The sequence below is a fragment of the Spinacia oleracea genome, chromosome 6, assembly GCF_020520425.1.
Source record: "Spinacia oleracea cultivar Varoflay chromosome 6, BTI_SOV_V1, whole genome shotgun sequence".
NCBI lineage: Eukaryota > Viridiplantae > Streptophyta > Magnoliopsida > Caryophyllales > Amaranthaceae > Spinacia > Spinacia oleracea.
Genome location: NC_079492.1, coordinates 103,151,502 through 103,223,224, shown reverse-complemented (window position 1 = coordinate 103,223,224; position 71,723 = coordinate 103,151,502). Strand labels below are relative to the sequence as shown.

The following is a 71,723-nucleotide window of genomic DNA, read 5'->3' as shown; positions in this document are numbered from 1 at the left end:
ATGGTTACTATTATAAGCAGCGTTTTAAGCATAGCAGTTACTATAAATAGCAGTTTCTGAAAAATGGAAATGTGGTTTACGGGATTATCAGTCAGTCATGGATCGTTCATTGCATGCTTAGGAAAGCTTAGTCAAGCGGTGTTTAGTTTCATCATCTAACACATCGTGTCGGGCCTAGGGACAAATGTAGGCGTCTACACTTGCTGGCATTGTGCGCGCACAGCAGCGCCCAGCAATGGGCCGCGTGTTATTGCGCTGGCCATCTCATTCTCGTGGCTTGCGCGCGCCAAGCAAGCTTAGGCGCCAAGTCTACTTGCGCGGCAAGTAGCTTGGGACTTAAGCCTTTGTTTTCCTAATCCTACAATTGTTGGAATTCTAGTATGATTAGAGTTTAATTATTTCTAGAATTCTAAAGAGTTTGCGTTTAACTAAAAGCCTAAATGCTTTAGTTATTCGATTCCTAATAGGATTACAATTCCCTATTTCCACCCTATAAATATGTGTTTCATGATCACAATTTATAAAAACACATACAACATTGAATTAAGCACATAATTCATGATCTTTGCCTATCACATTTGTGAGTTTCCCGAGTGCACAAAATCTTAGAGAATATTCTAGTTGGTTGATTCTAAGGTGGATCCGGATGTACTGTGGACTTTCTACGGAGGGGCGACACTTGGATTCCTTTACTTGTTCTTGTTCGGTTCGGGAGCAGCTAGGGAAGGCAAGCATCACATAGTATGTATACTAAATTATGCTTATTGAATATGTGGCAATTAATTTGGATTTCTGACTTTATGGTTTTTCGGCATGAATATATTGTTCATAACCTTACAATCACTATTGGATTCAGAATCACACTACAACTCATGGAACATTGGGCCTTCTCCAGCGGACACCTTGAATTTTATTCCTTGGGAGTTAGTCCATTTAAAGGTTTTGCGCCAGCGGACAACTTGTTATGTTGGGGTCAGGGAGGGAACGATCAACTTGGTAGGATTAAATTCTTCGTCCTATAGAGCTAGAGTCATTATTGCAGCTTATTCCTTGGATAGATTTATTTCCAACCCGAACAGTTGCCCAAAGGCATGCCGATCTAGGTATTCATTTTTCAGCGTGTTACAGTTGCGAGGAATATCGGATCTAAGTCTGGTCACATTGTTCAGGGCGAGTAGCCCTGAAGGGTCATAGCAGATTTGGCTTTAGGACATTGCTAAGGATTGACATTCCGCATAGAGTTGTTTCTTGGTGGTAGCCATCGATTTGATTGGATTTGGAGATCTTTGGGGTGTCTTGGAGAAGAAGAATGACAAGTGGAGACAGGAGTTACAACTTCTGCAACCGAGGTAGCAATTAGGGTAGAAGACTCGACACGCGTTAACCTTTGGCTTTTAGTTTGGCACCAAGCAGTGGAATCGACTCTATGTATAAGATAGCTATTTCAGAATTACAAATTTAATTTTACAGAATTTGGTCTAGGCTTCGGATATCTTTGCAAAAACGGTTTTCAAAAATGAGCTTAGGTGAACGTCAAAGTTATTTTAACTTGAATGGTACTATGATAATCATTAGTGTTATTAGAGGACAAATAACTACTTTATGAATCGTTTTTTTTAATCACGTATATATAGAAGTCAATTACAAGAACTGAACCAAGGGGCGCAGGAAACTGCTAGCGCATGTCGTAGAAGCGCTATTAATTTCTGCGTGGACCTGTTGTGCGCTTGAAATTTCCAGCGCCTGCAGGTTCTTTGTGGCTTGTTCGTGCAGTCAGTTTGTTATTTTTTTGTCAGTCAAACCTTCGCATAGCTTAATTTTACTGTTCTAAGCCCTTTGTTTGAGCGTTCGTGCACTCAAACATTCAGCGTTCCGGCAAAAAAATGTAGTTTTGCGTGTACTAACTTTTGGGTTTGATTTGTAAATGATGGTTCGGGTTAGTTTTTATGACCATATTCGTTTGAGCTTAGTTCCGCTAAAATACTTTCGGCGTAATTTTGAATATGCGCTTTATAAGGTGGGTATTTTCAACCATACTTACGTAATGCTTAAGGCAGATGCGTATTTTTAGTCTTTTGAATTAGTCGTAAGAATATCAAACCTAACTTTTAGACTTCTAAGTTTACATACTTAATTGCGCGAAATAAGCAAAAGGCGCGCTGGAATATTGTAGCGCTGTCGTGTGCAGAGCTGCTTTTTTATAGTGCGGGACATTCAGGCGCTGCTAATTTCTGGCGCCTGACTAATTTTGCTTTTTTATTTCGAGGCAGTGTGCACTGCAAATTTCTAGCGCTCAGGAGAGATGCATTTGAATTTTGTAGCGCGGCCTTGGAGTACGCTGAGTATTTCTGGCGCGTGTTCCAGTGCTGCAGAATGTATAATTCTAATTGTACGATTCGTAGATTTTGTTCGTTTTTGACGTTTTAAACATTTTTTATGGATTTTAGTAACGTTGTTGACCCTAAACTATGCGTCTGGTCAGTTAGTTTCACATAGCATATATGATTTCTACATAAAACTAACAATAAGAAGGAATTCAGATACAGATGCACACTTAGTTTATGATGAGTCTCTAAGGTATAATAGGTTGGGTGTCAAAAAGATACCAAATCTATCGCCAATTCCCCGACATGCCTTGGTCGAAGTAGCCAGCTTCATGAACGAATTTTATCAAGGCCTATTCAATACACATTGGAGTGGCACATACCGAGATTAGACCTAGGAGATAAGCGATTTGGTTTGGGATAGGTGTGTTACATTGCGAACGTGCCAAGTTGACAACATCCGAAGCGCGTGCACCCCCCGAGATTAGTAGGTGTCCTTATTCCAACTTCTGAGATGTAACATGCGAAGGAAGCCAAGATTGGTATGCGGTTCTATCGCGATCATTCGTCACATTGAATACTACAGGTCGTCCCAACCAATAAGAAAATAATTGTGTCATAACGTTCGATCTATGCTATACAACTTTCTCACCGACGCACTACTTGCACAAATTATTTCAAAATTGTCCCAAGCGGAGTCTCCACTGTGAGGGGGTCGAAAAAGGGACGAGCGGACTTTTCCTAAGAACACGGCTCGAACGACTTTCCCTCGGGATGCGGAAATCATTTTAAGTAAGAGCAGAAATAACTGCCGGCGTTAGCCTCTTTTTACTAGTCTGTAGGAGTCGCCATTCAGTTTTATAACTACATTGAAGAAAACTGAGAAAACCCAGTTATCGCGATACGCTAGTAAAAGTCAAAGCCCAAAGCAAGCGTATACGACCACAAGGGCCATAGGTTCCCTTGTGATCCCTGTAATGGAGACCACTCAACATACATCCAGCGGAGTAGAGATTGAGAGTTCGGGGGACGTTTACTAATACGGGGAGTGCCCAGTATTAACCCACGCAAAGGTCCTTACTAGTTCAACGTGACGACGAAAGGGACAGTTAGACTGCATTACTTATGAGTTGATTTTAATACACAAGGAATTAACTAAAACAACGTCAAGATGGTGATTTAGATTGATTAAAAGAGCCTAGAAATACCGATTTGTCCAGAGATTATCTTATTATTCATGATCAATATAGCATATTATGTGAACAGGCTTATAAGGGTGATGAAAGCGAAAAATAATATAGATTTCAGGTTACATTATAGCTTAGGCTATACTGCAGTTCTCATGAACACTAACCACTTGTCCTCGCTAGTTTTTCTTTTCTGCTTCGAACTTCCCGGTAATTGACTGGCTGTGTTAGGTTCCTACTGCGATTCCTCCAAAGTTTCCCCTTAGATTCTTCAGCTTTAACCTAGTGATTTGGTCAGAACTTCGGCAATATTTGGAGTGGATTGAGTGCTTATGCGGGCAGGGTCTGCTTAAAAATGAGTTAATACGACAGACGATTGTGAATACGGGACAGAGTGAAGCTTCAATCAATACTCGAACTTAGGGATTTGAGGGGTCTTTGGTTGATACTTGGTAATTTGGTAATACTTGGTGTTGATTTCCGGAGTTTAGAGGGTTGCTTTTATAGTGAATCAGTCGAAATAGTATAGATGTTTGAAGACATTGAGATTCACTGAAAATGAAATGGCAGCGTTAGAATTTTCTAGCTCGAGCCTTGGGCGCGCTGGAATTAACTAGCACGTGTCAGGACGCGACAGAATTACTGCTTGTTGAGTCATTGACAACTCATTTAAGAATTCTATCCATGTGAACCAAATTGTAGCGTCAGAATATAATGGTGTCGGTGCTGGTGCCTGGAAATAAGCGGCGGGTGCATTCCACGTGCTAGAAATTTTTAGCGCTGGTGTTTTCTATCTTCCATATTTTTCTGGTTTATTCTGAATTTCTATCTCATTCACAGTTTTATCTCTTTAATGATATCAGTTGGAGTGCAACTCTTATCTTTTCTCAATGATTAATTGTAATGCAATATAATCACTTTGAACATCTATCTCATTCACAGTCTTCACACAAATTCTTGGGCATGCTATAAAATATTAACTGTAAAATCTCTTCTTGGAAGTTTGCGCATCTGTCTGCCCCGGGCAAGCTCATACTTATCAATAGTGTGTTGTTAGCAATGGCTTCTCATATTTTGGCGATTTATATGTGCCCTAGACACATTTTAAAGAAGATAACTTCGTCCCTCACAAAATTTTGGTGGGCCTCTTCCTCTGCTAAGGAGGTCCTATTTGCCAATAAATTGCAAGGGGGACTAGGGATGAAGGATGTGGAGATCCTAAATAAAGCCCTACTTGCTCGCCAGGGATGGAGAATGAATGCTAATCCCCATTTGCTGGTGAGCCGTGTGTTTAGAGGTAAGTACGGCAACGACCCTATACAGCTAAGTGCAGATGATAAAAACTCCCTATAACTGCTCGTGGGGTGCACGAAGCCTCATAAAGGCAGCTCATTCTATGCGTAAGGGTTTGAAGGTTCAAATTGGGAATGGGATGCGTACCAGTATCGAGCACCAGGTTTGGGTTAGAGATCATGTAGTCTGCAAGAGGCAACACGCTGCTGGTTGGCTTCAAACGGATGCAAAGGTCTCTAATTTAATGACATCAGATAGAAGGTGGAATGCGGGTATTATTTGGAGGTCTTTTTCGGCCTCAGATGCTGAAGCTATTCTTGCTATCCATATTCCTTCAGTGGATACAGAAGATAGATTTTGTTGTCGAAAACAAAGAACGGAGCGTATGCATTCAAGTCTGGCTACTGGTTCCTGATGAATGAAACACAATTAGGTACCTCCTGCCAAACAAAATTTTGGAGGGAATTGTGGCTTAGCAAGTTACTGCCGATATGGAAGCATTTCCTATGGAAAATTATGCAAAGGGTTCTGCCAACAATGGAAACCTTCAGAAGAGAGGAATTATCACCTCGCATCTATGTCCTCTCTGTAACCTTAATCAAGAAACTCAAGACCACTTATTGAGGTCATGTGACATTTCTCAGAGGATTTGGAGGATCAGCCCGCTAGGCATTGTTTCAAGTAACTCGACTAACATCACAATCCAGCAATGGATTATGAATTTTTTTTCATGTTATTTGTTCAACATAATGGAGATGACTAGAGTAGGATGATTATTTTTACATCAACATTGTGGTCTATATGGCTTCATAGAAACGAAATATTGTTCAGAGGCATGAGTGTTAATGTGGAGGGAGTTCTCCATGGAGCACAGTCACATGTCCAAAGATGGGAGAAAGCAATAGAGATGCAGCACAAGACTACGCTGCCTCAAGCTACTAATTCTGGCGCACAACATATCCAGCAGCCTATTATATTTAGGCAAGGGTGATGCACGACAGGGGACTTCATTTCCATTGTTGTGGATGCCTCTTGGAAGACTAGGAAAAGGGGCTCGCACAACCAATGGAGTGTTGCGGTTGGCTGGGAGGAGGAGACAGATTACTTACCACGAGTGAAGGGGGCAAAAAGGATCTTTGCCCATGACCCCCTATAGGCAGAGTGTTATGCTATTTTGGAAGGACTACAGAAAGCGAAGGGTATTGCAAATAATATCATCATCAAAAATGATTGTAGAGAGGCTGTAAAAGCCATCCAGAATCCAAGTAGAGCGACTGCTAATATTGCTAGAATTATCGAGGAGATCCTTCGTTTAATATGTAGCATAAATTAGTGTGTGTGTGTGTATTAAAGTCGAAAGGCAACAAGTGATTAAGGCCCATATTCTCGCAACCCAGAAGAGAAAGGGAGACTAATGTTGTTCTTAGTTTGTAATAGCTGTCAAAAAAAAATGATAATGATGAACTAATACGTAATGAATTTGTATAATTTGTAAATACAAATTTATCATACACTCATATCGGTTTAAACAACAACAAGATTACAAGACTAACATGTTCAACGACGAAACGAGACAAACAAGTTCAATTGTTAATGAATTAAGTCGATTCAGTTAAAACATGTATCTTGAAACAGTTCGGGTTATAAACGGTTACGGGTTGTAAATGGGTCGGGTAATAAGCAGGCCAGGTTGTAACAGTTTAGGTTGTAAACGGTCCGAGTTGAAACAGTTCGGGTTGTAAACGGATTTTTCCAGGTTAAAACGGTTCGGGTTAAAACAAATTGTGTCATTAACGATTTTCGGGTCCATTCGATTCAGGTAGAAACGGTTCGGGTTGTCGCAAGACGGTTAGTTTTCACCGTAAAATGGAGATAAAGCATAGATGAAAATGACCAAGTAGGATTAACTAATACGTAATGAATTTGTATAATTTGTAAATACAAATTTATCATATACTCATATCGGTTTAAACAACAAGATTACAAGACTAACATGTTCAACGACGAAACGAGACAAACAGTTCAATTGTTAATGAATTGAGTCGATTCAGTAAAACATGTATCTTGAAACATTTCGGGTTATAAACGGGTTACGGATTGTAAATGAGTCGGGTTAAAACAGTTCGGATAATAAGCAGTCCGGGTTTTAACAGTTCAGGTTGTAAACGGTCCGAGTTGAAACAGTTTGGGTTGTAAACGGATTTTTCCAGGTTAAAACGATTTGGATTAAAACAAATCGTGTCATTAACGATTTTCCGGTCCATTCGATTCGGGTAGAACAGTTCGAGTTGTCGCATGACGGTTAGTTTTCACCGTAAAGTGGAGGTGCATAGATGAAAATGACAAAGTAGGATTGGAAGTCGTTACGCGAACTCAACAGGAAGCCTAGGTGACATTTTAAACACTCGTAGTCGTGTGTTGAAATTTTGCAAGAAGTTAGCCTCTCAATACAATGGGGGTCTAAACATGTAAAAGCTTTCTCAGGCATTGAAGGCCTACATGGCAAGCAGTCACCAGAAAAATGGCCAAGAATCATATGAAATTTTAAACAGCCATTGATGAACCTTCATCGCCCAGGTGACGACCAGACACCAGCAAAGATGCAGATCATATGTATTGTACAGGAATACGACGACACATATGGTAGGCTGTTCAAGTACAATTACTAATTAAAGCAAACAACGCAACAAAAACTTTAACACTTGTAATTCTTGCAAATTCCTACAATATCACAAAATACAGAGCTTTAATTGGTGAATTCATGTCAGTTTTCCTACAACTAGAAGTTGAGGTTACAACCAACCCTGGCAAATACTTGATAGTTACTTCTCACTTTAAAAAACCAAAAACTAGTAGCCAAATTTATCGTCATTCATACTGCTCCTCTTCTTCCTCATCTTCATACTCGTCCTCCTCAGCTGTTGCATCTTGGTACTGCTGATATTCCGCAACCAAATCATTCATGTTGCTCTCTGCCTCAGTGAACTCCATCTCGTCCATTCCTTCACCAGTATACCAATGCAAGAAAGCCTTCCTCCTAAACATAGCAGTAAACTGCTCACTCACCCTCCTAAACATCTCCTGTATGGATGTCGAGTTACCAATGAAAGTGGATGCCATCTTTAATCCAGTAGGTGGGATGTCACAAACTGTGGACTTCACATTGCTGGGAATCCACTCAACAAAGTAGGAAGAATTCTTGTTTTGCACGTTAAGCATCTGCTCATCAACCTCCTTTGTGCTCATTTTTCCTCTGAACATGGCAGAAGCTGTCAAGTAACGACCATGACGAGGGTCTGCTGCACACATCATGTTTTTCGAATCCCACATCTGCTGGGTTAGCTCAGGGACTGTCAATGAACGGTATTGTTGTGACCCACGAGACGTCAGGGGAGCAAAACCCACCATGAAGAAATGAAGCCGGGGGAATGGAATCAGATTCACTGCCAGTTTCCTGAGGTCAGAGTTCAATTGACCTGGGAACCTCAGACAACATGTAACTCCGGACATGGTAGCCGATATCAAATGGTTTAAATCGCCAACTGTAGCAATACAATAAACCCAGATTAGTATTCATATTCAATCTAGTTCTATCAAAGTGACAAAAGCATAATCACTAATTACAAAACCTAGATCAATCTATTTACACAAATGACATACGCAAAAAAACCCCAATTAAACTTATACATTCAATTTCAAAATTAACAAACATATCAAACACATTAAATTACTCCAAATTAAATAACTCTAAACAGACTCTATGTTTATTCCACAAATCTAACATTCTACAGACAAAAAAAACAGGGGGGATACATGATATTATACAGTAAACCAAGTAATCAACTACACAAAATGATAAAAGGTTGCGAAATCTTACAGCTAGGGGTGGTAAGCTTCAAAGTTCTGAAGCAGATATCATACAAAGCTTCATTATCAAGAACCATACACTCATCTGCATTCTCAACAAGCTGGTGAACAGATAAAGTTGCATTGTAAGGCTCGACCACGGTATCCGACACTTTAGGCGAAGGGAAAACAGAGAAAGTCATCATCATTCGATCTGGGTATTCTTCCCTAATCTTCGAAATCAACAAAGTTCCCATCCCAGATCCAGTTCCTCCTCCCAATGAATGACAAACTTGAAACCCTGCAAATTTCATTTTATTTCATTTCCGTAAGTCAGATCTAGCGATAAAACATTGTACAAAAAAATGAAAGAACATTAAGGAAAATTTTCAGTTAGGCATTTCGTCGAATACCTTGCAAGCAGTCACAATTTTCAGCTTCTTTGCGCACAACATCAAGAACAGAATCAATCAACTCGGCACCTTCAGTGTAATGACCCTTCGCCCAGTTATTACCAGCACCGGACTGTCCAAAGACGAAGTTGTCAGGCCTGAAAATCTGTCCATACGGGCCGGATCTGATACTGTCCATGGTACCGGGCTCAAGATCCATAAGAACAGCCCTGGGAACGAACCTCCCACAACCGGCTTCGTTGTAGTAGACATTGATTCTCTCAAGTTGAAGGTCACTGTCACCGTGGTATTTTCCGGTGGTATCGACGCCGTGTTCAGCGCACACAACTTCCCAGAATTTAGAACCGATTTGGTTCCCGCACTGACCCCCTTGAATGTGAAGGATTTCACGCATTTTCGAATTTTGAAGAGGAGAGAGAAAATGAGAAAATTGAAATGGTGGGGAGAGGTTTTGAGGAGAGAGAAAACGAAGAGACTGGGTTCAAAAATGGGGGAGTTGAATTGGAAGAGGAGAAGTTATATAGTGAGAGAGGGAAAACGGCTACTTTTTTACTGGGAGTAAAATTAGGGTTTTGAATTTGAATTGAATGGGTGGATCCAAAGGACAATATTCGAGGTGTTGGTGTAACGGATTAAAAGCAACGGCTAAGATTGGTTTGGGTTTTTGAGTCAGGGAATATTTTAGATTTTTTTTTGGATTTTGAATTTGAATGCTTTAATTCAAGATAGCTGGCAATTTGCATGCAAGGTGTAATGCGACGGCGTCTGTAATCCATGTTCGGGCTATGAGTTGTACTCCGTAACATTGTTTGGTTAGAGACTTAGACGTGTAAAGAAAGAGAAAGGGAAAGGGAATTACTGAATTAACCTTAACATTTGAACAACTCTACATTCTTTTCCCCAATCACCACTAAGCTAGTAAGCTAGATATTTTAAATAAACAAGTGTATTTGTTTTTGTTTATACGGAGTATATTTTTTTAACTAGTGTGTAGTCCGGGTGATGTCCGGGGTTTCTACTTTTAGTAGGTTTTTTATTTTGTGCCACGGTGGGGTTATTGGTTGTTGTTGGTATGATGGTTTTTTCAAAAATTATAAGATATTCAATTACCTTGTATTTTACAAAGGATGTATATATTGGACGATGCGTAATAACTAAGAGTATAAAACATGTTTAAGTTAAATTTTCAAAAACAATTCTATTTGTTTGTGATTTTTGTTGGAAGCATAACTCAAAATGTAAGGTGTATCTTAAACATGATAAAGTAAACTACTATTGCATGTGTTAAAAATAATGAGGGCATTCCTCTTATTTGGTGCATGACTTAATTTGACAATGTCTCATATTTGCATGCTTGTTTCTTCGTTTGCCAATGCTTGGTTTAGTTTTGAGGGTTGGTAATTGTAGTGGTTTCTGTGTCTTTCTCCCTGCAATAAAGATATGATTAATAAATACAGGTGTTTAATTTTGTGTTTTGGTTTCGATTATTTTGTTTGGTTTGATTGTTGAGCATTGGACTTACATTGCATTTCTGTCTCTCTTCTTTGCAGTCCTTACCACTCCAGTATCATTTCCTATGGCGTTATCCAGCAGATGCATGTCCACTTCAGTGTTGCTTCCTGTGGGTTTATCCGAGAGATTTGCTTCTGCTTCAGTAGTTGTTGGTTTATCTGAGAGATTTGTTTCTGCTTCAGTAGTTGTATCTGAGGCTTTATCCATGAGTAGTCTTTTTGCTGGATTTTGTTCCTGCAATTAGGATTTGTATGTCAGTCCTTTTTTTTTGTCTAATTATTTGAGAGTGAAAGTGTAAGTTGTATTGTTGGTAATAAGGAACAATGTATACCCACCACTTCTGGACCTTGGTGTTTGTAAGACTTTTCCAATTGGTAGTCTATTTGGAATGTTTTTTGGCAAATGAGCTCAGTTGTTTCACTTCTTGTACTCAGCTTCACCTTAAATGTAAATTGTTTCCCAACACAATGTTGTAGTCGATCAAACACATTATCTTTGCCATTGTCCTACAATGTGCAATTGTTTGTGTTCGTTAGTCGTGCAATATGTGTAAGAGGTTAATTATTCTTTTATTCTTGCAAGTGTCATACCTTTTTCTGCAATTCAAGGAGTTTGTGTATTGGACTTCCAACGACTATTTCAGCCTCCTTATCGAACAATGCCATTGGGATACATGCAGTTCCGTCGTCTATATCAACCGTCAAGAGATACCTGCAAATTACTGGGTTATAAATCAAGTAGTTTACATTTTGTGGTGATATAGTGTGAGAATGTTATTTACCTTGTTTTTGGGCATTTGACCACAACCTCGCAATTTGTACAGTAGAATGTTTCATCTACCTTTTTCTTACATGTGTCACAGGAGTTGTAATGCCACTTTTTGTCAAGGTGAATGCTCATGATTGTGGCACTGCAGGTGAACATCTCCTGTAGAGTATGCATAAATGTTAGTATGTTAGAGTTGTTTTGTGTTAGATGGGTGGGTGAAGTTAGGATCTGACCTTTGTTTGTGGATCCATTTCCAGAATGTCTTGAATCTTTTTTATGTTCTTGAACATGGCTTGTTCCAGTGACTCGTGTGGTTTAGCCTCCAGTTGTTTTATAGGAGTTCTTGGTTCAGGGTTGTTTATAGAATAATTGTGACATCAAAGAGATATCAATACCATATTCATACATGTAAAAGAGAAAAATATTCCAACATGTGATCATATACCAACATGTGATCAGACTACGGAGTAAACTATACCAACCTGGTCTGACTCTTTGTCCGTAATTAACGTAATTCATATACCAACTTGTGATCATGTAATCCTTCCATATTTATGAGGAAGAATACAAAATATTTCAACTTACTTTGATGGGATTGTATAATGCATTATTCCAGCGAAAGTTTTAGTTATAAATTTGGGTTATGAATATGGCATCATAAGAATTTGTTACCCTTGTTTGAAGCCTTCTGTTTCTGGAATCGGGAAGTTGATGTGTATCTGTGTAGCATTGGTCGAGTTCAGCTGATAGTTTCTTGTAAGTTTTAATGTTTGGAATAATGTTAGCACCACATGGACTACAATGACAAACCTACGTTTTATAGGGCCTGGTTGTTTATTGTCATGAAGTTATGTATTTGGTGTTGGTCTTACCTTGATACATACTGACTTTTGTAGAGGTGATGAGGAGTACTTTGAAGTTGTCTTCATCCTTTGTTATGTCAGTGTGTATCAAGTCAGCTTTTGCGCCCCACAGAGTAACTACGGCCTTGAAGTTGCTGCATATATAGAGATAATTAGTAAATAATTTTTGTTTATTGTTAGCATCTTTATATGTTTTGCCTTTGGTGATCTTAAGTTTATATTTTACCATTGATCTTCAATTTGAATCCTCCGTATTGGGGTTTTTTGTAATCCAACATTGACCCATGTTTTCTCATGAACTCCAATTAGCAAGCCAACTACATCTGCCATTTTTGGCGTTGTTTGTAAACAGAACATGTGATGTTGCAATATAATTTATTAGGTTTACGAACGACTTCAGAAGTTATTATTTTTTACGTACCTATGGCGTAGTCACTTTTGTTGTTTCTCTCTTGCAAACGGTGTAATGGATGTATCTGAAAGTGGTTCATCGGGATCGCTGCTGCATTTTCTTGTTCTTGGATAACAGTGGTGAAAGGTGTGAATCTGATAAGCATGTCATTTTTTACCGGGCAATGAAGCTTGTTGTTTCTGGCAACTTCAAAGTTGTTTATTGTGTGTATATTTCCTTCAACGATTTGGTCCTTGTAAGTTTTCATCAAATCCTTCCTCATAGTGGCTTGAATGAGTCCTCCCTGCGGTTGTTAAATTTTGTTGGGTGTTAGTTTGTTAAATGTTAATCAGGCAGTTTATGAATAAGAGTTGTATAAGAGATGTTAGGTAATTGCTTACTTGTTCGTCTAACAGTAGGAAATCAAAAGCAGTTGGTTGTTCGCTTGTGTTGTATACGACATCCCATGTTCTTATAACTCGTGCCAGCAAGGGTCCTCCCCTTAAGTGGGCCTGAGATCAGCAATGTTTTGGTTCGTTGGCATTTCTGCAAGTCTGAGATCCTGAATCCTGCATGTCAGTTAGTTATACAGGGAATTTCTCAACCGAAGTACTCTTTGTTATGTAATAAATTAAGTTGTTAATGAGACAATGATTCAAATGATGCAATGTATACAATGATGCAGCTTTGAGACGATCAAGTAAGTTGGTTGTTTTATTGTGTTATGCAGAACAGACTGTTGTTTTAAACTAAGAAATAGGTTAAAAACAAACATTCCAAACAGAGCCTTGTTTTGTTAGAAATTTCAATGTTTTTTAGAGATTAAAGATCATTGAAAATTTCTTTGTAAACCACATTTCTTGTCTTTCCAGGTTGTTGATCACCAGTGCCTTTTCCGGGGATGCAGATTTTGAGTCCACTACGTGTAGTGACTCTGGAGACAGCAACATATAGTTGGCCATGGCTGAAGACTGGTTCTGGTAAGTATATTCCCACATGGTCGAATGTTTGTCCTGGACTCTTATTGATTGTCATTGCGAAGCAAACTTTGATTGGGAACTGTCGGCGCTTTAAGATGAATGGCCATTTTGAATCTGATTGTGACATTTCTACTCGTGGAATGCTGACCATGTCTCCCGCATTTATTCCAGTGACAACTTGTGCTTTAATGACTCTATGGTTCAATCTGGTGACAATAAGGCGTGTCCCATTACATAGTCCCTCTCTTTGGTTGATGTTTCTCAACAATATTATAGGACACCCTACTTTGAGGTGTATTTCATGATTGGGCACACCTGGAAATTGGAGGCTGTTGAGGAATTCAGTAGGGTACAGTGAGTGGACATTTCTCCCACCTGTAGTTGTTGGGGAAGATTCTATTTGCGCTCTTGTAGGTTATTTCCTCTCCTGGGATCATTTGCAGTATGTATCCATTGATGTTGTCAACTGTTTCATTTTTTGGAGCAAGTATGGCCCGTTGTTGGAGGTACTTTGGGTCCATGTAACTGTGCAAAATTTCAGGGTACACCTCTTCCACCAATGCAGCAATAGGATCAGCTCCATTTATAAGCAAGTCCTTTGGTATTTCTATCCATGTCGGTTCCTCCTCGCCTTCTTTTGTTGTTGCTGGAATATGCCCATTTCCCATATCTAGTACCCATTTGCTGAACTCTGTTCGCTCTATATCGACTTGGTCTAGGTTTGACCGCTTTATCTGCATGTTTGTCCTTAGTGTGTGGAAAATGCACTCTGGCCATATGGTTTTGGATTTTCTCACAGATGCATCTACAATTTCTACTCGTCCTCCTTTTGGAACAACAAGTAGTATTTGCCGAAAATCCCCTCCTAAGACTACCACCTTGCCTCCAAAAACTTTGTCCTTTAACGAATGGTCATGAAGCTGCATAACATCTCGAAAAGTCTGGTCAAGTGCTTCAAAGCCATGCCTATGTACCATGGGAGCCTCATCCCATATTATGAGCTTTGTTCGTCGGATTAGTTCTGCGAGGTCAAAGCCTTGCTCAATGTTGCAACACGAATTTTCGCTTAAGATCAGTGGGATTTTGAACCTGGAATGGGTAGTTCTGCCAGAAGGAAGTAGTAAAGCTGCTATTCCCGATGATGCCACTGCAAGTACAATTTGTTCTTCAGAGTGTAGCCTGGATATTAAAGCTCTCCAAATATATGTCTTCCCTGTGCCACCACTACCATAGACAAAGAATAGTTGACCTCTACTCTGGTACACCGCTTGGAGGATGTTGTCATAAACATGTCGTTGCTCAGCATTAAGGCCCTGTTCTAAATCGCGTGCATCGATTGCCAATGATTCTGTGTCGTAGTTATGCTCTTCCAGTAACATCCTATTTCCTACTTCTTGAAGTAGTGCTGCATCTGGTAACGGTATTCCGTGGTAGTCTTTGAGGCTTCTATGTTCTCTATTTAGTAGTTGTTCAATCTCGTACAGGGTGTAGTTCTGAATCTGCTCTTCTGTTAGACTTAGGTTTGGAATTCCCAGTCTTTGACGTTGTCGGTAAACAATGTCATCCGATAAGTCTGTCCAATGCTTTTCCCACAACTCTTTTGGGTCTGACACTTCACAGAATAACAGCATTGTAACAAAGAGTTCTTACATCTGTGGCCCGGTAGACCATGTGGCTGCTTCAACTAAACCCTCGTGCCATTCATGGTCCCCATCAAGAAGTCCAAGGGCATGACATGCTTCCTTGTATGTAGGATGTATGATTCCATTTACTGTTCGGATGTCTGCGAAGCATGTGGCACCTTTGACAATATTCAGAAGCAATCTTAAGTAGTACTTCTCCCCGGAGGCAGGGTGTGCAAAGTATATCCTTCCAATGTTGTTCCCGTTTTCTCTAGGCTTCCATCTTTTCTCGTCGCTTAACCATACCCATTGTGTTGGGAAGTCTGCATATGTGAGTTCGCGAGCTTCTGGATACATCCTGTTAGCCGTCATCCACTCTGTCAATGTTGTTTTCTTTGCCCCAACTCTTTCCAGGACATCGTCCAAGTGCTCATGGTCTTCAAAAATGACTTCTTGATGACCCTCCAAATGAAACGTTAGCCTTTGTACAGGGGGGTTTTTGTATTGGATGCTGAATGAGAAAATTCTCCAACACGCTTCAAAGGCTGACACATATCTACATTTTAGATGATTTTGAATCTCACCTATAACTTGCTCCTGGTTGTTTTGTGCTTCGTTGCCATTATTTCCTTCCCGAGCCTGTTCAATTCTTGCAAGTGCCATGTCAGGGCCTTTGTTCATATACTTGAATAAGTATTTCAGTGACCTATCTTTGTTGCACCTTTCCACATTTATGTGGGCCTGAAATTTCACCACCAGATCAATATTGTATGGGATTACAAACCTGTTATCCAGAACTTGACCATTCTTTGTTGTTGTATGCCCATTATTACGTCTTCTATACAGTGCATACCCCTCATCATTCACAGTTTTTGTTTCCTGGAAACTTCTTGGGTAGTGTTTTGAGCACTTTCCATCTTCCATGCAGGGTGAGCGTTCGTTCATTGACCCACAAGGCCCATGCATCATTGATTGGACTATTATTTCATATCCAATTAAGTCTACCTCTGTGTCTGGTAACTCTGCACAAAGGATTCTGTCTATGTCTTCTGGAGTTAGTGGCTTGTCATCTGGATGTAAAAACAGCAGAATATGAGCGTGCGGCAAGCTTCGTTTCTAAAATTCAATGGTATATATTACTGCAAAGAGAAAGAGGATTTGTTAGTGATTAATGCATGTTGTTATTTAATTTGTTTGGAGGAAATAATATGTACCTGCTATTGTTCTCCCAAAATGTTCTTTTGTTGTTAGATCACATATCAACTCATCAAGCTTGATTTTGAAGACGCGGACCACGACATCTGGCCTGTCTTCGGGTCGTTGTCCAGGTATGTTTGCTAAGAATTCTGTAATTTCAGGCCACTTTGGGTTACATGTGAATGTTATGAACAGATCAGGTGGTCCTGCCCATCGACAAATGGCCATCGCGTCTTGGTAATTCTGCACCATGTATCTAGGTCCACCGGTGAATGAGGAGGGTAAGACGACTCGTCGTCCTATTGAAGCTGGTGTTGTATCACCTCGTGAAACAGCGTCTGTCAACCCACACAACACTTCTTTTCTGATTGTCTTTTGGTTAAGACGGATATAATCGAGCCTTACTTCCTGCAAACACGTGAACGCGTCAACAATCAATTGTTGGCGTAACCGACCACAAAGAATCAAAGTGAGGGCCTCATTTAATCTTTCCATTAATCTGAACGCATAATACTCTCTCATGGTCATAGAGGTTTTTTTTTCCGAGTTGTGGACTCCGCATCACTGTGTGGAATATCTATTCTGTATCCGTCTTCCCCATATGGAAATAGCAAGGGATATTGGAGTGTCATGAAACTTGGATGATTTTCAGATATCCTTCGAAGCCCATAACCCTTCTCTTCTATAATCACATCTCTTTGGCCTCCTTCATTCTCACCGTTGCCTACAATCAAGGCTGCAAGTTCATTAGTGGACGGTAAATTATATTGTCTGCCATCCTTAGATCGCGTACCAATTAGACGAACCCGAACAGGTTGCATTTCAACATTGGAAAAGCGTTCCCTGGCCATTCTGAAGACCGTCGCACCGTAAAAGGAGGCTATAAAGGCAACGCCCAGGTAATCACCTATCAAACGAAGTCTAATCTCAAGATCACAAGATTGGGATTGCCCTCCCATAAATCGGGATGAGATGCTTAAAAGTTGTACAAGGCCACTCGGAGAGCTAGAAACTGTGAAATGCATGGCCGTGCTCGGATGAATCATAGGCTATGATTATCTGTTTATTTGATCAGTTGAACTCTGAAACCGAGGAACACCTCTGGACATAATAAGGATGACAACTCTTACCTTATGTTCAAGAGCAAGCATCGAGCGACAAAGGAATTAGGAAATGCACACTTATCCCTAAGGACAAGTGGGAGACTGAAGGAAATAATGCCCTTGGTCCAAGTATGCATTCTATGTTAAGTCTAATAAATGCGGTTCAGTATTAATTAACAAGTTAATAATTCAGTGAGATCAAGTGAGCTGAATGCCTAGCTAGAGGCCGCTTCAGTTCAAGTGGAATTAATGATATTAATCCACAGCTTACTCTTGACTGAACCCGTAGGGTCACACAAATAGTACGTAAACGGATCAAGTATTTAATGGCATTAAATACTCCATCTATGGATATTCGGAATCGACGGATCTTGGTTTCAGTGGGAGCTGAGATCGTCACAGGCAAGAAATGAATACTCCGGAAACGATGATATTGCCGGAAACGGAAATATGGATCGTATCGGAAATATAAATATTATCCAAGTCGTAGATGTTGCCGGAAACGGAAACATGGTACGTATCGGAAAATATTATCGGAAATGGAAATATTGCCGGAATCGGAAATATTGCCGGAAACGGAAATATTGTCAGAATCGGAAATATTGTCGGAATCGGAAAATAATTCCGGAAACGGAAATATTAAATATTTGTTCGAAACGGAAATTAATTCCGGAATCGAAAATATTAAATATTGTTCGTATAGGAAATATATTCCGGAATCGGGAATTTAATCGGAAGCGTATCGTACGAATTAGCATCGGACGAGGCCCGCTAGACGAAGGCCCAGCACGAAGCCAGGCCGTCGCCCAGCGAGCCAACGCGCACCAGCGCACGCCAAGCCTCGACCAGGCCCAGCGCAAGGCCAGGCCCAACCAAGGCCTTGGGCGCGCGCGCGGGAGCACGGCAGTGGGCCGAGCGCTGTGCGCCTAACGTGGGCCGCAAGGCTTGCGCGGGTGTACGGTGCTCGTGCAATGCTTGTGCGGGAATCCTGAAGCAATCAGAATTCAAAGTGTGATTAAATCCTAAAACTATTAGATAATGATTATTTAATTAGAGTCCTAGTAGGGTTATAATTAAATAAATTAGTATCCTAATAGGATTCCAAAACCCTTTCCATAACTCTATAAATAAGTGCCTAGGGTCACATATTTTCAAAGATAATTCAAGTATTCAAAGTGAGTTTTAAGAGAAAAATTCAGCCACATTCCTTGCTCAATAGTGCCGAAAATTCTAGTACCTTAAGGGCGATTCTAGTTGGTCAATCTTAAGGCGGATCCGGACGTGCTGTGGACTATCTACGGAGGGACGACACTTGGAGTCCTAAAGACTTGTTCTTGTTCGGTTCGGGCGCAGCTAGGGAAGGCACGCAACAAAGAGTATGCATCTAAATTATGCTATATGATTATGTGTAAATAATATGTATTCCTGGCTTAATGGTTGTTTCCGCATGATTTATGTATTGTCATATGTATCATAACCTAACAGTGGTATCACGAGCCCCTTATTATTTTCATAATCTAAATTGCATGAACATGGTTAAATATTACAAATTTGCATGAATTAAAAGGGGTGATTAATTTTCGTAATTGTTAATTAATTGCAAATTGCGTTTATTTAATTATACGTACGCGGTTTTTCGGCAGTTTCTTCGTTACTCATCCAAATCGAGTGATTTTTGTGTCAATTCCGCATGTAAAAGGCATTCTAAAATTTTGACAAAAACATTTTTTTTCTGCCGAACCCAGAATTCTCAAATTCGAAGCCTAACTATGACTTTTCGAAGGTTTTAGTTTTTCGAATGCAAAATTTCGTAAATTTAAGATGTTAAATTAAATATTTGCGATTCTTGTTGATAAATCTTGAATTTTTGATTGACCTACTGTATATGTTTAACAAGTTTGAATGCCTAGCCTTGTTAATTATGCAATCTAATTTGTAATTATGATTAATTTGTTGAAAATTAGAATAATTTAGAATTAATTTGATTTTCATAATTAATTATAATTTAATTAGAAACCTATGATTAAAAACCACCATAAAAATTGTAAATTTATGATAAATTTTAAATTTTTATGACCTAGACTTGAATCCATGACAATCGGAAATCAATTGAATAATAAATTTTCGATTTTTTCGCCCTAAAATTATGAAATTAATATTATTTATTAATTTGTCATTAATTTTAAATATAAATTTTAAATTTTTATGCGATTCGTTCATATAACTTGCACGCACAAAGCAATGGACGCTTCGTGTTACCCTTAAGGGGTGTTGTATAGTGCGGGCATGCGACGACGAGCAAGGGAGCTCGTCGCCCGTGCGGCACGAATGCAATGAGCAAGGCATGGTGCACGAGCACAAGGCAGCAGCCCTGCCTTGTGTCGTGGGCCACGAGCTATGGACGAATGGGCATGGGCGAAAGGCGAGCCATGGCAGTCGCGTGTGGGCAGCAAGCGAGCTGCGCCACGACGCGCACTGCCTCGCGCAAGAGCGCGCAGCCTCGCGCGCAGCGAGCGCAAGCTCGCGTGCCACGAGCGCTGCGCCCAGCGTTGATCGCGCGCGATGGCTCGCGCGCACAGCGAGCGATGTCGCGCGCACAGCGAGCAATGGCTCGCGCGCACAGCGAGCGATGTCGCGCGCACAGCGAGCAATGGCTCGCGCGCACAGCTAGCGATGCCGCGCGCACAGCGAGCAATGGCTCGCGCGCACAGCGAGCAATGGCTCGCGCGCACAGCGAGCGATGTCGCGCGCACAGCGAGCAATGGCTCGCGCACAGCGAGCAATGGCTCGCGTGCACAGCGAGCGATGGAGCGCGCGCAGCGAGCACCAAAGCGTGCGATGGCTTGCGATGGTAGATGCAGCAGCTATGCGACGAGCGCATGGGCTGCGCGCACATGGCCAGCGATGGCTGTGTGCGTGCGGCCCATGGGCGTGCGATGCGTAGGGTGTTTGCGTTACGATTAGATCGTTTTGAATGTTTAATTTGAAATTTTTCAGTTTACGTAATTTTAATTAATTTTAAAATTAATAATTTAAATTATTTTCTAGGATTTTAATTTTGAATATTGTAATTATAATAAATTTTATTTATTCTAATTATTTTACTAAAATTAAAATCATGAATTAATTTAAATATGACTGAAATTAAATTAAACTTTTTGGATTCAATTATAAATTTATATGAGCTTTAAATTTTAATTAAATTTGTATGTTTCCGGTTAGACTTGAAATACATTTTTATGTTTAAAATTAGTAAAGCATATGAATTTATTGGTTTGAGTGGGAGCCCTTTTTGGTCATAAAACTCTTGATTAGGTCTACAAATCCTTAAGGTTAAAACAACTTGATTAGAATTAATAAGGACTGAATAATTGGTAGATTATTGGTGCCCTTGATTAATTTCTGCAAATGTTTACGTGATGCATAATGTGTTTTACTAACCAGCTATGTGGGCCATTCATGATAATGAATGGGTGAATGGTATATATTGTATATGTACTGTTTTGGAGGTTATGAAGTGACTAGTATGGCCCAAATAGGATAGAAAATATGGTCTGCGTACCATTAATTTGAATGTAATTGGTCTAAAGTACCAAAGTCGTTTTTCAATTCAAATATGGTCTGCGTACCATCAAATAGTTGTAATTAGTTTTAATTATAGCTTATCCTATTTGAAGAAAATGGTGCCTCCCACGGAGATTTTCAAGACGGACTTTGAAGTTAAAGCTTCAAGATGAAGTCGGGCCATACTAGATCACATTTATCTTATGCATGCTTTAAGTTATTTATTGCTTTAAATATGTCTTAATTATGCATGAGATTGTGGCTTGATTATGTTGCATGATTAAGGATTTTAGTTCACTTAAAATCTAACCAACATAGTAAGAGCCTTAAGTTCCAAACTTAAAAATTGAGTTAAAAGGTGCCATGCCAAAATATACACTTGCTTGGATATCCTTTACATCAATCTAGTAATAGTTTTCGCTCAGCGAGGTGTTACTTATTGGTCCTAAAGGGGCAAGGTACACAAATAATTGTGAGTACATGTTAGTTTTGGTGAAACTCAACGATATAAGTAAGGAGTCCTTTTATGTCGTGGCAAAATCGATAGGTTTACCTAATAAGTTCTTAGACGTACCTATCAACCAAGAATAGTTTCTAGACTATTAGCAAAAGGCTTTTGCTTACCTAAGATGTTTTAGGATTAAGTCGACAAACTGTGCTTAGTTCTTCAATGATTTTAGGATCTTGGAATCATTTTATTCACACCTGCCGGAACAATAAAATCGAATAAAATGCTAATAACTTGTTTGAATTGCATGGTTGCTTTAATTTCAAGTTATTATTCATGATAAATGTTTAGACTTTGCATGCTTCAATGTATGTTTTAATTATTGTTTATAATTAAATATCTTGCACTGCAATAAATCCTTTTAGAAAGGTAACAGTAAATTTCCTCGATTGGTAGTGAATCCAAGAACGATTCACGGAAATGAGAGAAAGTAGCAATTTAAAATGTACGTTTCTTTTAGCGACTTTTTATGGTTGTTTTCGAATATCAAAATCGAATGGCAAACCAATTGGTGCTTGTGAATTCAAAATACAATGTAGTTTTGAGATCATAAAGCATTGAGTTTAATACGCTCAGCTTTACCAATGGTTAACAACCTAATATCTTTGTCCATTTAATTCTCGAATGAGTCTAGTCCCTAGACATTCGAATAGATCGATGCTTAGAGAACTTTAGAAGCTTCTGGTAAGATCATCTAGTTGAAACAAAATATTCAACATAAATTAAAATGGTAAAGAACCTTGTTGGTGACATTGGACATGTCTAACAAAGTATAAAAGTCAACACTAAAGAATTCAATTCTTAAGACTATAAGAAAGGGTACAAGAAATAGGAAAACGAGGAACAAATGAAAGGAATTTACGATTCCGTTTCTACCTATAAATTTATGTTTAAAGAGAAGTGACCTAGCAATCAAACTTCCTTGGTATCATATATACCGCTTGAGGTTCTTACTTCGGTAATAACTCAAACAATGGAAGCTAGGATACACTAATGACCTACAAGTGGGAAATGAAGCATGGCAATGCTACATTAGTTGTAGGGTCATCTAGTTTGTTTTAAGTCCTTTCAAAGGCTGGAACTTAATGGCTATTTTGTTCCATAATCAACATACCTAAATTTCTGTTTTCAAACACAGAAAGACTCACATTCAGAAGAACAAAAACAATGTTTGTTTGTTTATTTGAATGAAATGGTCAATTACAGGTTGAGTCAATATGCTTGATTAAAACAAACAACTCTTTAAAGAACTTTACTAGGTTCAAATCAACCCCTTGATTTGAGTTCCACTAATCTTTGGCATTGTTGCTTAGACCATATCAACAAGTTAACATTCAAAAGCTCTATTTTGATGGACTTTTGAAAGTTGATTGATTTCTAGATCATTTTAAGACAACTAGTCTTACTTGTTGAAAGTAACAAAAGATATGAACTATTGTTAGAACGCCTAGACAATAGAGTTCAAAGCTAAAGAAAGATTTTATGACTTTATTATTTCACATGGATTTGAGTGAATATAGGTTTATTTACTCAAATGTGATATAAGTTGAATCTGTTTGGCTAGTTCAAAGATTCAGAAGTATATAATCCACTTGGCAAGAAATCATAAAGATCTAGGTTAGATCATGTTGATGATTACTTGAGACCAAATATGATCATCAATGATTGTGTGTTGTAATTTCACAATCTAGCTCCATAAGATATGGCATATCTACGTTGGAATGATCGAAGTCAATTAGTACTTGATTCGATCAATGATGAATCATAAAGACTTTTCCTATAATTTCTAAAACAAAATGCTCAACTACCACCAAACTAAACCAAATTCGTCAAAGCTATTGAAAAGTAATTTCAGGATATCTTTTCAATTATATATATCTAAAGAGTTGCTAAACTCAGTGGGAGCTTAGTGTTTGTTATTCAACAAACTAAGGCCCAAGTCTAGATATATGTTTCATTGTGATTTATTCAAATGAGACACAAGGGTATTGTTTCTACCACGAATTTTTGAGAACATAATGTTTGTTTGCTCGAAATAATGTCCTTTTGGAGATTCGTTTCCAAAATGACAAGTGGGAGAAAATAGACCTCGAAAGTCTTCGAGGCGAACAACAAACATAAACGGACATTCCGGAGGCTTTTCGAAGTGCTTCAGAAAAACCGAACTTATTCTTTAAGGACTTTAGAAGTGGCTTTAAAGAATAGACATCTCTTAGAAGACTTTACAAGTGCTTCAAGGATAACAGAATATTCAAAGGACTTTCAAGTGGCTATTGATATTCTATTGTTTGATGTTCTATACCCAAGTAGGCATAGAATTCAAGTCACTGAAAATATGCAATTCTTCTATTAGATAGTAAAGAAACCTACAACTTGCAGTCAAACTAAAAGAAGTGACTTGTAAGAAAGCTATGACGAAACCTAGATTCCCTAAAATGGTTAGAGACCATATATAGACTATATGTTTAATTGGTTAAAGGCCATAAAACATACTCAATGTTTTGATGACAAAATTGAAATTTTGTTGATTTGCAAAAATAGTTTCACACCTATTGGTTGCAAGTTTGTTTTAAGGACAAAAACCATCAAACATGGAATTGTGTTCACACACAAAGCTAGATTAGTTGCTAAAGGTTAAAAGCAAATTCATGGCATGGATTGTGTTGAAACCTCATGCAAAATCGTAATGCTTAAGTCTATAATTCAAGCAATGATTGCATATTGGTAAATATGGCAATTGGATGACAAAACGTATTCCTCAATCAAATGTTGGAAAATAATATGTACATGGTATGTCATAGAATTTGTGGATCCAAATAAATGCTTGAAAAGGAAAGCTAGCTTATAAAATCTAAGTACAGATTTAAGCAAGCAATTGGGAATTGGAACTGTATTTTAAGTGAAGCTAATAAGCATTTTAATTTCATAAAATAAACATGATTCTTATAGATATATAAGAAGTTTAGTGGGAGTACTTAAAACTTAATTGGTCCTATGTGTATTACACACATATCTCTCTATTGTGAAACAACATTCAAATGCTAATGACTTAGATTTGAAATTATTCATCAATGATGGACCATGGCGAAACTTAGTACATACTAGGTATTAAGATCTATTTACAAAGATCTTATGATATTGTTTTGGATTAAGTAATGGCATTTACTAAATCAAACACGAAAGTCTCCATTGAAAATATTCGACCCATGTGAATAAATCTAAGTAAAGGATGTTTGAACTATGTATAAGCATTTACTAAGTTAAACATCAAAGGATCTAAATAAGATTCTTAACCTATATTATATGTCAAAGAATTTAGCTGAATTTAGTATCTACTGAAACTAGATAAGCTAAAGTTACATGAATAGAATTCAATTGGGAATTATTCTGCAAAAGAATTTATCATGTATGATATAATATGAGGATCGCCAAAAACGTATCGTATGACTTTAGGCATGACGAACATATACCAATCTCTATTGATCTAAGTAAAGATCAACTAGATTGAGATCAAGAATACTTATGGTACTTGAAAAGGTACATAGGAATAGTTCTTGATTCAAGGAAATAAAGATATGCTAAATATTGATGCTACACGCATAAACACTGGCAAAGGATCAAGCAAGACCCTTTGGAGTTAACCATTGATAAGGACGAGCTATAGAGCATCGTGTTTTGAAAATGGCAACATGGGTTGGAGACCATGAGTTGTTGCGTGGGAAATTAAAATAATAATTTCTATGTTCTAAGATATAGTTGGAGAATCTTCCACATATCTATGAACTGCCTGGATAGGTAAATCCAAACAAAGCATCACTAGCAACCTATACAGTTGAAGTAAAAGCAATTATTGCCTAAGAAGCAATAAAACAGGGTTGTTTAAAGTTCTTCACTGAACTTGGGTAGATCACCTATCTGCTGGCTTGATGGTTCTTCATTGAAAAATGCGTAGAACCACTCTTGAAGCAAGAAAAACGTCTGCTAACTTGATGGTTCTTCATTGCAAAATGAGTAAAACCACCATCGAAGTAAGAAAGACTAGATCACATAATAAACAAACTCGAAAAGATCTTATCATCATATCTCGAAGAACATTCGATGAAAAGGATATTAAGATTGGCAAAGCATGATAACTAAACCTATGCAACAAGTGAGAAGCAACACTCACGTTGTAGCACTGGAAATCAAGCATAGCTTTGAATTCCATGAATTGTTTTAGAAGATGGGTTTGAGTCCCATGGTTATAAAACATTGGGGTTGAACATTTATCATATATGAAATGTATTTTCATATTCCATTTAATGTTGGTTTAGTATTAAATGATGAGTCCCTTCAAATTTGACGATATATTCAAGATAGACTGTCAGGACCAGTCCTGTGACTAAGAAATGTCTATCAAGTGAACTTGAATGTCAAAGGTTGAAAATGGTCCCTAGTCGGAGTTTTCTATAAACTTGGACGCATAGAAAATGTTAGACGACTAGAATGCAAGATGACTAGTAGTTCTGTTTCTTGAACTATGTGGACATGGCAATGTCATAATCATTTGCATAGATACTTACTTTGGGAAGACTAGTATCGGACAAGACCTATGAAACTTTACTGTAAGAGATGAAAATCTGTCATAAGTAAATTTCATTAAAATTATTAGACACTAAATCCTCAATACCTGAGTGATTTGAGATTACTTGTTTGAGAACTGGTTGCTTTGACGTTGACCAACCGTCGCACCGTAAAAGGAGGCTATAAAGGCAACGCTCAGGTAATCACCTATCAAACGAAGTCTAATCTCAAGATCACAAGATTGGGATTGCCCTCCCATAAATCGGGATGAGATGCTTAAAAGTTGTACAAGGCCACTCGGAGAGCTAGAAACTGTGAAATGCATGGCCGTGCTCGGATGAATCATAGGCTATGATTATCTGTTTATTTGATCAGTTGAACTCTGAAACCGAGGAACACCTCTGGACATAATAAGGATGACAACTCTTACCTTATGTTCAAGAGCAAGCATCGAGCGACAAAGGAATTAGGAAATGCACACTTGTCCCTAAGGACAAGTGGGAGACTGAAGGAAATAATGCCCTTGGTCCAAGTATGCATTCTATGTTAAGTCTAATAAATGCGGTTCAGTATTAATTAACAAGTTAATAATTCAGTGAGATCAAGTGAGCTGAATGCCTAGCTAGAGGCCGCTTCAGTTCAAGTGGAATTAATGATATTAATCCACAGCTTACTCTTGACTGAACCCGTAGGGTCACACAAATAGTACGTAAACGGATCAAGTATTTAATGGCATTAAATACTCCATCTATGGATATTCGGAATCGACGGATCTTGGTTTCAGTGGGAGCTGAGATCGTCACAGGCAAGAAATGAATACTCCGGAAACAATGATATTGCCGGAAACGGAAATATGGATCGTATCGGAAATATAAATATTATCCAAGTCGTAGATGTTGCCGGAAACGGAAACATGGTACGTATCGGAAAATATTATCGGAAATGGAAATATTGCCGGAATCGGAAATATTGCCGGAAACGGAAATATTGTCAGAATCGGAAATATTGTCGGAATCGGAAAATAATTCCGGAAACGGAAATATTAAATATTTGTTCAAAACGGAAATTAATTCCGGAATCGAAAATATTAAATATTGTTCGTATCGGAAATATATTCTGGAATCGGGAATTTAATCGGAAGCGTATCGTACGAATTAGCATCGGACGAGGCCCGCTAGACGAAGGCCCAGCACGAAGCCAGGCCGTCGCCCAGCGAGCCAACGCGCACCAGCGCACGCCAAGCCTCGACCAGGCCCAGCGCAAGGCCAGGCCCAACCAAGGCCTTGGGCGCGCGCGCGGGAGCACGGCAGTGGGCCGAGCGCTGTGCGCCTAGCGTGGGCCGCAAGGCTTGCGCGGGTGTACGGTGCTCGTGCAATGCTTGTGCGGGAATCCTGAAGCAATCAGAATTCAAAGTGTGATTAAATCCTAAAACTATTAGATAATGATTATTTAATTAGAGTCCTAGTAGGGTTATAATTAAATAAATTAGTATCCTAATAGGATTCCAAAACCCTTTCCATAACTCTATAAATAAGTGCCTAGGGTCACATATTTTCAGAGATAATTCAAGTATTCAAAGTGAGTTTTAAGAGAAAAATTCAGCCACATTCCTTGCTCAATAGTGCCGAAAATTCTAGTACCTTAAGGGCGATTCTAGTTGGTCAATCTTAAGGCGGATCCGGACGTGCTGTGGACTATCTACGGAGGGACGACACTTGGAGTCCTAAAGACTTGTTCTTGTTCGGTTCGGGCGCAGCTAGGGAAGGCACGCAACAAAGAGTATGCATCTAAATTATGCTATATGATTATGTGTAAATAATATGTATTCCTGGCTTAATGGTTGTTTCCGCATGATTTATGTATTTTTATATGTATCATAACCTAACAGGAATAAGGGTTTAATATTCATAGGTTGCATAGTGTATCGCTGTTAACAAACTTGTTGTAGTATAATAAAGTTACCTCTGGTCAAGTTGGGTTGAGGAGATCGGCTGTTCTCGATATCAGTTTCAGTAGTAGGAGTCATTGAACCATCAGATGGTAATGAAGAATTTAGTCTACGCCGCAAAGATGATGTAGACTCTCTATTGTCACTCCTTCTACGTCGTCTTGAAGGTGTCCTAGAACCAATATCACTATTGATTGATGCACTTGTTTCTCCTATTATTTTATTTTCTAACTTTAGGTTATTGTCAAGAATTAGGGTAAATTTCGTAATATAATGAATGTTGGGAGTAACCAACCTCTTGATGTAGGTGAGCGGTGTGCTCTTTCTACTGCATTCATCGTTGACGCCACTGGGTGTTGTGGCCAAATCACTGGAAAATGCCTTGGTCGAGAGTCTGTGACCCTAAAATGGGTTGGGTTATTTTTTCTGGCTTTATTTCTCCTTTGTATCAGAATGAAGCGTCGCAATAGCCTTCTATGTCTAGCTTCATCTCCATTATCCATACCTACTCTTTCTACTGCATTCATCAATGACGGCACTGAGTGTTGTGGCCAAATCACTGGCAGATTCCTTGGCCGAGAAGCTGTGACCCTGACATGGGGTGGGTTATTGTTTCTGGCTTTGTTTCTCCTTTGTATGAGAATTAAGCGTCGCAATAGCCTTCTATGTCTAGCTTCATCTCCATTTTCCATACCTGTTTTCCTTATTACACTAAGGTAAAGTGGTTGGATTTACACTATGTTTTGTTTGAAATTAAAGATTAAGAAATTAAAACCTTTGTCAAAATCCTTGCATAAGTAAGATACATTTTATTCGTCCAAAATTTCACGGAAAAACAAAAGACAAGTGACTTATTGTAGATTTCTAATGTAAGACATATCCCAAGTTCTTGGCCCAACGTAGCTCTTGTATTAGGGCCCTATTTTCCTCACAAACATCCATATAATTGTGCTTTAAGGTTTCAAAGCTCATTTCTTCTTTAACTCTTTTAATTTCTGCTACACGCCGTTTTTTCCTTTCATGGCGGATGGCATCTAAGTTGAAGTCAGTTATGTCAAATTGGTAGCATTCCTTTAATTTGTGTATGGCTATTTGTGCAGCATGCTCAGTTGCTGTTTCCAAATCTTTCGAACGTTGGCTTTTGATTTTTATTGTCGGGCCATCTTGTGTAGTTCTCGGTTTTATGATTGCTACATATTGTTGTCGTCGTTGCTTATGGTATTGTTTGTACAGTGGTAGTGGCAAACCATACCAGTTGATGATATCAGATAGTAGCTTAGTGAAGCTTATAGTGAAAAGTTTAGTAGTCTTAGTCATAGTAATTCTGCCAAATTGGAGAGCCAAATAAAAACAAAAGTTTAAAAATTTGAGCAAGGACATATCATATTGAAGTGCAAAACACACATTCTTCAGTTTCATATTTTGGGGATTATTAGGAGAATGAGATGCATGGTCAGTCATATTCTATTAATTCTAGCTCTTGTAAAATGGCATTTGACTATATTAAATTTGAAAAGTTAAGGAACTACCTTAGTTTTCAAGAGCAAGAAATCCAAATGACAGGACAACGTCAGAAGGTTCACAAAGTACCTGTAGCCCACAGAGTAAAACAGAGCATTAAGTTATTTGGAAAATGAGAGTTCAACTTCAAAAGGTTCTATATAAATAGTGTTGCTGTTTCATTCCTATAACTGAGACTTACTTTATATTTCCCCCATACTCAGTAATCAATAATCATTACTAGATTGCTACTTGTTTCTGTGGCCTTTGTTTTCATCTTGAGTATAATTTGAATATCGAATAAGTAGAAGTAGGTGTGTTGTTTTGGAATATGTGGACACTATAACTGGGCCTGAGTGAAACTGAAATATGTCAGGGATTTTTCTTCTGTGGGGAGGGGGGAGTTGTACTGCTGTGGGGAATGGTCTACTTGTTATGATGGTCGTATGAGGTGGTTGAGGAAGTAATTGAATGAGATGAGGAAATAATAAGCATATACATACTGTAGTTTGCAATCCTTTAGGTTAGTGCTTCATTTTACCAAATTATTGGTCCCATCTTCTTCGAGGCCTTATAAGGCAGGCCCACAGTCAACATTTTGTATGTTCACTTATTCTGTTTAAAGTCCTTAGACTGGTGATATTATTGCAGGTATGTACAGTCAAGAACTTGCATTCTGTGAAAAAATCAAAGAGGGATTGGATAATCTTGATGATTATCAGGAATTTTTAAAATGCATTCACACATACTGCAGGGAGATAATCACAAGACAAGAGTTGCAAGCTTTGATATGACTTTTGACAGTGATAACTTTTTTGCTTTCACTACGTTTGTTTTTACTATTACTCTATTACTATTTTTTTCCTTCTCTTTTTAAATTTTTTTTATATGTTACACTTTTAAAACCTAGAGACTGGCAGTGATGAACATTATTGTAAATCAAGTTAAATTATTTAATAAGAGTTTTTTAAATTTGTGGAAGTTCTTGTTAACTTTCTTATTTAATAATGAGCGTATCAGTTAAAAGATTGAACACTTCTTTATTTCGTCGTAGGTGCGTGATATACTTGCAAATTACCAAGATCTCGTGGACGGGTTTGATGAGTTTTTGGCACGTTGTGAGAGACCTGGTACTATATGAGACAATTTTGTTTTCTATTATCACCAGTTCAGATCCAAGGCATAATGGAATGTGATTTATCACATGTTTAGGAAGTAAACAGAATTGTTTCATTATCTATGATTTAGAATTGTGAAACAGTGATAACTCTGAACTTATTTCTGAATATATAGTCAAAATTATGAACCCAGACATTATTCTGGTTTTCAATTCTGAACAGAGAAATTAGTCTGAAATTATCAGCAACAATCCTTCCATACAATTCAGCTGATGCAAACGCCTATGACTCGACCCATACTTACCCAATTCACTCAGACCGCTGAAGGAAATAATGCCCTTGGTCCAAGTATGCATTCTATGTTAAGTCTAATAAATGCGGTTCAGTATTAATTAACAAGTTAATAATTCAGTGAGATCAAGTGAGCTGAATGCCTAGCTAGAGGCCGCTTCAATTCAAGTGGAATTAATGATATTAATCCACAGCTTACTCTTGACTGAACCCGTAGGGTCACACAAATAGTACGTAAACGGATCAAGTATTTAATGGCATTAAATACTCCATCTATGAATATTCGGAATCGACGGATCTTGGTTTCAGTGGGAGCTGAGATCGTCACAGGCAAGAAATGAATACTCCGGAAACGATGATATTACCGGAAACGGAAATATGGATCGTATCGGAAATATAAATATTATCCAAGTCGTAGATGTTGCCGGAAACGGAAACATGGTACGTATCGGAAAATATTATCGGAAATGGAAATATTGCCAGAATCGGAAATATTGCCGGAAACGGAAATATTGTCAGAATCGGAAATATTATCGGAATCGGAAAATAATTCCGGAAACGGAAATATTAAATATTTGTTCGAAACGGAAATTAATTCCGGAATCGGAAATATTAAATATTGTTCGTATCGGAAATGAATTCCGGAATCGGAAATTTAATCGGAAGCGTATCGTACGAATAAGCATCGGACGAGGCCTGCCGGACGAGGGCCCAGCACGAAGCCAGGCCATCGCCCAGCAAGCCAAGCGCGCCACACGAACAGCCAAGGCCACGCCAGGCCCAGCAGGCCGTGGCAGCGCGCACAGCGCGCGCAGGAGCTACGTGGGCTTGTAGCTCGCGTAGGCCTCGCTGCGTGGGCTGCTGCTCGCACGCACGCGCATGGGCGGCCCATCGTGGCTGCCGTGTGTGTGTGCGTAAGTGTTTGTGTTCATGCACGATTCCTAAATCATGCAGAGTTCGGTTAATGATTAAATTCCTAATTCTATTTGATAAATTAATTAATTAGAGTTCTTGTAGGATTCTAGGTTTAATTAATTTGTATCTGAATAGGATTCCAATTCCCTTTCCATACCCCTATAAATATGTGGCCTGGGTTCACAAATTATAACGAGTTTCAAAGTATTCAAAGTGAGTTTTTGAGAGAAAAATTCAGCCACACATCTTGCTCAAAAGTGCCGAAAATTCTAGTACCTTGAGGGCGATCCTAGTTGGTCAATCTTAAGGCGGATCCGGACGTACTGTGGACTATCTACGGAGGGACGACACTTGGAGTCCTAAAGACTTGTTCTTGTTCGGTTCGGGCGCAGCTAGGGAGGGCACGCAACAAAGAGTATGCATCTAAATTATGCTATATGATTATGTGTAAATAATATGTAATCCTGGGTTAATGGTTGTTTCCGCATGATTTATGTAATATCGATCATATGTATCATAACCTAACAGTGGTATCACGAGCCCCTTATTATTTTCATAATCTAATTTGCATGAACATGGTTAAATATTAAAAATTTGCAAGAATTAAAAGGGGTGATTAATTTTCGTAATTGTTAATTAATTGCAAATTGCGTTTATTTAATTATACGTACGCAGTTTTTCGGCAGTTTCTTCGTTACTCATCCAAATCGAGTGATTTTTGTGTCAATTCCGCATGTAAAAGGCATTCTAAAATTTTGACAAAATTAATATTTTTCTGCCGAACCCAGAACTCTCAAATTCGAAGCCTAACTATGACTTTTCGAAGGTTTTAGTTTTTCGAATGCAAAATTTCGTAAATTTAAGATGTTAAATTAAATATTTGCGATTCTTGTTGATAAATCTTGAATTTTTGATTGCCTACTGTATATGTTTAACAAGTTTGAATGCCTAGCCTTGTTAATTATGCAATCTAATTCGTAATTATGATTAATTTGTTGAAAATTAGAATAATTTAGAATTAATTTGATTTTCATAATTAATTATAATTTAATTAGAAACCTATGATTAAAAACCACCATAAAAATTGTAAATTTATGATAAATTTTAAATTTTTATGACCTAGACTTGAATCCATGTAAATCGGAAATCAATTGAATAATAAATTTTCGATTTTTCGCCCTAAAATTATGAAATTAATATTATTTATTAATTTGTCATTAATTTTAAATATAAATTTTAAATTTTTATGCGATTCGTTCATAAAACTTGCACGCACAAAGCAATGGACGCTTCGTGTTACCCTTAAGGGGTGATTGTATAGTGCGGGCATGCGACGACGAGCAAGGGAGCTCGTCGCCCGTGCGGCACGAATGCAATGAGCAAGGGCGTAGTGCACGAGCACAAGGCAGCAGCCCTGCCTTGTGTCGTGGGCCACGAGCTATGAACAAATGGGCATGGGCGAAAGGCAAGCCAAGGCAGTCGCGTGTAGGCAGCAAGCGAGCTGCGCCACAACGCGCGCTGCCTCGCGCAAGAGCGCGCAGCCTCGCGCGCAGCGAGCGCAAGCTCGCGTGCCACGAGCGCTGCGCCCAGCGTTGCTCGCGCGCACAGCGAGCGATGGCTCGCGCGCACAGCGAGCGATGGCTCGCGCGCACAGCGAGCGATGTCGCGCGCCCAGCGAGCGATGTCGCGCGCACAGCGAGCGATGTCGCGCGCCCAGCGAGCGATGTCGCGCGCACAGCGAGCGATGTCGCGCGCCCAACGAGCGATGGCTCGCGCGCACAGCGAGCGCTGGCGAGCGCGCACTGCGAGCGATGGCTCGCGTGCGATGAGCGCTGGCGCGCGCGCAGCAAGCACCACGGCGTGCGATGGCTTGCGATGGAGATGCAGCAGCTATGCGACGAGCGCATGGGCTGCGCGCACATGGCCAGCGATGGCTGTGTGCGTGCGGCCCATGGGCGTGCAATGCGTAGGGTGTTTGCGTTACGATTAGATCGTTTTAATGTTTAATTTGAAAATTTCAGTTCACGTAATTTTAATTAATTTTAAAATTAATAATTTAAATTATTTTCTTGGATTTTAATTTTGAATATTGTAATTATAATAAATGTTATTTATTCTAATTATTTTACTAAAATTAAAATCATGAATTAATTTAAATACGACTGAAATTAAATTAAACTTTTTGGATTCAATTATAAATTTATATGAGCTTTAAATTTTAATTAAATTTGTATGTTTCCGGTTAGACTAGAAATACATTTTTATGTTTAAAATTAGTAAAGCATATGAATTTATTGGTTTAAGTGGGAGCGCTTTTTAGTCATAAACTCTTGATTAGGTCTACAAATCCTTAAGGTTAAAACAACTTGATTAGAATTAATAAGGACTGAATAATTGGTAGATTATTGGTGCCCTTGATTAATTGCTGCAAATATTTACGTGATGCATAATGTGTTTTACTAACCAGCTATGTGGGCCATTCATGATAATGAATGGGTGAATGGTATATATTGTATATGTACTGTTTTGCAGGTTATGAAGTGACTAGTATGGCCCTAATAGGATAGAAAATATGGTCTGCGTACCATTAATTTGAATGTAATTGGTCTAAAGTACCAAAGTTATTTTTCAATTCAAATATGGTCTGCGAACCATCAAATAGTTGTAATTAGTTATAGCTTATCCTATTTGAAGAAAATGGTGCCTCCCACGGAGATTTTCAAGACGGACTTTGAAGTCAAAGCTTCAAGATGAAGTCGGGCCATACTAGATCACATTTATCTTATGCATGTTTTAAGTTATTTATTGCTTTTAAATATGTCTTAAAATGCATGAGATCAAAAGCTTGATTATGTTGCATGATTAAGGATTTTAGTTCACTTAAAATCTAACCAACATAGTAAGAGCCTTAAGTTCCAAACTTAAAAATTGAGTTAAAAGGTGCCATGCCAAAATATACACTTGCTTGGATATCCTTTACATCAATCTAGTAATAGTTTTCGCTCAGCGAGGTGTTACTTATTGGTCCTAAAGGGGCAAGGTACACAAATAATTGTGAGTACATGTTAGTTTTGGTGAAACTCAACGATATAAGTAAGGAGTCCTTTTATGTCGTGGCAAAATCGATAGGTTTACCTAATAAGTTCTTAGACGTACCTATCAACCAAGAATAGTTTCTAGACTATTAGCAAAAGGCTTTTGCTTACCTAAGATGTTTTAGAATTAAGTCGACAAACTGTGCTTAGTTCTTCAATGATTTTAGGATCTTGGAATCATTTTATTCACACCTGCCGGAACACCTAATCGAATAAAATGCTAATAACTTGTTTGAATTGCATGGTTGCTTTAATTTCAAGCTATTATTCATGATAAATGTTTAGACTTTGCATGCTTCAATGTATGTTTTAATTATTGTTTATAATTAAATATCTTGCACTGCAATAAATCCTTTTAGAAAGATAACAGTAAATTTCCTCGATTGGTAGTGAATCCAAGAACGATTCACGGAAAAGAGAGAAAGTGAGCAATTTAAAATGTACGTTTCTTATATCGACTTTTATGGTTGTTTTCGAATATCAAAATCGAATGGCAAACCAATTGGTGTTTGTGAAATCAAAATACACTGTAGTTTTGAGATCATAAAGCATTGAGCTTAAACGCTCAGCTTTACCAATGGTTAACAACCTAATATCTTTGTCCATTTAATTCTCGAATGAGTCTAGTCCCTAGACATTCGAATAGATCGATGCTTAGAGAACTTTAGAAGCTTCTGGTAAGATCATCTAGTTGAAACTTAATATTCAACATAAATTAAATGTTAAGAACCTTGTTGGGGTGACATTGGACATGTCTAACAAAGTATAAAAGTCAACACTAAAGAATTCAATTCTTAAGACTATAAGAAAGGGTACAAGAAATAGGAAAACAAGGAACAAATGAAAGGAATTTACGATTCCGTTTCTACCTATAAGTTTATGTTTAAAGAGAAGTGACCTAGCAATCAAACTTCCTTGGTATCATATACCGCTTGAGGTTCTTACTTCGGTAATAAACTCAAACAATGGAAGCTAGGATACACTAATGACCTACAAGTGGGAAATGAAGCATGACAATGCTACATTAATTGTAGGGTCATCTAAGTTTGTTTTAAGTCCTTTCAAAGGCTGGAACTTAATGGCTATTTTGTTCCATAATCAGCATACCTAAATTTCTGCTTCAAACACAGAAAGACTCACATTCAAGAAAAACAAAAACAGTTTGTTTGTTTATTTGAATGAAATGGTCAATTACAGGTTGAGTCAATATGCTTGATTAAAACAAACAACTCTTTAAAGAACTTTACTAGGTTCAAATCAACCCCTTGATTTGAGTTCCACTAATCTTTGGCATTGTTGCTTAGACCATATCAACAAGTTAACATTCATAAGCTCTATTTTGATGGACGTTTTGAAAGTTGGTTGATTTCTAGATCAACTTAAGACAAGCTAGTCTTACTTGTTGAAAGTAACAAAGAAAATGAACTATTGTTAGAACGCCTAGACGATAGAGTTCAAAGCTAAAGAAAGGTTTTATGACTTTATTATTTCACATGGATTTGAGTGAATATAGGTTTATTTACTCAAATGTGATATAAGTTGAATCTGTTTGGCTAGTTCAAAGATTCAGAAGTATAAAATCCACTTGGCAAGAAATCATAAAGATCTAGGTTAGATCATGTTGATGATTACTTGAGACCAAATATGATCATCAATGATTGTGTGTTGTAATTTCACAATCTAGCTCCATAAGATATGGCATATCTTAGTTGGAATAATCGAAGTCAATTGGTACTTGATTCGATTAATGATGAATCATAAAAACTTTTCCTATAATTTCTAAAACAAAATGCTCAACTACCACCAAACTAAACCAAATTCGTCAAAGCTATTGAAAAGTAATTTCAGGATATCTTTTCAATTATATATATCTAAAGAGTTGCTAAACTCAGTGGGAGCTTAGTGTTTGTTATTCAACAAACTAAGGCCCAAGTCTAGATATATGTTTCATTGTGATTTATTCAAATGAGACACAAGGGTATTGTTTCTACCACGAATTTTTGAGAACATAATGTTTGTTTGCTCGAAATAATGTCCTTTTGGAGATTCGTTTCCAAAATGAAAAGTGGGAGAAAATAGACCTCGAAAGTCTTCGAGGCGAACAACAAACATAAACGGACATTCCGGAGGCTTTTCGAAGTGCTTCAGAAAATCCGAACTTATTCTTTAAGGACTTTAGAAGTGGCTTTAAAGAATAGACATCTCTTAGAAGACTTTACAAGTGCTTCAAGGAGAACAGAATATTCAAAGGACTTTCAAGTGGCTATTGATATTCTATTGTTTGATGTTCTATACCCAAGTAGGCATAGAGTTCAAGTCACTGGAACTATGAGATTCTTCTATTAGATAGTAAAGAAACATAGAGTCCTGGTCAATGAAACTATGAGATTCTTCTATTAGATAGTGAAGAAACCTACAACTTGCAGTCAAACTATTATCATGTAGATTAATGAGTTTGTGACTTGTAAGAAAGCTATGACGAAACCCAGATTCCCTAAAATGGTTAGAGGCCATATATAGACTCAAATGTTTTAAATGGTTAGAGGCCATAAAACATACTCAATGTTTTGATGACAAAATTGAAATTTTGTTGATTTGCAAGAATAGTTTCACACCTATTGGTTGCAAGTTTGTTTTAAGGATAAAAACCATCAAACATGAAATTGTGTTCACACGCAAAGCTAGATTAGTTGCTAAAGGTTACAAGCAAATTCATGACATGGATTGTGTTGAAACCTCATGCATAATCGTAATGCTTAAGTCTATAATTCAAGCAATGATTGCATATTGGTACATATAGCAATTGGATGACAAAACGTATTCCTCAATCAAATGTTGGAATAAACTATGTACATGGTATGTCATAGGATTTGTGGATCCAAATAAATGCTTGAAAAGGAAAGCTAGCTTATAAAATCTAAGTACAGATTTAAGCAAGCAATTGGGAATTGGAACTGTATTTTAAGTGAAGCTAATAAGCATTTTAGTTTCATAAAATATACATGATTCTTATAGATATATAAGAAGTTTAGTGGGAGTACTTAAAACTTAATTGGTCCTATGTGTATTACACACATATCTCTCTATTGTGAAATAACATTCAAATGCTAATGACTTAGATTTGAAATAATTCATCAATGATGGACCATGGCGAAACTTAGTACATACTGGGTATTAAGATCTATTTACAAAGATCTTATATTAATGTTTTAGATTAAGTAATGGCATTTACTAAATCAAACACGAAAGACTACATTGGAGATATTCGACCCATGTGAATAAATCTAAGTAAAGAATGTTTGAACTATGTATAAGCATTTACTAAGTTAACATCAAAGAATCTAATGAGATTCTTCACCTATATTTTATGTCAAAGAATTTAGCTGAATTTAGTATCTACTGAAACTAGATAAGCTAAAGTTACATGAATAGAATTCAATTGGGAAATATTCTGCAAAAGAATTTATCATGTATGATATAATATGAGGATCGCCAAAAACGTATCGTATGACTTTAGGCATGACGAACATATACCAATCTCTATTGATCTAAGTGAAGATCAACTAGATTGAGATCAAGAATACTTATGGTACTTGAAATGGTACATAGGAATAGTTCTTGATTCAAGGAAATAAAGATATGCTAAATATTGATGCTACACGCATAAACACTGGCAAAGGATCAAGCAAGACCCTTTGGAGTTAACCATTGATAAGGACGAGCTATAGAGCATCGTGTTTTGAAATGGCAACATGGATTGGAGACCATGAGTTGTTGCGTGGGAAATTAAAATAATAATTTCTATGTTCTAAGATATAGTCGGAGAGTCTTCCACATATCTATGAACTGCTTGGATAGGTAAATCCAAACAAAGCATCACTGGCAACCTATACAGTTGAAGTAAAAGTAATTATTGCCTAAGAAGCAATAAAACAGGGTTGTTTAAAGTTCTTCACTGAACTTGGGTAGATCACCTATCTGCTGGCTTGATGGTTCTTCATTGAAAAATGCGTAGAACCACTCTTGAAGCAAGAAAAACGTCTGCTAACTTGATGGTTCTTCATTGCAAAATGAGTAAAACCACCATCGAAGTAAGAAAGACTAGATCACATAATAAACAAACTCGAAAAGATCTTATCATCATATCTCGATGAACATTCGATGAAAAGGATATTAAGATTGGCAAAGCATGATAACTAAACCTATGCAACAAGTGAGAAACAACACTCACATTGTAGCACTGGAAATCAAGCATAGCTTTGAATTCCATGAACTGTTTTAAAGATGGGTTTGAGGCCCATGGTTATAAAACATTGGGGTTGAACATTTATCATATATGAAATGTGTTTTCATATTCCATTTAATCTTGGTTTAGTATTAAATGATGAGTCCCTTCAATTTGACGATATATTCAAGATAGACTGTCAGGACCAGTCCTGTGACTAAGAAATGTCTATCAAGTGAACTTGAATGTCAAAGGTTGAAAATGGTCCCTAGTCGGAGTTTTCTATAAAATTGGACGCATAGAAAACGTTAGACGATTAGAATGCAAGATGACTAGTAGTTCTGATTCTTGAACTATGTGGACATGGCAATGTCATAATCATTTGCATAGATACTTACTTTGGGAAGACTAGTATCGGACAAGACCTATGAAACTTTACTGTAAGAGATGAAAATCTGTCATAAGTAAATTTCAATAAATTATTAGACACTAAATCCTCAATACCTGAGTGATTTGAGATTACTTGTTTGAGAACTGGTTGCTTTGACGTTGACCAACCGTCGCACCGTAAAAGGAGGCTATAAAGGCAACGCTCAGGTAATCACCTATCAAACGAAGTCTAATCTCAAGATCGCAAGATTGGGATTGTCCTCCCATAAATCGGGATGAGATGCTTAAAAGTTGTACAAGGCCACTCGGAGAGCTAGAAACTGTGAAATGCATGGCCGTGCTCGGATGAATCATAGGCTATGATTATCTGTTTATTTGATCAGTTGAACTCTGAAACCGAGGAACACCTCTGGACATAATAAGGATGACAACTCTTACCTTATGTTCAAGAGCAAGCATCGAGCGACAAAGGAATTAGGAAATGCACACTTGTCCCTAAGGACAAGTGGGAGACTGAAGGAAATAATGCCCTTGGTCCAAGTATGCATTCTATGTTAAGTCTAATAAATGCGGTTCAGTATTAATTAACAAGTTAATAATTCAGTGAGATCAAGTGAGCTGAATGCCTAGCTAGAGGCCGCTTCAGTTCAAGTGGAATTAATGATATTAATCCACAGCTTACTCTTGACTGAACCCGTAGGGTCACACAAATAGTACGTAAACGGATCAAGTATTTAATGGCATTAAATACTCCATCTATGAATATTCGGAATCGACGGATCTTGGTTTCAGTGGGAGCTGAGATCGTCACAGGCAAGAAATGAATACTCCGGAAACGATGATATTACCGGAAACGGAAATATGGATCGTATCGGAAATATAAATATTATCCAAGTCGTAGATGTTGCCGGAAACGGAAACATGGTACGTATCGGAAAATATTATCGGAAATGGAAATATTGCCAGAATCGGAAATATTGCCGGAAACGGAAATATTGTCAGAATCGGAAATATTATCGGAATCGGAAAATAATTCCGGAAACGGGAATATTAAATATTTGTTCGAAACGGAAATTAATTCCGGAATCGGAAATATTAAATATTGTTCGTATCGGAAATGAATTCCGGAATCGGAAATTTAATCGGAAGCGTATCGTACGAATAAGCATCGGACGAGGCCTGTCGGACGAGGGCCCAGCACGAAGCCAGGCCATCGCCCAGCAAGCCAAGCGCGCCACACGAACAGCCAAGGCCACGCCAGGCCCAGCAGGCCGTGGCAGCGCGCACAGCGCGCGCAGGAGCTACGTGGGCTTGTAGCTCGCGTAGGCCTCGCTGCGTGGGCTGCTGCTCGCACGCACGCGCATGGGCGGCCCATCGTGGCTGCCGTGTGTGTGTGCGTAAGTGTTTGTGTCCATGCACGATTCCTAAATCATGCAGAGTTCGGTTAATGATTAAATTCCTAATTCTATTTGATAAATTAATTAATTAGAGTTCTTGTAGGATTCTAGGTTTAATTAATTTGTATCTGAATAGGATTCCAATTCCCTTTCCATACCCCTATAAATATGTGGCCTGGGTTCACAAATTATAACGAGTTTCAAAGTATTCAAAGTGAGTTTTTGAGAGAAAAATTCAGCCACACATCTTGCTCAAAAGTGCCGAAAATTCTAGTACCTTGAGGGCGATCCTAGTTGGTCAATCTTAAGGCGGATCCGGACGTACTATGGACTATCTACGGAGGGACGACACTTGGAGTCCTAAAGACTTGTTCTTGTTCGGTTCGGGCGCAGCTAGGGAGGGCACGCAACAAAGAGTATGCATCTAAATTATGCTATAGGATTATGTGTAAATAATATGTAATCCTGGGTTAATGGTTGTTTCCGCATGATTTATGTAATATCATATGTATCATAACCTAACAACCGCATCCTCGACAGAGACTAAATTTTGGAACATGCCAGCAGAATCCTGGTACTCAAGACAGAACATATCTGACACTATATCGTTCTACTCTATACTTGCCTTGTTCCTGGTACTATATACCAAACATGCTTGCAGACACCAGGTCTCTTCTTTATGTTAATATTCAAGTTCAGCAATGTTACTCTAGTATACGTTCAATGCGGATGCATGAATGCACGATTTCGTGTAGATCACATGTACCAAATCTATATATTGTTATCCCCTCCCCAGGTTCGTACTAACTTCATTTTGCAGGATAAGTATAGTGTAGCAGAATATAATCAAGCAACATAATCAAATGGGCAGGCATATTCAATAACTTTAAGGATTTCTGAATAATCTATACAATATATGGAGGCCTTAAGAAAACACTCTAAACTGAACAACTAACCGGAGTTTTTGTTGCAGGACAATATGATACTCACCAGTTGACTGCTGCCCCTGTCTTACTCAAGCCTGCATCAAGCAATACCCAAAACAAAACAAATGATACTTTGTAACTGAAGAGCCTAATGCCATGAATAGATATACAAACAGAGGGATTAAATCATTGAAATAGTTTAGATTCTTCAGTTTACCTAATTATTTCTCATAGACCTTTCTCAAAGGGGTAGCAAATTTGGGGCTGATGAATTCATAAAAAATATAGGAATATATATATTGGAAACCTCTGAGGGGAGCTCAATTACACAATTTCAGTTACAGATTTAGGCAATCAATTGAGAAATTGATTTGGTTCAAATGATAGAATTGAATTCATGACTTGATTACAATTGATTGTGAAAGAGTTAAGATACATACCATAACTGGAATCACAGAATTGTGTGGGTGAGGCAAGATCAGCGTCTGCTCAATTACCTAGCCCAATTCGAAACAACATAGCCTGAAAGCAACCCAAAAAAACGTATTTTCTTCATCCTGATTAATTGAGTACTCTTAATTAATGTTTCCCTCAATTAAAGATCATCAATTAATCAAGAAGATGAATTCAAAACTACCCAAATTCGGCGCTCCAAAGCCGAAAATCAAACCACAAAGATGAATCTTCATCTTCCTGATGTATTGATTACTCATAATTAATGTTGCCCTTAATTAAGGGTAATCAATTATCATGAAGATGAGGATTGAGAAATCTAAGCAAAAAAAATCCTGGAGAAGCATTGAAGGAAGAAGACGGGTGGGTGAGCAGTGGAGTTAATCGACTCCCATTTGCTTTTATTTATTATAATTCCACCTAACAGTCATAGATATTAAAAAAAGAGAATAAACCAAAATTTCAAGCTGGCTGAGTTGGTAAAAGGTATACATCTATACGACAGAGAGTTGGTGTTCGAACCCTCAAAACATAACTTTTTTGGTTGTAAAAATTGGCAGGGCACAATGTTGTTAGATGCTGAGTTGTCGCGACGATGAAGGTAGATGATGACGTGGCGTAATGCTAGTGCAAGGAAAGAGGGGAATACGTGGCACATAGACGTTTGTCAAAACTCCTTTTAATATATTAGTATAGATACTTGTGGACCGTTTGATTCTTTGATATAGGATTGTATTAGGGGGTTTTTAAACGACGTCCTAATCCGCTAAAAACGCCCTCATTTTATTGTTAAAAGTACTAAACTACCCTTATAAAAATTGGGAGACCTTCCCTCTCACCTTCCCCTGCTCTCACCTCAACCTTTCCCCTGTTTTCACCGCCCCACCCCTGCTCCACCACCGCCCCACCCCTACTCCTTCCACCGCACACACCTCACACCTCACTGCTCGCCGCCCAACCGCCGCCCAGCCCTAGCCCCTCGCGCACGACCCCTGCTCCAAAAAACCAAGGCCCCTGATCCGACGACCCTACTCCACCACCAAGAGCCGCCGACCCTGCTCCAGCTCGACCCAACCACGGTCGGATAGTGCTCCCACCACCAAACTCCTAGCGCATCCCCTGCGACGACCCTGCACAACCACCAAAGTCGACGCCAATTGATTTGAGACACGACCCTGCTCCGATGGTTCGTTGACTTGCTTGGGCACGAATTGGTTGTAGGATGCCACCGAAGAGTTCGGAAAGGGGGTCGCCGGCCAAAGCTCCGCCTCCTACACGGTTGCGTTTGGTAAGTTTCGATTTTTTTTTTTTAATTTTTGAGATGTGTCGCCCAGGAATGGCGATTGAAACCTTAGTACAGGCGCCATGGTTCTGCCGTAGATCTAAGGCGGAAGAACCATGGAAGCCACCACTTTTCTTGGGCGGCAACACCCTGGTTTCTCTCGCCATTTCTAGGCGGCAGTTATGGTTTTTGAATTTATTTATTTTTTTAAAATTTTTTGTAATTAAAATGTTAGAATTAGAATTAGTTTACAAATTAGAAATAGTTTACTATTAGAACATGTTAGAATGAGTTTACAAATTATTTTGTTGGACTTGTTATTGTGAGTACAAATTATTATTATTATTTAATTTGTTATTACAAATTTAATTTGTTATTTAATTTGTTATTGTTAATAGAATTTGTTATTATTATTATTTAATTTGTTCTTATTGTTATTATAAGAACAATTATTATTATTGATGGTATTTACGTTAAATTAATAATATTAAATTAATAACATTACAACTATGAATTTTAATTGGAATGAGCGAGATAATGAACGACATAATTTATTGAACAACGTATTTAACAAAATATGTGGCCTAATTAACGGCATATTTTAATTCACGACATAATATAATTAACGACATATCTAACGCTTTAATCAACGTCATAATTTAATTAACTGATTATGAATATATTTATATATATTATAAATAGGTTTATAGTTGTATTCTTAAATATATTATTACTATTGTTATTAAAAATTAGGCTAAAAAAATAGTAAACTTACAAATATTTTTAATTATTATTATTGTTATTATTGACGTTAGTTTAATATTATTATAACTATGGAGTTGTATTTTGTTATTGTGTACTAACGAAATAATTTATTGAAGGACTTAACTAACAAGATTTGTGGCATAATATAGGTAACGTTATAATATAATTAATGATTTAATGTAATTAACGACATATTTAATGCCATATTTAACGACTTATGTAACGACATATTTATAGATATAATTAACGACATGATTTAATTAAGGACGTATTGAAATGAGATTAAAATTTAAATGTAAAACAATTAGGTCACCAAAATTTTTATAAAAATGTAAATCAATTATGTTATTGAAATGAGATTAAAATTTAAATGCGAAACTAGCTAACAAATTTCACGCATGGTAAATAATAGAGAATTGGCAAGGGAGCTCCAATGGGCCCGCCGTCCCAGCTTCCGCCTGATTCGCTAATGCAAGAGGTTAGTTTAAGATTTTTTTTTAATTTATCCCTTGTGCATCCCAGAATTGAGAAACTAGCTAATACGTTTCACATTTGATAATAATAGAAAATTGTTCAGAGTTCACTTAGCTATGATGTTGATAATGTCGTTGACGGTTCTGGAGCTAGGCATACCCGAAGTCGTTGTATAAATGCTTCAATTAGAAGGGAGAGAGATGGCTTAGGATTGGATGATGTGGAGGAGAACATGACTACAGGTGTGGATACGGCTTTAGGAGGCACTTCACCACCAACGCAGATGCTTTACTCTCCACATCGTTCGTTGGGTTATTCGCCACCTCGTCCGATGGGTTGTTCGTCACGTCAGTCGATGGCTGACCACACGACCCAGTACGAGGATGAGGGTGGGTACGAGGAGGAGGAGGAGGATGAGGAGGATGAGTATGTGGATGAGGATGAGGGTTTTGAGGAGCATGATCTGGATGATGTGCGCGAGGAGAGGGATATGCACGTCCAGGGGAGAACCGGCGTCGAGGAGAGGCATATACGCGTCGAGGAGAGGGACACTTCTATAGTTCCCCCCCGCCACGCTCCAGTTACCATTCAGAGACGTGATGGTCTATTTATTCGTAGCTCTGAGGGCAGTACGGCGACCACCGGGCGTAGCGGTAGAGAGCGCACGTCCAGGGCTAGAGACGATTGGATATGTACGGGCCCGATGGGGGGAGGTCCTAGAGTTGTTAGCCTTATTCCTAGCTACCCGGCTCACGTTGCTGCGTGCCTATGGGATGGCACTCTAGATAGAGGTAAGCTACATTGCCAGTGCATATTTGTTGTTAGTAAGAAGATTACGAGTTGGTTTCGTCGCATGAACCACGAAGCCAAAGAGAAAGTTCTGGATACTCCATTAAATCATTTGCCTATGATCATGGCTCCCCACATCGATGCTCCTTTGATATCTGCTTTCGTGGAGAGGTGGCAACCAGATACAAACACTTTTCACCTTCCATTTGGAGAGATGACGATCATGTTGTACGACGTCGTGGCGATAATGGGGATCCCTATTGAGGGGCGTGCGTTGAGTACCCGCCCTACTGACCAGGGTAGGTCCTTGATTACTCGGGTTTGTGAGTTGCTTTCGGTGAGAGAGGATATGCTGAAACCGGTCCATTGGAATAAAGGTGGTGTGAAGACTACGTCTATCATTGACTTGTGTTCAGCACCGAATAGGGATTCAACGTGCCAAGTGACTGGGTGGTTGATGTCTACTATAAGGTGTTGTTTGTTTACTGATAAGAGTAAGAGTCGGCTATCTGCAAAGGTCTTGCTTGATCTCGATACACTGGACGATGTGGGTGAATACTCTTGGGGATATGCTTTCTTAGCTTATCTTTATTGCCAGCTGGGTGTTGCTTCACGGTCAGAGTCACGAGGTATCGGAGGATGTCTGACACTTCTAGAGGCTTGGATATATGACCGTTTTCCTTGTTTCCGACCTCGCTCAATCCAAAAGGATGTAGGTCTTGGTGAACCTCGAGCATCGAGATGGATTTATGCTGCTGAGAGTAAGGACAAGAGTAGATTGGCTTCGTTCCGTGCTCGGCTAGATAGGATGACACCAGAGGAGGTAATGTAAAAGTCATATATTTAACATTGTTAGTGTTCTTGTATTTTAACATTGTTGTAGTAACATTTGATGTTGTTTGTAGATTGCGTGGACACCATATTACGACAACCCGACCGCTCAGTGTCCGAGGACTGCTTATATGGGTCCGATATGTTACCGTCATATCGGTGAGATGTATAGCCCTGATCGAGTTACTCGGCAGTTGGGGTATGTGCAGCGTATTCCGCAGGCTGTTATGTTCCACGGCAAAGCACGCAGGCCACCTAATTGGAGGCAGTATGAGATTGATTTCCATGACTTGTCATATTTAGAGGATTGGTGGAACCTTTTTTCATCAGATGTTTATTCTTCTAGTATGATTCTCACGTCTATGACGCATGTTCCGGATGGTGTGCCATTCGCTGCTGTGGAGAAATACTTGGCATGGTTCCTCGAACGAACGCATCCACACATTTATCCTGGTTTTGGTGATGTTCCAGTGATCGCGCCTATACATGATAAGACTCATGTCGAATATGTAAGTTTAGAATAAATTTTTTTGGTTTTCTATTTATAATAAATATAATATCATTAATGTGTTATTTTGATTCATATTCTATTGCAGTGGGTTGGCCGTTATGAACAAGTGGTTCATGCATACATGCAAGAGAAGAATGATCCGGATCACCCGACTACAGTTGCCGCTAGACAGTTAATGCAAGAGTGGAAGGTTGTTTGTGATACCTAGTGATTGTACTCGGAATGTTTTATGGAGATTGTTATGTAATGTTTGGTGACTTTTTATGTACTTTGAATGAACTTTTTATGTTTTATGGACTTTTTATGTACTTTGTGTGAACTTTTTCCTATTTATGTTTTATGTAATAGTTGATTTAGTTTAACTATGTAATAGTTAATTTAATTTAATTTTTATGTAATAGTTAATTTAATTTCGAATGCTTTAAACTTTTACATCAAAATGCTTTAAACATTTACATCAAAATGCTTTAAACTCTTACATCAAAATTCTATTACATCAAAATACTTTAAACTTTAACATTCGTTACACTATGATCTGCCCATCCTGAAATTAAACTCATTGGTATATCGAGTCCAAGCTTCAATCCTTGTATGATATCTGGATTCTCAATCACGAACGTCATAATCTGCCAATCCTCTCCAGTAATGTGGTATTGATGGTAATGGAAAATCCGGAGTCATATCCAAAATAATGTAGTGATTCCCATTCACAAATGCCATCACAATTTCCTTTGATGGCCTAGTTGCTGCATATCTGTTTTCCAACGGAAGAATAGTCATGTTAGGGATTAAACTGGATTCACCGCCGATACTGAAGATGACAACAACTGCATTGAAGTGTGTAGCAATCGGCCATAAGTCTGGATCACTAACCATCCAATGTTCCTCTCCACAACGTCCACCTCTCCAATCTATTCGATACAATGCGTTAGATATAGTTTCTGGAAGATAGACTCTGGTGTATTGTTGTGGAAGTTTTTTAATCTCTCCTACAACCGTTGATCGAATCTCGCCATAGCGTTCCTGATCACCCAAAAAGAACTCTGCCGCACATCTGAATCCGCAGTTACCATCAGGTATAGCATCAGTGTATCCTCTAATATACTGGAACATGAAGTCAGGTATCGATTCCTTCCAACGAGGGGGAATTAGATCAATGCTCATGAATCTTCCTGTAACATATCGAAAACATATGCAATTATTTTCAATGTATGCAAAATATAGAAACAATAATAAAATATCGAAAACATATGCAATTACTTGTACCTAATGAAGTTCTGGATTGTGTGTTTCCCGAAGACGTAGCACCTTGATCACAATTCGTGCGAGGGCCCGTGTTACGCACATGTTCGACGAAACTCAAGTTCCTTATTGTTGAGTTTCTTTGTCTTTGTGGTCTCCCTCTCCGTACTAAGTTGGGTATTGGTTCCTCATAACCCGCATGCTCTGGATGTAACTCATCGTGAACGATCCTTGATATGTCTCGAATAACGGAAATATCTCGAGCCAATACATCATCGACAAGTGATCGGAACTGCTCAGTAACTTGGGCGGAGTCCGCCACGATTTCTGGAATGTTAGCCCCTTCTCCAATCTCCAAGGTCCTCCAAAATCGATGTACAAGATCAATGTATATCCCAACTCCGCCTTGGAGCGCCGTAAATATGCGGCAAGCACAAGGGAGTCCATGGGTCGTCAACATAGCAGAACCGCACCTCTCAAAGACCTATGTACTTAAATTTAGCATTCTCATACGTTCATCCAAAATAAGCTCTAAAGCATGATGAGACACACGACCAATAAGGTGTTGGTATAGATAATGCTTAAACAGAACACCATGTCGTCGTCTTGAGCTCTCTAAACCATTTTTAATCTCTGTAACTTGATTGTTGATTGACGCATGCACTTTTCTAAAAACAGTATCCAAAGACCCTTGCGAACTCCCAAGCCAGCTCTTAACGACGGAGTGTTGACTCTCCACACGACAAGTCATGATGTTGCCGAAGTGAAGGACCTCATTTGTCCAAGCTAGGACAAATTTCTTTCTATGATGAGTAAGCCATGTTTTATGCACATAATCGATAACGGCCGGCCATCTCCCGTAACGATCTTCCATCACCACAACTGCACTTTCGTATTCTGCTTCAGTCGCTGCCTCCATGATTCTTTTCCAAACTCTGTTCTTGAACGCAACACCAACATCCTTGTTCTTGTTGCACAACAGTGCAACATGGGCCTCCACGTCGTTGTTGATATGCCAAGTACAAAGCAAATGTCTCGAACGTGGGAAAACCTCGGCGACCGGTCTCATTAGACCACCCTCTTTATCCGTTAGAATAGCCGTGGGAGTGACACCCTCCCCGAGGAGCAGCTTCAACTTCTCTAACACCCAACGGTAGCTGGTTGAAGTCTCATCTTTCATAAATGCGTAGGCAATCAAGAAATTCTGATTTGTCGGTGTCACACCAACAATCTCCAAAAAAGGAAACCCATATCTGTTTGTCCTGTACGTCGAATCCAAACCAATAACAAGTGGATATGTGCGTAACATCTCCACCATGGCAGGGTGAGCTAAGAAGAGACGAGTAATGACTTTATTCGAACGGTCATTACATGAGACCCAATTTATGTAGCCGTGCTCTCTCGCTAGGTGCAACATCTGTTCAGCCACATTTCTTCCTTCAGAACCTTCTCGTCGAATCTTATCTTTGAAGTTGTAAATGTGCCTCATGTTGGGATGTTCTTCTGGATACTTGTTCTTAATGGCCACCATAATGTGTTTTGGCTTAGCTTGTGCATCGTTCATCTCACGAATAACTTCCTTAGCACCTTGACTAAGACCACTAACACCGCGGTGACCCTCCGGGTACACAATTAATGCGTGGTTATGTGTGCCGCGGTCATTAAGCAACTCAATTACCCAATTATCTTCTTCTACTCGTTGTTGTTCACACTTAATCACAAACCGACAACCACATGCCTTACTCTTGGTGTTTGGCCGTTTTACGGTCTCTGGATCCCTTGAATTGTTTTCTCTCCTTCCACGGTCGCATTTCAAGTACCGGTACATTCGACCATCTTTTCACGTCTTTTTGTACGAGCTACCTACCAAGATGAATCCTAAACCGATAGCCACTTCCCTTGCCCATTTCGCTGCGTTCTCAAAACCATCAAATATTTCATTTGTCACGAATCGATCGCTATAATTGACACCGTCACCACCATAATCAGGAACCTATTATAAAAACTATACATTAAATTCACATTTAATTTTTTGCTAATTAGATATTCACGCACACTTATATAACTAACAATATTTTTCGATTTTAAATATTAAATACCTAATTAATTCATTCATACGCTAACATAACTAACAATTTTTATATATACCGTACATTGAATTCATAATTTAAACACCATTTTCTTCATTTTGCACATGAAATTAAATTACAAAAATAAATAACTTAATATATAATTACACATATTTAAAAATGTTATATTATAAGCCGTTATTAATTACACATTATCATTTAGTTATTTTCTATGCCATTATATAATTAAACATATAATTTACTAACATTTAACAAATAAACATGTCATTAATTAAACAATTATTTTAATTAACTTATTTAAACATGTCAATAAATTTAATAACTAAACATTTATTTTTAAATTAATTATATTTCATACATATAAAATAGGTTAACACATATTAACATTTAATAATATTTTAACACATATTAACTTTTATAATTTTCAGATTTTTTCAAAGAATTTTTTTAAATATTAACAAATAATTTTAACAATTTTTTTTTTTTAATTTTCACATTTTTACAAAGATATAATTTAACAATTTTATTTAATTTTGAAAATAATTACAGAATATATAAATTATTTTCCAATAATGAAATTAAAATTAAAATTTAAAAACAATTTTTTTTAAAAAAAATATGAACTGCCGCCCAGGAAAGGTAGTCAGCAACCATGGTGGCTCGCCCAGAAATGGCGGCACCCACCATGGCTCACCCACTCCAGATCTGCGGCTGAGCCATGGTGGGTACCGCCATTTCTGGGCGAGCCACCATGGTCGCCACCTACCATTCCTGGGAGGCACTGTAGTTTACACTAAAATAAAAAAAAAATTTGAATTTCATACCTCCGACGACGGTGGTGCCCACATTGCCGACGACCACGACGGTGGAGGAGCGTCGTCGACCTTGGGTGAACGACCCTTGTATTGCTTGTGGTGGTGGCGCGCTTCGTGGTGGAGAGGTGGGGAAAATGATGGTGATGGTGTCTGGCTATTACGGTGGAGGAGGAGCTATTATGGTGTCTGGCTATTACGGTGGAGGTGGAGGAGAACCGCCTACGTGGTGGCAGTAGTCACGGGGAGGGGTGTGGTGAAGGGGAGGGTGGTGGGATTCGTGGTGGGGAGGGGTGTGGTGAAGGGGAGGGTGGTGGTGATGTGAGGTGGTGGCTGCCCGGAATTCGTGGTGGGGATGGGTGGTGCTGATGGGAGGTGGTGGTGCCCGGAATTTTTACCGGAACATAAATTCCGATACCGAGAAAGATAGAGGGTGAATATTTGTGGTAAATTGTGAATATGTGGGGGTAGTTTTTATAAGGGCACAATTGTCCTTTCAAGTCAAATACGCGGGCGTTTTTAACGGATTAGGACGTCGAATAGCGATACACTTGTATTAAGAGACGGATAATCATCCAAATAAGTACTCCCTCCGTTTTAAATTACATTTTACACTTTCCTTTTTCATCCGTCCCAGATTACTTGTTATATTTTTAAATTAGGAAATATCCACAATTATTATACTGTCTCTCTCTTCCAACTAGAAAAAGTTTTGTCCCCACACTTTGTCTCATTTAATTTTAAAAAAATACTCCACTAACTCCTATCACATCTACTTTTTTAATAAAATAACAATTAATAATCAAACAACCAATTATCACCTAAAACTTTGTGCAAAAATAAGTGTAACGAGTAATATGGAACAGAGAGAATATGCAGTAGTAGGGATGGCAATCTCAAGTGAATTAATCAAACCATTTAAAATACTTCGAGTTATATGCATAAATGCATAATAGATGGATGATGGTTCCTAGTCAACTTCGAGTTATGGTAACAAGCCAGTTTTGAGTGACGGTTACCAATCCATCATCCACTTGACCCTGCTCGTCTTTCATTTTATAATAACTAGTTTTTTATGTACACGATGCGTGCGTGGATTTTTAGAATGCATGTAGGCCGATATTGAAAAAATATTATTTACTATTGTAAAATGATTTTTTCTTCTTTTTAAAGCATCTTAACCAATTTGTTAATACCTATTTCAAGACTTCGTAACTAATCGAATAGTTAAGAAAATGGTATGAAAGATCTATAGCAACAAAAGGCATAAGTTGAAAACTTAAAAACCGAAACTATAGATTGAAATCCACCAAATTTGTTGAGACAATTATCCATGATCATAGTTTGAAAACTAACGCAAATGATGCATAAATTGAAAACTAAAACAAGGTTGCTAAACGCAGCCTGTTTTCACTTGACACAACCCTTTTTACTTTCATTTTTTCTTTCTAAAAAAACTCTAACCCTCACTTTTACTATTTTCTCTCAATATTTTTTGATATTATTTTGGTTCAAAAACATTTGATTTTTTTGTTAGGGTCACGTGTATCTAATCAAATTAGAATACATATTTTGATTGAAGCAGACAATAGTTTTGTCTTGGAAGACCTTGGAATTGAGGTGATTTTTGTTTTTTCCTATTTTTTTAGCCTTTTCATGCAATTGGTATGAAATAAATACTTCTATTTTGTACATATTGAACATAATATAATTAACTATTTCTTACAGATTGAACAAAATATAATTAACTATTTCATACAGATTGAACATAACAGAACTAAGTATTCCGTACAAATTAAACAAAATGATGATACTAGTTCTTTCAATTGTCTATAGTGAAACAGATGTCGACTTGTCATGTAGTGGTTGTTCGTTAGACATTAGTAGTGATGATATAACTTATTTATGTTGTGTTCAATTTTTAATGGAATCATATATTGTTCAATTTATACGGAATTTTAGTTCTGTTATGTTCAATCTGTACGAAATGGTTAATTATATTTTGTTCAATCTGTACTTTGTTCAATCCTTACAAAATGGAAGTGTTAATTTCATACAAGTTGTATGAAAAGACTCGAAAAAACAGGAAAAAAATAAAAATTACCTCAATTTCAAGTAAAAAATATCGTCTATTGCAATCTAAATATTTATTTTAATTTGATTAGATACACATGAAACTAAAAAAAAAATCAAATTTATTTGAACCAAAATAATATCAAAAAAGGTTGAGAGAAAATATAAAAGTGAGGGTAGAGTTTTTTTAGAATGAAAAAAATGAAAGTAAAAAGGGTTGCGCCAAGTAAAATCAGGTTGCGTATAGTACTCCCCCTTAAAAAACGAAACGATAATAATTCCATAATTAACTTCCCACCAATGTTTTTAATAATTTAACGTAACTATAAGAGATTGATTATCAATTTAAAGTCTTAAACACTCTCTTTTGCCCTTTGTGTTGCCTTTTATAATTAATGGAGTAGTAATTAAACTTTGTAATTAGTAGGGGCATTAATTAATTAAATTGTGAATTAACTGAGGGTATTGTTGTCTTTTCTATAGGGGACACCAAAAGTGTGATTACGAAATTACCCCCAACTCTTCCCTTATATATATAATAGAGATTAGAATGTGCCCGTGTATAAGCACAAATATATAGAGGGTTGCAAATAAAAATAAAGGTATGTAGTCAATTTTGAATTGATAATAATTATAAATAAAACATCATAAAACCATATACTCCTATTTGAATAATTTAACATTTTCGTCGTTTTGCTTCCACAAATAGTAGATGTTTTCTTCTCATCCCACTCACAAAACCGATGCAACTATGATATCATCACTCTTTAGCTTGAGAACATGTAGTATGAAAGTGAACAAATTCATCAAACGCTCTTTCAAATGGTCCTCCTGATTATGAATAAATGTTTCGGTCAATATATGTTGTAATCCAAATACAATGTATTGGCAGAAATTTATAATTGTAGTTAGATGATTTTCAAATTATTTAATATCCGAAACTTTAAGACGGATGATCATCTACGCATGTTGTCCAAAAAGTGTAACACGCATTGCACTTGGGTGATCAATAATTCTTATGTTTACTCTTCATTGTTATTATGAATATAACACAAATATTACAATGTTTGTAGTTTCTTACAAAGTTTATGTGGAAAGAGTATAATTACCCGACTTACTAAAGGGGGGTCACAATGTGAGAATAGATCGACTCTCTTTGAGTGTCCAACACATGATTCATACCAAATAGGCTCTGAAGAATCAATATCTAGTATCCTTGCTAGTACTCGAAAGTATTTCACCTGAGATGATCATATATGTAATTATTAAAGTTCAAAACAATAATCACTTTTTTTTCTAAAATATATATATGTAATAATAGCATACAATAGGAAATGGTGAGTATTGGTGTAACTTGATTCTTCTGGCATTAAACAAGATTTCCATCTGGAAGATGTCATTTGCTAATGTTTGGGTCCAGGTTATATGCTTTCGCACATAACCATCATCGGCAAACCTATGCGAATTGAATATGAAAAATTATTACTTGTAACATAATATTCCTAGTTTGTTTGAAATATTTAAGACTTACCATCCATGAATATCATCAGTTTCATTGATATCTGAATCAATAAAGAGTATACTACGTCCAACAATCGAAAGACATGCTCCTCTACAACAAATATACAAATTAATTACAGGTAAAATTTTAAGTTATTGCAATATAATTAAGTCAACCATATATTTTATTAGGATTTTTACCATAATAGGGGTCAACTGTTACCAAAGATGCACCTAATACATGATCCTAATTAAGCCCGTGGAATAAAAAGCCACCTTGATTGTGAGAAAAATTTCTCATAAAGTTAATCTTATTGTTTCCATGCTGCACAAACAAATATTATTACAAATTTATATAGTCAATTTAACAATGTAAAAGTAATACAAATCATATGGAATGAGAGTCTTACTTTGTGTTACATAGCAAGACATCCCAATTGAATACTGGGATCGTTTTTTCGGATATCAGATATGTATGGCAACACACATATCAGCTAAAAGACAAAAAAGGAAGTACCATTCATGTAAAAAAAAAAAGTACCATTCATGTGAAAAATAAAGGTACCATTTTTGTATAAAAAATTACCATTCAATTTTTTTTTTTTTTTGTATTTTTCCTATTTTGTCTTTTGCTATGATATGCATTTGCAAGCACATATCAGATATCCAAAAATACTTCCTCCTTGAATACTCGCCCCTCACGCCTTTAACATCATATGGTTGGGACACATAAATAACCAATCCAATAACATCTGTATAAAATTTATTAGTTAAGATGACTGGCATATACTTGTTGTTTAAGTAGCTTTGACTTGAAAATAAAATTTCTTATATACGTTATTATAAGAAGATAAAATTTACTTAAGTGACGTGACATTAACATAATAAGAAATGAGTTTATTAAAAAAACGTTAGACTTATACGATTTTAATTGATTATAACGGATGTAAACTAATGATCAACATATATTATTTCAAATAAGGAAAAACACCTCTCTTTGAATAACACAATTCCTTCTTTGTCAACTGCTCCAACTATTGTTCAAATAACCCTCCTAAAAATCTGAAAATAAGGAAATTCTACGTTAATATTAATTGCAAAAATAAGTAGTACGTGACCAATAATCCAACTTCTTTCCAAACAATATAACTATGAATCAAAATAAAATCATGAACCACATATAAACCAAATACAACGTGTAGTACATATCCTATATAATTGGAATGAGAACAATAAACTGTATAAAGTATAGGAGTAATAAGTAAACGAATCCTATGTGAAATTATTTTCACAGCACTTAAAAATGTAAAATGCTAATCACCAATCACATTGCAACTCCTGAATACACCATAAAATTTCTTCCAGGAATCAAGTTGTTTAGTGATCGATTTTATCGTGCCTTGTACGATAAATTCTTACTTCCTGTTGCTTTTAATACCTAGTGGGTGGTTTCGTACTTTTACACAAAATAATCATAAAAATAGAGTAAGGGTTTTTTTTAAAAAAAACAAATAAACACAAAACCCAATGAAACCTAGAAACCAACCATGAAGAAATGGCAGCAAAAATCAACAGCAAACCTAGTAATTATTATTCCCGGAAACTAAAACAATGAAAATCGGTTCAACCTAAATATTATAAAAATTAAGGAAAAAAACATCCAAAATAATCATGAAAACAGAGTAAAGGGGTTTCAAAAAACCAGATACAAAGATAAACCATGAAAATGCCAAAAATAATTGCAGAGCACCGTGAAAATTCCAGAAATTTGTAGTCTAACGCATGTTCCTTTCGTCATCACATTGAACTAGTAAGGACCGCTGCGTGGGCTAATGTTGGGCACTCCTCGTATAACTAAACGTCCCTGAACACTCAATCTCTACTCCGCTGGATGTACGTTGAGCGATCTTCATAACAAGGATCGCAAGGGAACCTATGGCCGTTGTGATCAAATATGTTCGCCTTTTGGGCATATCACGATAACCGGATTTTGTCAGTTTTCTTCATTGTAGCTGTAAAACTGAATTGCGACTCCTAAACACTAGTAAAAAGAGGTTAATGCCCATAGTTAGTTCAGATTATACTTAATATTATTGCCACATCCTGATGGGAAGGTCGATCGAGCCATTTTCTTAGGAAAAGTACGCTCATTCTATTTTTCGAACCCCTCACATGTAGGGCGTATAATAACGTGCCAAATTTATAACCTGCTGACTCATTGACAACTATTTCAGAATTTCTACCCGTGCCGTGATTGGCTAAGAACCAAACTGTAGCGTCAGAATAAAATGACGTTGGTATTGGTGCACTTGAAATATGTGGCGCATACAGGCCACGCGCTAGAATTTGCTAGCGCTGGTGTTTTCTGTCCACACGTTTCCAGGTTTTTTCGATTTTATTCCGAATTTCTATCTCATTCACGGTTTTATCTCTTTAATGATATTAGTTGGAGTACAACTCTTATCTTTAAGGATCAATTATAATGCAACGCAATCACTTGAAAATCTATCGTATACGACTGTTATTTTAGGTAGCAGGTTAATATGGTATTTACTATAAATGGAGTTACTAAAAATGGATATACGGGTTCCAGGGTGATGTCAGTCAGTCACTGTTGTAGGGGGTATTTTCGTTGCTTTTTCCCTTCTTAAGGGGGCAGTTTTAGAACCTTTGTATCTTTGTATTTTGAAGGAGTCGCCACCAAACATTATTTAGGGTCTCGTTTGGAAATACCAAAAAGTGACTCTGTTAGAATAAGGCATTGAATCTTAGAAACGGATGGGTGAGGTCCGGGCAAGGGAACGAGATGCTTATTCCGCGAACTTTAAAAATAATTCAAATGCGTGGCACAACATTTTCGAAAATACCGTAGTTTAGACTATGTGGGTTTGAATCTAGAACAAATAGAATTTCTACTTTGTATTGTGACCACTTTGCTTTAAAGTTAATTTAAGGGAACCTAAGATCGGTTTGTCCAAGAAATTATCTTTGTTAAGCGTGGTGTAACCTTGTATTTGTTGTATTTAGCATGTGAGGTGATGAAAGAAATAAACAAGTAAAGCAAAATCACAATGGAAAATAGGTGTAAAATTAGTAAAGTACAAGACCACCTAGAAATGGACTAGGAGGTGAAACCACATTGCCTATAAGGACTAGGCAAGTAAAGTTGCGGAATTGAAATTGCATAATTGAAAGTGCGGAATTGAAATTGCATAATTAAAAGTGCGGAATTGAAATTGCATAATTGAAAGTGCAGTATTGGACTTGCATAATTGAAAGTGCGGTATTGGACTTGCATAATTGAAAGTGCGGTATTGAACTTGAATTTTAGCACATGAGATCCGAATGCCAAGCGACTCCTTAAGAATAAGTGCGCCCGACACGGATTCAAAGCAAAAATATCTACTTTAGGTCAAGTTTCTCGACCTAAAGTGTCTTGGATTTTGAACATAGAACTTGAACTTGAAAAGTTTGAATCTTGAAATATTGGACTTGAAATATTGAACTTGAAATGTTGAACTTTGAAATATTGAACTTGAACTTGAAATATTGAACTTAAGAGTCTTGAATCTCAAATATTGGACCTTTTAATGTTGAAAAGGTTTGATCTTTGATATGCTCTTATTTTGAAATGATCCTAGTTTAGGGAAGTGATTACAAACAACCCTAAACATTATTGGATCTTGAAACTTGAACTTGAAATTTGAAAAGTGGAGTCTTGAATATCAAAGATTAAACCTTTAAACATTAGAAAGGCATCATCTTTGATTACTCCATGTTTTTGAAGATGATTCTAGTTCAAGGAAGTGATTACAAACAACCTTGAACATCATTGAATCTTAAAAGTTTGCATTTTTGTATCACATAAAGTTTGGATTTTGTAAGAAATGTATGATTGTTGTAAGTGACACTTTTAAGATTAAAAGTGCCAACTTACTAATCATTTTTAAAAGAGAAAATCAAGGAAACATGATAGATTAGGGTTGGGATTCGGAATTACCTAGTTAGGTTTAGGCAAGAATTCCTTTTAGAGCTCCCAATTGCTTAGAACTTGGAAATTATATGTGATTTTGGAGGATTTTTGCATTTTGATTTGAGTGGCAATTTTTGTATTACGACGTTGTGTTTTCGATTTTGCCTCCTCATAATGCTCAGAATTAGGGGTTTAAATAGGAAAATTTGCTGCTAAACGCCAGCTCACGCCATCCTCCAGCGCAGCTGCCAGCGTCAGGCGCTGCTGACGTGGCGCAGAACCTGCCAAACAAGGACGAAAGATGTCGTCCTTGCTTTTGGCTTGTAATGGTGTACCTTTGTACGAATTGTACGAAGTTGGCATGTAGTGTTTTCTTGATGATTAAGGCTTGGTTTGCATCTAAAAACAAGCCGTTTTGGGTTTTTGAATTCGGTTTTACGGGATGTGGCCCGGCTTGCTCGGTTTTGTGGGTCGGCGCCCGAATTTGGATTGCTTAGTGTCATTTTGACTGGAAAAGGCCTTGTAAAACCAATGGGATAGTCCATTGGGTGAGATTGTACTTGGATTTTGAAATTGATTTTTGGAAATTGTATTATGTTCCGAGTTCCGGAATGGGAACGGCCTCAGGGATTGGATTTTGGCTCTTGGATTTTGGAAATGTTCTTAGCAATTGGGACTTCCGCACGGAGTTTCTCCAACCGCCTTATAAGGATAATGGTATCGTCATCATCCCTATGGGCAGACACGATTTAGGTGTCTACAGAAACCCCCACTTTGACTGAGCGTCCGGTTAGGAAAGCGCACGTTAAATTTTTCGACTTGGGAAGGAGAACGGTCAAGATGTTCTGCAATCAAGATCATTCTTTGTACGCCGGTACATGCACAAAACAAGTGTTAGAAAAAAGGATAGAGTCTACCTCCGTGTGGTTGTGACGACTCCGATTAGTACTTGTACGGTTCTTCCGCCTTTGGTTTAGGACGGAGCTTGGCATCGAAAATTTTGAATTTTGAAACCTTGAGTCTTGAATTTTGAATTTTGAATACCCAGAATTGATCCGCTAGGGATGTGCTTCACTGGGGATAAGAGCTTTTTATTGGCTCTTAAGATTTTGAAATTTCGGCTGACTTTCCTGGAGCTTGGGTCCGTTGGGAGTCGAACGCCTAATTGTTGTATTTTTCGGACTTTGTATTCTTGAAACACTCATCTGTTTGTGTTTGGAGATACAGGTATATACCCGTATTTTCGGAGAATAGTATGATTTGATGTTTGATGCCTGGTGCAGAAAATCGTAGCAGCAAAGGACGTGCAATCAGCACGGAGGACCGTGCGCTGAAGATTCCTGCGCATGCAGCAGGTCAGCGCCCAACGCTGAGCTTGGTGTTTGGCGCGGGGTTGTGCTATAAAAGCCCCCTTGCCGTGCCATTTGAAGAGCAAGCACTTTCATTCTCTTGTTTTTTCTCTCTCAAAGGTCGAATACTCTCCCCTTGATCTTGTTCTTGCATTGTCCATGTAAGTATTTCATGTTTTGCTTATGAAATAATGTTTAGGATTGCATGTAGCTTTGATTTTTTGCACTTTGAAATGATGATTGTATGATATTAGGCTTCTTGAATCTTGTAGAAAATTGTTTGATAGCCACTTGAACTTGAACTGTTGGAACTTGTAGATTTGAATTTTTGAAATTTGAAAATTTTCTTGAACTTTGTACCTGGCATTCGTAGATAGTGGTCTCACCGGCGACCTTGTCAGGTCTCGGGAGAGAATAGGCTAGGATGCCTAGATGTTGCTTGTAGAACTTTAAATACATGGATAGCCTAGGCGTTGGTGTGCTCGTATACCTGCTTTGGCATGGATAGCCTAGGCGTTGGTGTAGAACTTGTATGTTGAAGTAGAGGTCCCTGGCTGAATTTGTACCGCCGCTGGGGATTTTTGAATCTTGACTTTTGTACGGGCTAGTATAGGATAGCCCCCAGTTTAAAATCTTGATATTTCGTATTCTGCATGATTTAGTATGCCTCGTCACACTTGGAGAAAGCTTGCCGAATGTTCGGTGGTTCGAGCTGCCATGGAGGATGCTTCGGATGATGAAGCAGCTGCAATAAACGTGCCGGAGGAGGGCATGGTTCCCCGGAGAGTACCCGCCTTCGTTGGCACTGGCTGGAGTCCCTCCGATCTAGTGTTCCGATCGGAGTTTCATTTGTCTCAGCGGCCTCACGCTGGTTTGGTGAGTCTTGTATTGTGCTTTGTCTATTTTGTACTGTATAGGTTTTGAACTGATCGGCTCATCCATAGGCTGATGGAGATCCGTTGCGCACTTTTTGGTCCTTGGTGGACCTTCACAAAGTTTTTTCGGCCGTCCGTGCTAACGCGGAGGCTATGGAGATCTGGTTGCAGACGGGCCTGGTCGATTTCTGGCGTGCCATGGGAGATGCTCAGAGGAGGACGAGCATCAAACCCCGGTTATAGGCCTTGCTGGAGCGGTGGTGGGATACCACCAACACCTTTCATATGGCATGGGGGGAGATCACTATCACCCCTTTAGAGTTTGTTATGATCACGGGTCTTCCCTTCTCTGAGAGGAACGTGATTTTTGATTCTGAACTGACGTGGAACTCGAGTGGTGTCAGGGTCTTGCTTGGCCCTGTTGTTGACTTGGAGGATGATGACACCCACGCTTCTGTGACGGTGATCATGGCTGCGACCCGTAGCGTGGACATATGTGCGGAGCAGAGGGTTCGACTCTTCCTCTTGGCTCTGGTGAGTAGGGTGATGGCCCCGAGCAGGAACAGTCGGGTGCATGTTGGCTTCCTGACGGATTTGCAGGATTTCAGGGCTGTTTCGAGCTTCAACTGTGGTGGTCTAGCATATAGCCACCTTTTGTATGGGATGAAGTGGGTCTCCCGGACTTCGCCGGAGAGCGACCCAAGCATTGCTGCTTTGTGGAGTGTGCTGGAGGTATTCGAGACTCCTTGTACTTTTTATCTTGTATTTGTATGTTTGTATCTTGAATTTGATTGATGCTTTGTTTGTCTTTTGAAAGATTTGGATGTACGAGCACTTCCCGACTTTGGCGCCGGCTCGTATTAGGGATGCGGCTTACCCGTATGCTGCCTCTTGGATAGGAGCGGTGCGCAGGATCGAGGATGCCTCTGGCGGCCTCCCGCAGAGCTTGGCGGTTTTTACCCGTTGATGAGGTAAACTTTTTGTACTATTTTGTCCTTTTGTACTTGTACTTGTATAGTTGCCTGAGTTGTCTTCTCTGTAGGTGGTTTGGCGTCCCTTTGTCGGTGCGCCTATACCTGTTTCGGCTACTCGTGCCCACTTCTTGTCTGGGCGGCGGGTCTTGCTCTCGGGGGTGTATCGCCATATGTGGTACTTGGGGGAGCGAGTGTCCCTTCAGCATAGTACGGGGGGCAGGCTTGTCCCTAAGGACCCACCGGAGTCCATGTTAGCGTCAAACGAAGAACTTGCCCAGCTCTATTTGAATGCTAGGGGTGATGTTGTTTGTCTCCCTTGGGAGAACTTTGTAGATAGGAGGGGCCATTATGAGGACCTTTTGAAGAGGCTTGCTCCACCTGTACGCTTCGTACTGCCGGTGAGCTTTTGAATTTTGTATTCTTGTATTCTTGTATTCTTGTATTCTTGTACTCTTGTACTCTTGTATTCTTGTATAATTGAATCATTGTATGAATGTTTGTAGGAGGAGGAGGTCGACCCCGAGGACATTCCCTATGCTGACAGGGTTGTCCGTTATGATAACTCGGATGGGGAGCAGGTGGAGGTGACCGTCCCTGTAGCTTTTCCTCCGCACCGGAGGTCGTATGATGTTGTACCAGAGCATTATGCAGCTGTAAGTACTGTTGTATTGGCTTAAAACTGATTGTAATCTTGTATCTGGAAATTGATCTTGAATTTTGTATGCAGGCGCCTCGGGTGAGAGTGCGTCGCTGGATGCTTATAATTGATTCTTTGAAGAGGCATTGTGCCAAGCTGACCCAAAAGCTTTCTGGCCGGGACAGAAAGGTTCTTTCATTGATTGTGAAATTTTGTACTCTAGAAATTCGAACTTGGATGTCTGATTCTTGAATTTTGTATTTTGTATAGGAGCGCCATCGAGGTCGCAGAGGTTATGTTGACAGGGAGCCCCAGGTGGAGACTTCGTTGAGGCAGGAAGGGCCGAGCTTGGATCTGGGACAGGGGTCCGGTGCTGGTACTTATCAGAGGCATTCTGATGCTGATAGGGGAGCTTTCCCCTTTGTACATGTCGATCCTACCAGGCATTCTTTTGAGGTGCGAGCAGTTTGAGGCCTTTTGTACCTCCTCACGGCTATTACTTCAGAGCGAGCGGCTCTCAGCCTTGGGGTGTAGATCCTTGGACTTACTGGCAGGAGATGGAGAGGATGCGTCAGACCCAGATTTTTGACGCGCAGCGCCAGTTCATGGCGATGCCGCAGCCTTATCAGTACCCCTCCCCTCAGCAGGGAACTTATCGTTCTCCCGGTACTCTTCGTATTTTGGAGCAGGAGCCTAGTACCCGTGGGACAGAGCTGGATCGGGATCTGGAGCGCTATAGGAGCCGATACAGGAACAAGGAGCCTGTGGTTGACATTACGGCTGATGATGACTCAGACTGACCCTGCATGGTAGCGAGTTCCAGCTTGCCTAGGTTGATTTTTGTATGGATTGTATTTGTATGGGTTTTGTATGGTTTGAATTTGAAATTTGAACTTTGTATGGCTTTGAATTTTACAAGGTTTGGAATTTTTGGATCTTGTATAGCTGAATATTGGTTTTTGTACGGTTGAAAATTGAATTTTTTATGCGTTGTGTGTGCTTTTGAAATTTGTAGCTATATGCATGCATGAAAAAATTTGCAAAAATTTGCCCATTTTTTCGGGTGTACATACCCACTATAAGCCCCCACTTTGACTAAGGTTTTTTGGTTAGAAAAAGCACAAGTCAAAGTATATTCAACTTTTGCTGATGCATATGCAGACTCGACTTAGGACGCCGATCTAGGACTAGAATGCTTGAATTTTGAACAGATTGACCCGAAATCAGCCCGAGGCGCTGACTCGGACTGCTTGAAATTGCGCGGCTTGCGGCTTTGGAATCTTGAATGATTGAGGATGTACTCTGCTGTCCGAAGCACTAAAGAGTGCGTACTTGGAATCATAAAAGGGACGGTGGCCTCGTCCTTTGTTGCAGGCCCCTGCGCTTGGCGCCAGTGTACTGTCATAAGGGCTGGTTTTTGTATAAATAGGGAACTTTTCGGATCATACTTTGCATCAATCCTTCCATGCTTTCCTTTGCATACTGCTTCCTCACGAAAAAATGGCCATGTCTTTTGAAAATGCCTTGAACTCTTGGCTCGGTTCGCTAGGCAAATCAGAGAAAAGGGAGCTCGATGGCATGCATCTTGGGGTGCTCGCCTCCTTCCGGTTTGTAAAGCTTGATGTGCACTTCCTTCTTGCTGCTCTGGAGGCTTGGGATCCGAAACATCATGTCTTCCTCTTTGGAAATAATGAGGTATGTCCCCTCCCTGAAGAGTTTAGTGCCATATTGGGGTGACCCATTATGTCAGAGCCATGCATGCCTAGTGTTGAAGAACACGTTTTCTTGGGTTTTGAAAGATATTTGGGCTTAAAGCCCCCACTTTTAAGTGCTGTTGTATATGGAAGAGGGGTGGATTTGTCCCTCCTTGTCACCTATTTTGCTGGGCTTGATGTCCCCAAGGCTTGCCGCTTGAGGGCCTTGAGTTTTTGTATCTTTGCTTGCTTCCTCTTTTCGAAACAGGGGTTTGGCAATGGTGATTCCTCCCTAATAGAGATTGTAGAGCAATTTTCTAGTGGCCGGGACCCAATGCCGCTCGTGATTAGCGAAACATTAATGGGCCTTGATATGTTAAATTCGGACCCCTCTTCTTTGTAGTCGGGAAGTCCGGTATTACTCTAAGTAAGGATCTGGAGCTTTCTTGTATATTGAATTTGTTTATTGTATCTTGAAGGTTGAATTTTGAATTGCTTTTTTTTGTATACTCCCCAAGTTCTGGCTTATGGAGAGGCTCATGCTGGTGGCACCACCGGAGAACATGGAAAGCTAAAATAGAAAGGGGTTCACTGTGCGGCCCATGGTGTATAGCCAGCTTTCATTGGATGAGTGGCGATGCACACTTTCTGGGATTGGATCTTGTATAAGGTGGGTAGTTCCTTGGTGGGGAATTGCTGCTATGAGACATGCCCCAGGTTCTACTGCTTTGAGGGTGCCAAGCCTCACAATGTTGGTCTTCTACTTGCCTGCTAGAGTGTTGAGACAGTATGGCTTGAAACAGGAAATCCCGGACTGTGCTGAAGAGAATCCGAAACCTGTTGCGCTGAATGCAAATCGACTTGAAGTTTGGAGGCGGTATTGGGTTGCCAAACCATTCTTGAATATTCAGTACCCACCTGAGCCTGATACTTGACAGGCTTAAGTCGTATCACCTTATCAAAAATAAACCTAAGTTTACTAGCTAGGTAGCAAGGGAAGTCAGGATCGAATCCACAGGGAAACAGTGTTCTTTCTACTATTAATTAAATAATCTAGACTATTGGGAACAGAGATTGGTTGGTGGTTTGTATTCTAAGACTACGAACGATAATTAAACGAGTAAGAATCAATATATTAAGGAATCTAGGGCATAGGTTCACCAACAAATAACAATCCAGGACAATGAACAATCACGATAATCAACAAAGCAATTAATTAGACTAGCATGCTCTCTCGAATCGATACTAGTCATAGACTTAGAATTAATGGGCTCTCGCTACGTATTAACTCTAATTCTACCTATTGACACAAGCCTAAACATCAAATTGCATCTCTCGAATCTTAATTTGATATTGCATAACTACCACAATTAAACCTGCGCAAATCTAATTGTATAGTGAAATAAACCAATCAACAGGAATCAATTGCAATGCCAACAATCATGATTATTTAATATCCCTTCATATCATTCATGGATCCCCAAACCCTAGAAATTAGACTACTCAAGCATATTAACAATAAACAAAGCAATTAGCATGATTGAAAACATAATTAAAGCTAAACAAAGAATTAAAATAAGGAACAATACCTTAATTGAAGAACAAGAGAAATAGAAAGCTTGAATTTTTATTGAAATTGAAAACTAAGTGTTTGCATAAATCTAGAGAGAATTTAAACTAAGGAAATGAACTAAGGGTCTAATACTAGGAAATAAGATTTTCCACTAAAATAACTAAGCCTAGTATTTATAGTTTGCCCATAAACATAAGGAAAAACCGGAAGAAAACCGCGGAAAAAGGGCCCTGGGTTGTCGTCGCCCGGTCGGGCAGCCTTCCGCCCGTCGGGCGACCAGCTCGTAACCCGCCTGTCGGGCGCAGGTCTGCCCGCCGGGCGGAGGGAGAAATTCTGGAAATCATCGGCACGCGCCCGGTCGGGCAGCTCCCGCCCCTCGGGCAGAAGTTCGCTCGTCGGGCAGCCATTCGCCCGCCGGGCGCGCGTACAAACTGCACGATCCTCTATCTTTAAAACGCCATATCTCCTTCGTTATTCGTCGGAATTAGGCGAGTGAGCACTCGTTGGAAATCTATTGAAGTCTGAAATCCAACCCAATTGGAATCACTTAATATAGAGTTGTAGAACGTAAGTTATGATCAAAAGAGTAGACGAGTGTCGGTTTTCTACTTCTTTCACAATCCGCTTTGCTCGAAAACTCTTCCAACTCAATGTGTGTGCTCTCGAAAGTACATAATCTCTTGTATTGATTCAAATGAGTAGGAAATGCACAAAAGTATGCTAATTCCTACAATGATGAACCTGAAACTACAAACACACTACAAGGAGCACATTAGTACTAAAAATCGCTCCGAAGAGCTCATTTGAGATCAAAAAGTACTAAGGGACGGGGGTAAAAATACTATAAAATATGAACATATCAAACTCCCCCAAGCTAGATCTTTGCTTGTCCCTAATCAAAGAAATCATCGATGAATACATAAATCAACTTCACCCCAAACACATCTTAAAACAATGGATACGATTCAAGGTAAAATCCAACAAGCATGCATCAATGTCAACCGATCAAATCTATTCGACCGCTAATCCACCTTAACAATCGTCACGCAAAGCGAACCACAAATGCACAATGGAATTCAAGACTAGTGCTCACACACTCGTCACTCATTTATGTGGCGAATAAAAGATGTACCCGTTCGCTCTCCTCCCAACATATAAGTGAACAATGCCCTCCCAAACTCACAACACTCGTGTGTGTAGAAAAACATACACTCAACCTAGTAGTCGACTCGGAATGTGTCATTTCATAACTTGCATTGATAAACAACTATTTTCACATATGTACGACTCTATGCACAAAGGTCAGAAGGTCTTCAAAGCTTGTAATGTTAGGCTTAGGTAAGGGTGCGGTAAATTTGGGAAAAATGTGAGCTTAAAGCCTTGGCTTTGGGGAGCATAAATCCTAAATACAACCATGATCAACCAATATAATGACAATAACTCTCCCACTCAACACATGACAAAACAACAAATAACCAACACCATACTTTCTTGCCTTTTTCACAATTATTACCAATCACTTATAAGGATATGAATTTGCAGAACTCGATTGAAACAATGCTTTGAACTTTTTCTGAGAGTAATAGATTTTTCTCTTTCTTTTCTTTTTCAATCTCTCTTTTTTTTTCCTTTTCTTTTAGAAACCTTCACATTTTTTTTTGTTCTTTCATCTCTTTCATTTTCAACTCATTTGTTAACAACAAACATGATAAGACGAACTCCTTTTTCAACAATACTACAACTCCCTCACCTCACTACTATTAGCTCCCCCAAGCTAGGCTTGGGACTAGTAACCAATGGGGTTTTCGCGGGCTTGTAATGTGGCTAGTCACCGAATAAAGGGCACAAGCAACAACATGGGTAGAAAAGGAGGGAACAAATGTATCTAATTTCATCTGAAGGCTACCTAAATAGAAAAATGCCTTCGTCCTCCACAATGTGCATGTATATGAGTCATAAAACACTACTAATAGTTGAAAATCAATACTCAAAATCAATGACACACCAGGAAGCTATCACACATTCCTAACCAAATCAACTAGCCGAGCACCAAATCCACAAATAGTTAGTCAGAGTTGACTCATGTTAAGGCATCAAAGCAATCGGATATCAAATCATGGATAACACATTTACATTGCTCATCATCAAATACCAAGAATCAAAACAACTTTCGATCAAGGGGCACAGGGAAGCATGGTTTTGTATTCATCGGAACGTATTTTTGTATTTTTTTTTCAAAGCAATAAACTACTCTAGAAAGCAATAAACACACTAAAATAAGTAAATGCAAAAATAATAAGAAAACATACCAAAAATGTACAAGTGAGTGAAACACCCCCCCAAGCTAAATCAGACAATGTCCTCATTGGCTCAAAAAGGAGATGATTGAAAGGAGAAGTGAAATAATGGGAGTGAATCCCGTGTTTAAATCAGCCTTTTCTCCTCTCGCCCGCCGGGCCAACGCCCGCCCGTCGGGCCAGCAGCTCGTGGGCCGCCCGACGGGCACAGGTCCGCCCGTCGGGCGAAGGGCGACGCTTGGTTAAAATTTCTGCACGCGCCCGGTCGGGCGGCCTTCGCCCGTCGGGCCATTTGCGAACTTGCTCCTTACGATGTTTTTTAACTTTTCGCACTAGGAGCTAACACCTGTACATCATCAAACACCCAAAACAGTGAAAATACCCTCTCCTCACTTCTCTAAAGCAAAGAATAAACTATAAATACACAAAATAAACTATACTATCGAAAGCAAAAAGTACACTACGGAAAGCAATAAATGGATAGTGAAGTACTCATCCCCCGATTAGATTGATGCAATGTCCCCATTACACAATCTCAGTTTATGCGCAGACAACGAAAAGAAGGGGGTGAGAGCCACGACAACTCATCGAATAGGGGCACCAAAGATGCTGCCATCTGGTGTCAATTCAAATGCCTTGGATGAGCTATGTGGTGCCGGAAGTGACAGATCACGACCCCGATCATGAATACGGTGCCCACCGTTTAAAGAACTTTCGGCCTTTTGGGTCGCAGCATTATCAAATCGTGCCTCCTTTCGAACCCATGCCAAAGAGTTGATATTCCGGTCACCTCCACTTGCAAAACAATTTAAAACACGTGCTTTCTCCAAAGGAATGTTAGAGTTAGTATGAGTCAATTCATTATTAAAATAATCATTAGAGACATTGACTCCATAACATGACTCCTCTACCATAGGACTCTTAGCAACATGGGTTAAATTGAAAGTAACCTTGTCATCCCCCACATTTAAGGTCAGCTTGCCATTCTTGACATCTATGATTGCCCCCGCAGTGTGTACAAAAGGTCGACCTAAAATAATAGGAATCTGCCTGTCCTCTTCCATGTCCCACATAACAAAATCAACAGGGATAAAAAATTTACCTACTCTAACAGGCACATCTTCTAGAACACCTAGGGGGTATTTTACAGATCTATCAGCCATTTGCAGAGTTATGTTGGTAACTTTTAAATCACCCATGTTCAACTTAGTGCATACAGACAGGGGCATGACACTAACACTGGCACCTAAATCACATAAGGCTTTGTCAATAAAAAGGTTGCCAATATTACACGGGATAGAGAAACTCCCAGGGTCCTTCAACTTGGGTGGAGACTTGTTTTGGAGTAAGGCACTGCACTCTTCAGTAAATGCAACAGTCTCCACCTCACTAAATGCTCTCTTCCTAGTCAAGATGTCTTTCATGTATTTAGCATATGCATGTACTTGAGTAATTAATTCAGTGAAAGGAACCGTTACCTGCAGATTCTTTACCACTTCTAAGAACTTACCAAACTGCTTGTCTAGCTTGTTCTTTAGCTGACGGTGAGGGAAGGGAAGTTTGATAGGTGGAACTTGTATCTCAACTTTCTTCTCAACCCTTGTGTTAGCTTCCTTCTCCTTGACCACCTTTTCACTTTCTCTTGGCACAACACCACTGACAGATACTTCAACCTCTTCTTTAATAGTCATAGGCGGCCCATCATACTCATATCCACTCCGCAAAGTGACAGCATTTACAGACTCTCTGGTCACAGGCTGTGAAGGGAGTTGACCTTTGGGTCTCTCTGCAAAAGTAGTAGCCATTTGTGCCAACTGTTTATCCATGATCTTGTTATGAGCAGTGAGGGCATCGATTTTGGCATCCTTTTCGCTCGGAGATCTCTGCAATTCGAACATCATATTCCTCATCTCTACAAGCATGGGATTAGGTTGTGTGGGTTGAGGTTGTGGAGGAAAACCAGGCGGTCCACTAGGCTGCGGGTTGTAGTTACTCCACGGTTGGTATGAATGTTGTGGTGGTGGTTGGTAATGTTGTTGTGGTGGTGGAGGGTGTTGAATCTGATGGGGGTTCTGGACATTGGTACTCCTATATGATAGTAGGGGGTTGTTTTTATACCCCTCATTGTAAGAGTTGGAGTACGGATTGTTCTGCTTGTAGGACTGGAATGCATTACATTGTTCAATAGAGCTCCGGCATTCCTGTGCATAATGGCCTTGCATCCCACAACTATTACAGACATTGGCAGATTGGGCACTCATTGCAGCGACACTAGAATGTTGGGTGGATTGGGAAGATGCGATCTGTATATTATCTAGGTTGTGATGTAGGGCAGTTAGCTGAGTAGTAAGCTTTTCAATAGAATTCATCTCATGCTTAACACCCCGGTCGGCAAAACCTCTAGGATTCCCATATTGGGCACTATGGATGGCCATCTCCTAAATCACCTCTAAAGCTCTAGGCACCTCCAGTTGCATAAATCTCCCACTGGCAGCTGAATCCAAAAGACACCTAGACTCATTACCCAGACCATTATAGAATTGCTGAACCAGGAACCAGTCATCCAAACCATGGTGCGGGCACTCTCTTTGCAAGTCCTTGAATCTCTCCCAAACCTCAAACAAACTCTCATCTGCTTGTTGAGAGATACCTAATATCTGACCCCCCAGACGAGCTGTCTTCTCAGGTGGGAAATATTTAACATAGAACGCAAGGGCCAAGGAATTCCAATCGGTGATTTTCATAGCTGCGCGGTTGAGACTGTTAATCCACAGCTTTGCCTTCCCACTCAATGAAAATGGAAAGAGTATCTCCATAGTCTGCTCCGGTGTTAAATTCTTCTGCTTAATGGTGCCACAATACTGAATGAAAGACTGAATATGGAGGTTAGGATCTTCACCCTTTTCCCCATCGAATTGGTGTCTCTCGATCATGTTTATCAGCTGGGGTTCGATCTTGAAATTCTCGACCGCAATAGAAGGCATGATTGCTTTGGGAAGCATAGACAGACTTGGTTTAGAATAGTCTGTAAGCCTTGGCACAAGTGGGGGTGGTGGTGGTGGTGCTTGGTCACCCATCTCTGAATCTGTAAGGAATAGATTGCTAATCAGATAGTCGGATTCAGAGTCCGAATAGTCTCTCAACTGTTCAACGAATCTACGTCGTCTACGGAAGGTCCGTTCAAGTTCAGGATCGAACGAAGTCAGATCGCTGGTATGGACAGTCCTGGGCATAAACAAGCAAAAACTAGAAAACAGTCGTGAGATTCGATCTCAAGGAACGGGAGTCCCTTGAGAAGTAAAGTAACAAACAGTAATCTAGAAAAACAATTAATAACAGAAAATAAAACCGTTTCCCCGGCAACGGCGCCAAAATTTGACAGGCTTAAGTCGTATCACCTTATCAAAAATAAACCTAACTTTACTAGCTAGGTAGCAAGGGAAGTCAGGATCGAATCCACAGGGAAACAGTGTTCTTTCTACTATTAATTAAATAATCTAGACTATTGGGAACAGAGATTGGTTGGTGGTTTGTATTCTAAGACTACGAACGATAATTAAACGAGTAAGAATCAATATATTAAGGAATCT

At 38.8% G+C, this 71,723-nt stretch overlaps 7 protein-coding genes and 1 pseudogene across 7 annotated transcripts; 1 reads left to right on the top strand and 7 right to left on the bottom strand.

The window, feature by feature from the left end:
- Positions 1-7,488: 7,488 nt before the first annotated feature.
- Positions 7,489-9,821, bottom strand: LOC110800212 (tubulin beta-2 chain). Its single transcript, XM_022005515.2, has 3 exons — positions 9,064-9,821; positions 8,682-8,951; positions 7,489-8,346 (listed from the first exon to the last, which is right to left on the bottom strand). Exons 1-3 carry the CDS (start codon positions 9,455-9,457, stop codon positions 7,673-7,675), a joined length of 1,338 nt encoding a protein of 445 aa, XP_021861207.1. The 5' UTR covers positions 9,458-9,821; the 3' UTR covers positions 7,489-7,672.
- Positions 9,822-9,946: 125 nt separating this feature from the next.
- Positions 9,947-11,691, bottom strand: LOC130462496 (uncharacterized). Its single transcript, XM_056830828.1, has 6 exons — positions 11,577-11,691; positions 11,357-11,502; positions 11,166-11,286; positions 10,911-11,081; positions 10,586-10,809; positions 9,947-10,490 (listed from the first exon to the last, which is right to left on the bottom strand). The coding sequence occupies exons 1-6, from the start codon at positions 11,631-11,633 to the stop codon at positions 10,445-10,447; spliced, it is 765 nt and encodes a 254-aa protein (XP_056686806.1). The 5' UTR covers positions 11,634-11,691; the 3' UTR covers positions 9,947-10,444.
- Positions 11,692-13,419: 1,728 nt separating this feature from the next.
- LOC130463427 (uncharacterized) lies at positions 13,420-13,728 on the bottom strand. Its single transcript, XM_056832557.1, has one exon. It carries the CDS (start codon positions 13,726-13,728, stop codon positions 13,420-13,422), a length of 309 nt encoding a protein of 102 aa, XP_056688535.1.
- Positions 13,729-13,918: 190 nt separating this feature from the next.
- Positions 13,919-15,208, bottom strand: LOC130463426 (uncharacterized). The gene has a single exon (XM_056832556.1). The coding sequence runs from the start codon at positions 15,206-15,208 to the stop codon at positions 13,919-13,921; it is 1,290 nt and encodes a 429-aa protein (XP_056688534.1).
- Positions 15,209-15,223: 15 nt separating this feature from the next.
- On the bottom strand, positions 15,224-16,891 carry LOC130463425 (uncharacterized). Its single transcript, XM_056832555.1, has 2 exons — positions 16,414-16,891; positions 15,224-16,269 (listed from the first exon to the last, which is right to left on the bottom strand). Exons 1-2 carry the CDS (start codon positions 16,889-16,891, stop codon positions 15,224-15,226), a joined length of 1,524 nt encoding a protein of 507 aa, XP_056688533.1.
- Positions 16,892-47,650: 30,759 nt separating this feature from the next.
- LOC110794199 (uncharacterized) lies at positions 47,651-48,746 on the bottom strand. Its single transcript, XM_021999144.1, has 2 exons — positions 48,305-48,746; positions 47,651-48,216 (listed from the first exon to the last, which is right to left on the bottom strand). The coding sequence occupies exons 1-2, from the start codon at positions 48,744-48,746 to the stop codon at positions 47,651-47,653; spliced, it is 1,008 nt and encodes a 335-aa protein (XP_021854836.1).
- Positions 48,747-48,770: 24 nt separating this feature from the next.
- LOC110794200 (protein FAR1-RELATED SEQUENCE 5-like) lies at positions 48,771-50,114 on the bottom strand. Its single transcript, XM_021999145.1, has one exon. The coding sequence runs from the start codon at positions 50,112-50,114 to the stop codon at positions 48,771-48,773; it is 1,344 nt and encodes a 447-aa protein (XP_021854837.1).
- Positions 50,115-70,698: 20,584 nt separating this feature from the next.
- LOC130464499 (uncharacterized) lies at positions 70,699-70,798 on the top strand (annotated as a pseudogene).
- Positions 70,799-71,723: the final 925 nt, after the last annotated feature.

Excerpts from the sequence above, each read along its gene's own strand:
- LOC130463425 (XM_056832555.1), bottom strand. The coding sequence starts at position 16,891 with ATGGAAAGATTAAATGAGGCCCTCACTTTGATTCTTTGTGGTCGGTTA. Across the intron at positions 16,270-16,413 it reads TTTTGGGAGAACAATAGCAG|ATGACAAGCCACTAACTCCA; the intron begins GTACATATTATT and ends TTTTACATCCAG.
- LOC130462496 (XM_056830828.1), bottom strand. The coding sequence starts at position 11,633 with ATGTTCAAGAACATAAAAAAGATTCAAGACATTCTGGAAATGGATCCA. Across the intron at positions 11,503-11,576 it reads AAATGGATCCACAAACAAAG|GAGATGTTCACCTGCAGTGC; the intron begins GTCAGATCCTAA and ends CATACTCTACAG. Across the intron at positions 11,287-11,356 it reads GTCAAATGCCCAAAAACAAG|GTATCTCTTGACGGTTGATA; the intron begins GTAAATAACATT and ends AGTAATTTGCAG.
- LOC110800212 (XM_022005515.2), bottom strand. The coding sequence starts at position 9,457 with ATGCGTGAAATCCTTCACATTCAAGGGGGTCAGTGCGGGAACCAAATC. Across the intron at positions 8,952-9,063 it reads AAATTGTGACTGCTTGCAAG|GGTTTCAAGTTTGTCATTCA; the intron begins GTATTCGACGAA and ends TGAAATTTGCAG. Across the intron at positions 8,347-8,681 it reads GAAGCTTACCACCCCTAGCT|TTGGCGATTTAAACCATTTG; the intron begins GTAAGATTTCGC and ends GTATTGCTACAG.
- LOC110794200 (XM_021999145.1), bottom strand. The coding sequence starts at position 50,114 with ATGTACCGGTACTTGAAATGCGACCGTGGAAGGAGAGAAAACAATTCA.
- LOC130463426 (XM_056832556.1), bottom strand. The coding sequence starts at position 15,208 with ATGCTGTTATTCTGTGAAGTGTCAGACCCAAAAGAGTTGTGGGAAAAG.
- LOC130463427 (XM_056832557.1), bottom strand. The coding sequence starts at position 13,728 with ATGGTCAGCATTCCACGAGTAGAAATGTCACAATCAGATTCAAAATGG.
- LOC110794199 (XM_021999144.1), bottom strand. The coding sequence starts at position 48,746 with ATGTTGACGACCCATGGACTCCCTTGTGCTTGCCGCATATTTACGGCG. Across the intron at positions 48,217-48,304 it reads CAGAACTTCATTAGGTACAA|GAAGATTCATGAGCATTGAT; the intron begins GTAATTGCATAT and ends GATATGTTACAG.